Source organism: Dendrobates tinctorius, unplaced genomic scaffold (genome assembly GCF_039654945.1).
Source record: "Dendrobates tinctorius isolate UK_male_01 unplaced genomic scaffold, ASM3965494v1 ptg000152l, whole genome shotgun sequence".
Taxonomy (NCBI): domain Eukaryota; kingdom Metazoa; phylum Chordata; class Amphibia; order Anura; family Dendrobatidae; genus Dendrobates; species Dendrobates tinctorius.
In genome coordinates, this window is record NW_027361819.1 from 5,370,816 (window position 1) to 5,437,354 (window position 66,539).

Genomic DNA, 66,539 nt, shown 5'->3' on the forward strand with positions numbered 1-66,539 from the left:
CACATGACCGCGGTCACGCGTCAGCGACGAGGCTTCCTTCGCCACATAGACACGCACAGAACCAATTGCGCATGCGCCACCCCCCCTTGTCCCATATTCCAATCACATGACCGCAATACAGCGGCGGTGATTGGATCAGCTCCCCTTATACCCGGAAGTGCTTTACAGGCAGGCAGCGTCACATTCTTCCCTGGACCCAAAAAGGTAAACAGGAGACGAGGCAGTTTACTGTACTCCTACCATCTCAGTGCTCTTACCTGACCCGTTTTCCCTTGCAGCGCTGCTCTTATGCAACACGGTTGCTACTCATATAAGTGCCGGCTCACAAAGTGGGATTCCACGGGATCCGGTTAGGCTCATTCCACATGCAAATGGTCTCTATTAACCCCGTATAGCCTCTTTACATCATTGGCATACGATTCGCACACTATTTACCATCCATTCTCATTATACTGTCGGGGTCGTAAACGACAATGAATCCTCATTCACCAGTCATTCCAAATCATTGTGCGAGCGCAAAACATCTGGTACCAATTAAGAATGACTCAGACACGCAGCTGATTCAGTCTTAGCTAATGTCCCGCATCCACACCTGTCAGGAGCAGTACAACAACTGGCTTTATTTACAAATACACAATACTATATTGAGTGTTAGGGGAAGGCGTGCATTAGGCGGGGTTTATGCAGTATACATCTAGTGTCCAGTCTCTCTCTGATTCGTCAAAAAGTCTCCCGATGGTTACTTCTTCACATTCCTGAGTTATCTTTTTTTAGGAGAAATGAAACTTAACTCTTTAGACACTGAATTTAAGTGAAAGTGAACACTGGCAGCCATCTTTAATACAGTTACATTTGCATTAGCAAGCAATTAGGAAAAACTTATTGTTTCACAGTATAAAAGTATAAAAGTTATATAAGAAAATATATTTTCACCTTGACAATCCCCCCTAAACACTAAGTTTTTCCCTTAATGAAAGATCCTTCGAGACTGTCCATGCGATGGGAAAAGGGGAGGTGGATTTCTTCATCCAGACACCTCAGAAGCTCTCCCCTAGCGAGAGGCCTCCAGGCAGCTGAACCCTTCACTAACCTCACATGGAGTTCTCCCGCTGTCCCTAAACTAAGTCTCTTAACATCATCTGAGAATGGGGGGTTTTGTCTACTCTCTTGAGGGGAATATACTTAGGGATCTCCCCTAGATCAGTACCATCGTACTCTGGTGGGTCTACTTCTTGATTGAGGAAGGTGCCAGTCGGAGTTGCTTTGGCAATAACCTTTTTATACAAGGGAATAACACAACAAAGAGTTATCGATCCAATTACAAGGAGGGCAATCAGTACTATACAAGCTTGTTGAAGGAATCCCTCGAGTCCACCCAACCAGCCGGAAAAGAAAGATGTGTCTACTCCAGCATTAGTTTTCAATTCTGCTGCTAACCCAGTTATCTTTTTAAGGGCTATCATGGTTTTTCCATTCACTCCAGAGTTCTGAGGGATATAGGTACAACACTCCTCTCCCACCATCCCACAAACTCCTCCTTTCTCAGCTAATATCATATCAAGGGCTAGTCGATTTTGGAGTGTCATTCTAGTGTTAGGGCCCAATTCTTCAACTATACCTTGGAAGGCATCTTGGCTGAAATTGACAAACCTTTGTTCACTGTAATATATGTAATTGATCCATTCAACATTTTTATTAATCTGCACCTGTGGGATTATAGAAGCAAAGCCAGCATAGATCTGGTTCTGGGCTTTAAATTGGTCAGGCACCCCCCTTGGCACTCCAATAGCATCAATATATACTAGTGGATCTTCTTCATAACTCATATGGAGCTGATCGAGGCTTCTCCTTTTCCTGGTAGGTTCATCAGGTATCTTTGGATCCCAGGGTAGAATCTTGAACTGCATAGCTAGTTTAACAAGGGTGCATTGGCCTGTCCAGGCATTTGGCAACCTAGGACGGAGCTTACCATCTCCACATAACCAATAAATGTCATACATATATTGTGTATGTTTGATTAACAAGTCAGTATCTAGAGAACTATTCTCTTTGCAGAAACCTGTCTCGAAGATCCCTACTGGTGTACCTGTGGTGTCGTGGGAATTATAGCAGGTGTAATTGTCAGCTAATACAGTTACTTCTCCTGGGACCTTTAGTTTGGGTTCCTTATGAATTAGTGGGACGTAATCTGGGCAATCAGTGGGCTTCAAACCTTTCAACAAATTCATGACACAGGCAGTGGTGTTGTCATCAGGGAAAAGCAATGCATGTGTGTATAGGTGTGTATTCGCAGCAGCACAAGCAATACATCCTACAGAGATATTCTGGACTTTTACATTGTACCTCACCCATTCTAACCACAAATTTTTCCTTGGGGCTGTTTGTGTTTCTATGGAGAAAACCTCTTGCCAACTGAGACCTGGAATGGGGATCACTTCATTAACTACATTTTGCAAACGCTCACCTGGGCCTATTTTAGGTGTACTGGTAACGGGGGCCTTGGTTGGTCTGAAGCTAATATCCTGAAGCCGTATATGGCCTAAATACGCATAAGGTCCAGCACTAAATACATAATTATAATGCCTTCCTAGTACGAACGTCTGCAGATCAGCAGATTGAGGGCTTTCAAGATTTAGGAGAAGGGGGTGACAGCTTCTACCCCATTTACAGCCCCTAAATGGTTGCAGAAGGGCTGTTAGATGCATTCTCTCACGAAGACTCCTACCCGTCCCATCCTTGGGGAACATGGCTTCGCTAGGTTTATATCCCCAATCATTCCCCGTACTCCAGGCAGCATCTGTCCAATAATGACAATTATTGTTGCCTTGTCTGGTAACACACACATATAGAACTGGATGATCCCCTCTACCACCCGTTCAGTCTCAAGGCACTTGACTACATCACAGAAATCAAATCGCCAGATATTCACCGGGGCTGTCAGGTTTACCCAGAGAATAAAGGGACCAGAATTCTTATTTACAATAGGGGCCGAAGAGGTAGGGGCGAGGATGGCCCCCAGTCCCAAGGTCAAAAACAACAGCAACATTTCCCTTCAGTCACTACTGTGACTAAACACTGGTTCGGTCTCTTTTACAGTGTGAAGCATGACTCCAGGTGCTCTTTCCTTCAAGTTTTACTGCAGTGGGGGTGACCAGGATCACCGTGTGGGGTCCTTCAAATCTCGGCTGGAGACAATCTCTGCGCACAAACTTTTTCACATACACCAGGTCTCCTGGCACAAAGTCATGGACCACGTCACCTGTGGATTCTGGAAGAGAAGCAGAAACTGTAGAGTGGGTGTTAGACAGTTCCTTAGACAATGCAATCACAAATTGTACAACTTTATCATTTGTCTCAGACAACTCTTGTGGCCTAATGTCTCCTATTTTAGGTGGAGCACCAAAAAGAATCTCAAAGGGAGTCAGGCCGTGTTTTCCCTGTGGGGTGTGTCTGATATGGTATAGGACCACGGGGAGCAAATCTGGCCATGGGAGGGGGTGGTCCTGGCTCATTTTAAGCAACTGGGTCTTAATTGTGGAGTTCATTCTCTCAACTTTGGCTGAACTGGAGGGGTGATAGGGGGTGTGCAGACCCAAATCTGTCCCTAACATGTGCCACAATTCCTCGTAGACATTGGCAGTGAAGGCTGGGCCTTGATCTGATTCAACAACTTCGGGAATTCCAAATCTGCACAAAATTTCAGTGATGAGCTTCTTAGCTGTAGTTTTGGCAGTCATGTTGGTCACTGAGTAGGCTTCGGGCCATCCTGAGAACATATCCACAGCCACTAGGACGTACTCATACTTTCCTGACTTGGGCATCTGAATATGATCAACCTGGATTCTCTGCCAAGGGTAGTCTGGTTTGGCAAGATGCTGAAGTGGAACCTTGGCGGTGGCTGTTGGGTTACAGATGGCACAGACTGGGCAGGCTCTTGAGTAGGCTGTGACAGTGGTAGAGATTCCTGGGGCCCAGTAGAGCTTCTTGATACAGGCCAGAGCTTGGTTCTTTCCTCGATGAGTTGATCCATGAGCCCATGCTGCAACGGCTGGATACATTCTTTTGGGTAGACAGGGTTTCCCATCCACCTTAGAGAGTCTAGGAAATTGGTATTGTCCGGCAGAACTACGATTATCATGAATGGCTCCTGCAGCTTCCCACTGCTTCTTTTCTTCTTTAGAGGTCAACTTTTGTTCTTCCCACAATCTCTCTTCAGGTGGTCGGGCTGGCTTCCAGACAGATCCGGTGGCAGGGTATTCCATTTCCATGTCTTCTATCAACTCCCTCTTCTTTCTTCGGGCTTCGGACTTCTCAAAGTCTCGTTCTTCTTCGGCTTGGGTAGCTTCTTTGGTTGCCTGTTCTCTTGTTTGTGCTCTGGTAAGCACAGGCATCACAGGTGTATCAGTGCCTTCCCAACAGGGTTTTTCTGGTGCTGTTTCTTCTTCCCACTTTGCTGAGACATTCTTTATGGCAGCAGCTTTGGCAGCTTGATCTGCTAAATGGTTTCCTCTAGTCTCCTTCGAATTGACTTTCCCGTGAGCTTTGACCTTGATCACCGCAATTTGTACAGGTAGCTCCAATGCCTTCATCAGGGCTTTAATCCTTAGTGCATGTTTAACAGGGGTTCCTGTAGCCGTAATGAACCCTCGGGACTTCCACAGGAATCCAAAATCGTGACAGATTCCATAGCCGTATCTTGAGTCAGTGTAGACATTGGCCGTCTTCCCTTCTGCTAGATAACATGCTTGTTGTAGGGCCACAAGTTCGGCTTCTTGAGCCGAAAGGTGAGGTGGCAAGGCTTCAGCCAGAAGGACTTCTGTTTCAGTGGTGACCGCATATCCAGTGTGGAACTTGCCATAAGAGTCTGCAAATCGAGATCCATCAGTCCATAGTTGCAAATCAGGGTTGAGAAGTTCTTGAGTTACCACATTTTGTGGTGCAGAGGCTTCTTGTTCCAGTGCTTTTACACAGTCATGCGGGTCATCAGGTGACCTCCCGTCTGGTAAATCCTTATACCCGTCAGGGAACTCCCCCCTAGAATGTGGAAGCAAAGTGGCTGGGTTGATGGTAGTACATTTCTGGAAGGTGATGTTGGAGGGCAGAAGTAGAGAGCACTGAAGTCTGAGATGTCTTTGGCTCGTTAGATGCTTAGGAGATGTTTGTTGGAGGACAGCAGAGAGATCATGTCCAGCTTGAATGACCAAGTCATGACCAAGTGCTATGTCAGCAGACTTATCCAGAAGAACATGGGCTGCATGCACAGCCTTGAGGCAGGAAGGAGCAGTTCTGGCAACAGGGTCTAGCCTGGCTGAGTAGTAGGCCAGAGGACGGAAACGATCAGCATGTTTCTGTGCCAGCACACCAGAGGCATGTCCTTCAGATTCTGAAACAAAGAGATGAAACGGCTGAGTGTAGTCAGGGAGACCCAGAGCAGGGGCGCTGACAACAGCTTCCTTGAGAGCCAGGAAACAGTCCTTTTGCTGAGCATAGATATACGGATTTTCAGCATGATCCCAGTACGGTCCTCCAGTCTTGAGGCAATCATACAAAGGTTGCATGAGTCTTGAAGCATCCGGAATCCACTGTCTGCAGTAGGTAATGAGTCCTAAGAAAGACTGCATAGCAGAGTATGTCTTTGGATAAGGGATATCCTCGATTGCATGTTTTCTGTCCTCGGTGAGGTGTCTCGAGCCTTGAGAGATGCAGTGTCCGAGGAAGACGACTTTCTCTTTGCACCACTGGACCTTGGCCTTTGAGACTTTGCAGTTGGCAGAATGAAGAAAAAGGAGCAAGGACTCAGAAGCAGCAAACAGATTCTCTTCAGTTCCACAGAGGAGTAGGTCATCAACATACTGGAGAAGCGTGACATGAAGATTCTGTAACACCCACGGATCCAGGGTCATCTTCATAGCATGAGTGAACTGGTTAGGGGAGTTCTGGGCACCCTGTGGTGTCCTGGTCCAGGTCAGCTGAGATCCTTGAAACGTGAAGGCAAATAAAAACTGTGAGTCTTCATGAAGCGGAACACTGAAGAAAGCATTAGCCAGGTCAATAACGGTGAAGAGTGTTGCTGAAGTAGGCACTTGAGAAAGCAAGGTGTTTGGGTTGGGTACCACAGGAGTTTCCAAGATGGTGGCTGAATTGACTGCTCTGAGGTCCTGTACAAGTCTGTACTTCGGAGGGTCTCCAGGAGCTGTCTTCTTCTTCACTGGAAACAGGGGTGTGTTACAGGGTGAAACACATCTGATTAGCACTCCAGAATGTAAGAGGGAGGTAATCTGAACTCCAAGGCTCCGCTCTTGGGCAGCCTTAAGCGGATACTGAGGTAGTCTGGGGTATGGGTGCCCAGGTTTGAGGTGGACTTTTACTGGAGGCACTTTGAGCAGACCCACATCCTCAGGTCCAGTTGACCACAGAGTGGTAGGTAGATTGGGCAAATCCGGGGAAGGTGTCGTTTGCAGAGTCATCATCATCAGAGGGAAAGCCTTAAGGACACAACGATCTTCAGTGCCTTGTTGTGAGGCAGGATCTTGTCATTGCAATTCCATCCCTTGATCACCGAAGATGATGGTAGCGTGAAGCCTTTGAAGGAGGTCAGCTCCTAGAAGGTTGACGGGGCAGGTTTCAGACACCAGAAATTTGGCAAAGACACCAGAGAATGGGCCAGCTGGCACGGGAACAGTGAGTGGTGATGAGGTTTGTTGACCTTCAACTCCAATACATGTGAGGAAATCTGAAGACAGGGAGATTGTAGGAGGCAGCTGAGATGACGAGATAACAGAGGTGGCCGCCCCAGTGTCCACTAAGAACTTGAGAGGTTGATTGTCCACTTCCAGGGTCACTGTACCACAAGACGAGGAAGTACAGGTGGCGGGAAAAGTGGGCACCGGTTGGCCTGAACTTCATGAGTGTGGAGGAGGAAGAGGTCTCTGAGGGTGCCCCCTGCGAGGACAACTTCTCATATGACCAGGGCTGGCACACTCCCAACACAGAGGTCTCCCTTGGTCATCACGAACTGGTCTGTCCCTGTAGTTTTGGCCCTGGGACCCTCTCGGCCTCAAGCGTGGTGATCCATACCGATCCTGAGCCTGATACACCATAACAGGTACTTCTGAGGCTTCTGCCATATACATGGCTGGTTTCTTCTTGCCTTTGTCCTTCTGTGCTTCCTTCTCTGCTTCCTTTTCTGCTTCTTTTTCTTCCCTTTGAAGCATTTTCTGATAACTCTTCACAACAGTGAGGGCCTGTTTTAGGGGACCATCAGGTAATTCGGGACGAAGCTTCATGACCTTATCCTTCAGTGGATCTTCCAGACCATCAATAAAAGCACGGACCAACAAGGCTACCTGCGTCTTCACATGAGTTGAATAACCCAAGTCTTCAAACTGCATAGTTAGTCTGGCAGCGTATTTCTCCACAGCTTCACCAGATTCTTGTTGTATATCCTGTATTGATCCTGCTTCGTCACAGAGACGATCCTGGGCCCACTTTGTGAGTTGAGCGATAAACTCCTTTCCAGACTTGAACTTGTTGAGAGGTCCTGCTTTAGTGGGGTCCAATTCCTTCATGATGGTGGGGAGAAAATATTCGGAGGCTTTGATTGAGGTGATGCCTGATAGATCAGACCATGTAGCCCCGTAGATGCTCCTAGTCTGTTCCAGTTTCCTTACATACTGCATGGGAAATTTGTCCGGGTCAGGTAACTTGTTAACAATAGCATCAATTTGTACCGGAGTGAAGGGTTTGTATTTCAGCTTCAGCCCTTCTTCTTCGTCATGTGTCACTGCCTCATCCTTCGGGGCAGTTGGGGGTGGGTATTACCTCATCCAGGGGCTTTATACCTGTGTGCATCAGTGGTATCATGTATTCAGCTACCAAGGGCATGATGCCCTCTAATCCGGATTCATGGTAACAGACGATCCTAACTTCTTGTAAATCGAGATCTGGGGTTGATTGGAGACAATTCTTGATGACTTCAACGTGTTCCTTCATACAGGGGCCCAGTGGGTATCCAAAGAGTCCTGAAGATATCAATGGTATAGCCAAAGTTCTACGAGGAAGTGTATCTCTCCCTAGCCGTCCTGCAAAGATAAGCACTGTCTGTAAGGCGGTCTGCAATATTGTACGGCAATGCTCGGGTGTCCTGTAATCATATATAGGGCCTGCAGTGTGTAACACTATATCACAGGGCAAATTCCCTCCCTGGGTGGACATAGCGTCTCCTGGATGCAAGGGGCCATAATTGGTAAGGTAGGCCTGACACTCTTGGGTTATGGCTGGGCCTCCCTTTTTAGCTATCTGTTGGGCCAAACCACCTCTATGGGACAGGGTAGAGTTAGCTGGGTTCACTATGGCTCCTACCTGGTGGGTAACTATGTCCCCATACCCCACTGAGAAAAGAACCTGGGAGCCCTGAGGTGTGATGTAATAGCGTGAATGACAGGGGAACCAGATTTCAGGGTCATGGGGCAACCTAGAGGATTTGTTGAGAGGGGTAGGTAGTGGGCTCCTTCCGGGCCGGGGGGATTCGAACGGACCTAATAGCAGTGGCGGGGCAGGGGGAATTGTAGCAACCTGATTGTCAGAATCTTCTGATCCCTCATCATCTCCGATAGCTTGGCGCCTCATACGCATTACGGACCGGAAAGCCGTACTGCCGGTCAGGGCATCAAGAGTGAAGGGACCTTGACCAGGTGTATTTACAAATATCACAGTGGGTTGCACCGGGAGACTAGGCCCAGAGGCCGGAACAGAAACAGGAACATTAGAGGTGGGAACAGCATCGGTCGGTGCCGGAGGTTTCTCAGGAAGTGGTGGTCCCTGATAGTACTCGCCGGAAAGTGTTACCAGCGGACATAGTGGCTGGGGAGGAATTCCGGGTGCACCAAGATGGCTGCCGGTGGAGGCGTGGCATGCCCCACTTCCGTCCATGGTCTGGGCGGAACCCCAAGGACGGCCCACCCCACACACACGGCAGGTTTCCACCCAGGTTGGATTCTGCATGCCACAAACAGGACACACCCACGCTTCTGGAGAGCTCGTCTTGTCGCCATTATAGGGCGGTGGTTGGGACTGCATTTTCATCATCAGTGGCACGGCGGCCATTTTACAATCTATAAGATCACAGTTCAAAGGCATTTTATAACCAAACACAGGTTCCGCATTGTCTGATCCTCCTTCCCCATCAATCTCTTTCCATCCTTCATTCTTCAAGCCTCGCGCAACTCGCAGATGAGCTTGTGCTTGTTCTAACAATCCTTTATCTTTCAACATGCCTCGTTTGTTCTCTATGAGATTATGCCACATAGCCGGCTGTAATCTCCCTGACGAGGGCAATCCTACATGCTTATACAATCTCTCAACATTCTTGACTGCCTTCTTGCCTTCCCGTGACGCTACTATTGCCTTGACCTCCACAGCATCCTCATCTAACTTGTGGGGCACAGACTTCTTCTGCTTTAAGATACGCAGCATGACTCTTACAGAATACTATGGTTCTCTGCAGAAAAACCACTGGTAGCGATATCAACACTGATGTTCCACAGTACGGAGCCTCACGTTCGACGTACTAGGAAAAGAGCCTCGCGCTCAATATTTCCTTTCCCTAACCTTGAACAGCAGTGATTAACAGATTATCCTGCCACGATATTCCAACAGTCGGGAGGCGGTCTCCTAGTGAGAGCCCTCCACAGAAATACAGGTGGTCCCTTCTCGGGACGTCTTAATTACCTAGTTGGTACAATATCACAGAGGCTGCGTCTCCTATCCCTTCCTCTAAGTTGCCCCACAATCTGCAACTAGCTCAATTTATCACTCCACTTCACTACTAGACAATAGTCACGGGTAGGGTGGTTAAATGGAGTACAATGACCGGTGGAGGAGGTGTGGTGTACACGAGGACGCGCAGAATGCGACGTCTCTCAGTTGCTGGTTCAGAGCGTGGCACAGGATCGCACTCAGTCTCACCACTCGACCGGTCACCCCTCAGACCCAAGGAGACCACAGACAAACCAATAACGGCTGAGACACTAGCAAGTGTGACACATACAGTGTATATGATCTCACTTACCGTGTTTTGGAGGGTGATCAGTCCTCGAGGTCAGCCACTACAGGTATCATCCACAGACATCCAGGCATGGGTCCAGAGGAGCCTCGGATCACTGTCCACGCCCCCCGTTGGGCTCCAAATTGTCGGGGTCGTAAACGACAATAAATCCTCATTCACCAGTCATTCCAAATCATTGTGCGAGCGCAAAACATCTGGTACCAATTAAGAATGACTCAGACACGCAGCTGATTCAGTCTTAGCTAATGTCCCGCATCCACACCTGTCAGGAGCAGTACAACAACTGGCTTTATTTACAAATACACAATACTATATTGAGTGTTAGGGGAAGGCGTGCATTAGGCGGGGTTTATGCAGTATACATCTAGTGTCCAGTCTCTCTCTGATTCGTCAAAAAGTCTCCCGATGGTTACTTCTTCTTCACATTCCTGAGTTATCTTTTTTTAGGAGAAATGAAACTTAACTCTTTAGACACTGAATTTAAGTGAAAGTGAACACTGGCAGCCATCTTTAATACAGTTACATTTGCATTAGCAAGCAATTAGGAAAAACTTATTGTTTCACAGTATAAAAGTATAAAAGTTATATAAGAAAATATATTTTCACCTTGACAATACAGTGCCTTATTCACTTCAATGGGCCATTAGCTGCCATGCGCCCTGCGTATCAGATTGGAAATGTTGCCATATCCAGGTACAATATGGTTGCGCCTCTATATTTCATTTAGCATTTTCTCCACACCTACCAATTGACAATACGTGTACCTATAAAAGGATGTATTCACTTGTACGTACCCTCTTTTAGCACCATAGGATACCCATCTTGGGATACCCAGCGCACCAGTATATGGGCTTTTTTTCCCAGCTCCTTTCTCTAGGTATTCTCATAGGTATTCACGTTATCCCCCGGTTGTCACTGCTCCTCGTATGGTGTTTCGGATCTATAGCTCCATTCATCTCAGATGATCCACTATCTTATTGATTACTTTGATATATGAACCTCATAATGGTATCCTATACCGTACACAATATTGTTGTTCTTTTCCCTTAACTACCATCACAGCACGGACTCTATCTCGCTGCCCATGGAATCCGCTGCCCATGGAATTCTCAGACTCTCACTGGGCACACTTAGACCAGAGTTCCGGATTCTCTAGTCTTCACGTGTATCACCATCAATTCTTTTTTTCAATGTCAAACTCTATACAGCACACTTATACATCTTGTGACATACGTTCTATATAAAAATAATTTTTCCAATTTTCGTTAATGGTAACATTGTTTTTTTTATTTTTGAATATATGTTCTAGTCATCATCTATGAAACTGATGTTCTGATGAAGGTCCAGTGTAGGACCGAAAACGTTCAAGTTATTTGTTGTCTGGATACACAAAGGAATTTGGCGAAAATTAGGAAAATTTAGCAATTTTCAAACTTTGAAATTTTATGCCTTTAAAACAAAGAAATGTCACAAAATAGTTAAGAAATAACATTTCCCACATGTCTACTTTATGTCAGCACAATTTTGGAATCAAAATTTTTATTTTTCGTTAGGAAGTGATAAGGGGTAAAAGTTGACCAGCGATTTCTTTTTTTTTTACAAACTTTACAAAACCATTTTTTTCTTTTTTTTTTAGGGACCCCCTCACATTTGAAGTCACTTTGAGGGGTCTATATGGCAGAAAATATCCCAAAGTGACACCATTCTAAAAACTGCACCCCTCAAGCTGATCAAAATCACATTCAAAAAGTTTATTAACCCTTCAGGTGCTTCACAGGAGCAGAAGCAACGTGGAAGGAAAAAATGAACATTTAACGTTTTAGTCACAAAAATGATCTTTTAGCAACAATATTTTTATCTTCACAAGGTTAAAAGGAGAAAATGCACACACAAAGTTGTTGTACAATTTCTCCTGAGTACGCTAATATCCTATATGTGGGGGGGAAACCACTGTTTGGGCCCACAGCAGAGCTCGGAAGGGAAGGAGTGCCGGGTAACCTTTTTCAATCCAAAATTGGCTGGAATTGAGATCAGACGCCATGTTGCATTTGGAGAGCCCCTGATGTGCCTAAACAGTGGAAACCCCCACAAGTGACCCTATTTTGGAAACTAGACCCCCTAAGAAACTTATCTAGATGTGTGGTGAGCACTTTGAACCCCCCAGTGCTTCACAGAAGTTTATAACGCCCGGGCGTGAAAATAAAAAAAAAATCATTTTTTCCACAAACATGGGCTTCTAGTCCCCAATTTTTTTTATTTTCCCAAGGATAACAGGAGAAATTGGACCCCAAAAGTTGTCAATTGTCTTGAGTACGCTGACACCCCATATGTGGGAGAAAACTACTGTATGGGGACACGTCGGGGCTCAGAAGGGAAGTAGTGACGTTTTGGAATGCAGACTTTGATAGAATGGTCCGCGGGCGTCATGTTCCGCTTGCAGAGCCCCTGTTGTGCCTAAAAGAGTAGAAACCCTCCACATGTGACACCATTTTGGAAACTAGACCCCCTAAGAAACTTATCTAGGTGTGTGCTGAGAACTTTGATCCCCCAAGTGTTTCACTAAAGTTTATAATGCCCAGGCATGAAAATAAAAAATCCTATTTTTTGCCCACAAAAATGATTTTAGTCCCCAATTTTTAATTTTCCCAAGGGTAACAGGATAAATTGGACCCCAAAAGTTGTTGTCCAATTTGTCCCGAGTACGCTGGTACCCCATATGTTGGAGAAAACTACTGTTTGGGCACACCTCGGGGCTCGGAAGGGAAGTAGTGACTTTTTGGAATGCAGACTTTGGTGGAATGGTCTGCGGGCGTCATGTTCCATTTGCAGAGCCCCTGATGTGCCTAAACAGTAAAAAAAAAAAAACCCCACAAGTGACATCATTTTGGAAACTAGACCCCCCCAAGGAACTTATCTAGATTTGCCCCCTTTTTGGAACTAATTTGTTTCCTGTAAAGTAAATTAGTAGTGCATGGAGGTGTGGTACAATTTGAAGCAATCCTTCATACACAGGCCAGGTTTTTCGGGGCAGGTGTCGCATTGATAAATGATGTCCTTGCATATTCCCCTTTTGTAACACACTCGGCACCTTTTTTGCGACTTAGCTCTTTTTCCAGTTTGCAGGACCTCCCACGGGAAATACTGACCTGGTACGATAAGAGCACCTTCAGTTCCAGAAGTACTAGGGCCCACTCCTTCCTGAGCGCCAAATATCAGGGCCTTAACCACTACCTCCAGGAACTAAAGGTACGACGTATCGTTGTGGCGTGCACATCGTGACAGCAGGAAAGTTTTGAGCATTGCCATTTGTACGAAGTGCATGGGCAGCTTTTTGTACCACACCCTGGCTTTTCTCAAAGCATTGTACGGTGGGGAGGAGTTGATCAGAGAGATCGACACCGCCATGATTTTTTTTGGAACCCCACTACAGAGTCCGGTTTCCAGACCTGTGTAGAGGTACCCCGTACAGTGCTGAGGGCCCTGCCATCACCATGTGGGGTGGTCAAGAGAAGGACATCCCCCTTGTCCTTGACCTCCAGCAGGTGGTCGCTACATTGAGGCTCTGCGCTCACCTTTTCTAAGCATCTGCCCAAGTAGCGTTTTCGGGAGGCACCTAGTGCAGAGAGGGATTTGTAGAGTGGGATGCTGGTATAAAAGTTAACGGTGTAGAGGTGATAACCTTTATCCAGCAGTGGGTGCACCAAATCCCACACAATTTTCCCACTCACTCCCAGGACAGGACACTCGGGGGGGGGGGGGGGGTTCAATCCTGGTGTCCTTCCCTTCGTAAACTCTAAACCTGTGAGTGTACCCTGAGGTACGCTCACAGTTTGTAGAGTTTGATTCCGTACCTGGCCCTCTTGCTGGGCAGGTACTGACAGAATCCGGACCTTCCCTTAAAAAGAATTAAGGACTCATCCACGCAGATGTCCCTTGGGGGCACGTACACTTCAGAATACTTTTTGTTCAAGTGTTCGATGACCGGCCAAACTTTGACCAGTCAAAGTTGGGGTCATCTTGTGGGGGACACTGTGCAGTATCAGTATAATGCAGGAATTTGTGGGTGGCCTCAAAACACGTCCGGGCCATGACCATTCGGAACACAGGAGCGTTATATAAAATATCAACACTCCAATATTGCTGAATTTGGCTTCTTCAGGATCCCCATGTGAAGGACCAGACACCAAAACTGCATAATTTCAACTGCACCTACAGGAGACCAGCTAGAATATGATGAACTGGAGTTTTGTTCCAGAAAACTGACGAGTGTACAAGTTAGTTTGCTCCACCATGAGGTTAAGAAAATCCTCAGAGAAAAAGACTTTGAAAAGTCTCTGTGAGGCCGGTGGTGTCAAACTTGATTCCTGATTCTGCCACAAAATCAGGCATCAGTGGCTCGTAATTTTTGGGGGGCGAGGTCCATACTGGGCCCGCAGTGGGGTGCGCTGGTTCGTCATCATCTGGAATGGTGGGTGCTGCCTCATCCTGTCCTGGGGCGTCTGGATGGCGGTTCCGCAGGACCCGAGGAGGAAGAGGATGAAGAATCTGAAACGTTGGATCCTCTCCCTCGCTATCAGTGTCAAAGGTAAGGAAAGAATATTGATGAAGAGAGATTGGGCAGGGAATCAGGTAACAGTTGTCTTTTTTTCTTTATTCTGTCTTTCTTCAGCAGGGATTGTGGCACCACAAATCCCAGCACAAGAGTTCTGGCTGTGTGACCGCTCTGCAGGAATCCTCAGCTAGAGTGAGGACCCCTGCAGAGGTCACATACAGGTGAGACAGGTCACAGAGCGGTCAAACTGCTGCTGTGATCCAATGATCACATCGATCCCACCCATCACTGCTGGCCTGGTGACCATGGCAACTACCTAGGATTGCTCTGAACCTAGGCAGGTCACCAGCAGGGCACAGAGTGGTCACAGCAGCTGTGCCCTGTGATTGGCACTATCGACAATGACGCCAATCAGCTCCTGCAGGCCCTGTCCTAGAATTAGTGCTATTACAACACCGATCCAGGCTGGTACCAGCAGGGCACAGCGCGGTAATACCGCTGCTGTAAGCTGCGATTGGCGCGATCGATGCAATCGGGCCAAGCCAGGTGTTGCCAGACACCGGCCTAGGATCGAGTACATCGGTACTCGATCCTAGCCTGGGACCTCATTGTTTCAGGCGCTCTGATTGGCTGAAACAATGAGAGGCTGTGATTGGCTGTTCAATTCTGAACAACCAGTCACAGCGATCGGGAGGCCGGACGGGGAAGGACGCAGTCCAGGATCCCAACACCATCTTCCTACAGGTAAGATGGCGTCAGAATTTTAATGCGATCACCGTGACTTAAGTCGCGATGTCGCATTAAAGGTCATGACGTACTATCCCGTCCATTGGAATTAAGTCCCAGGTCACATGGACCGAATAGTACATCTAAGGTCAGAAAGGGGTTAAAGCAAAATAAGACGGCCCTGCTCGTGAGAGCTTACAATCTAAAATGAGGTAGGAGAAGTACAAAGTACAGGTGTGTATTTACAATGATGGTCCAACCATCTTGAGGGAGTGAGGGATGGATGGGGATAGTGAATGGGCTACACCCGCACACTTACACATAGAATGACTGATTAGTGAACGTCATAGGCCACTCTGAAGAGATGCGTTTTGAGGGAGCGCTTAAAACTATGCAAATTGTGGATAGTCCTAATATATTGGGGTAGAGCATTCGAGAGGATTGGCGCAGCCCGGGAGAAGTCTTGGAGTCGGGAGTGAGAGGTACGGATTAGTGCAGAGGTTAGTTGAAAGTCGTTTGCAGAGCGCAGCGGTCGGATAGGCCGCTAGACAAATGAGGGAGATGTAGGGGGGTGCCACACTGTGGAGAGCTTTGTGGGTGAGAACAAGTACTTTGAATTGGATCCTATAATGAATGGGCAGCCAATTTAAGGACTGGCGAAGAGTGGACGTGTACCGATTAGCCAGATGGACAACCCTGGCTGCTGCATTAAGTATGAACTGGAGAGGGGAAAGTAGAGTAACGGGTAGGCCAATTAATAGAGCGTTGCAGTAGTCCAGGCCAGAGTGGATCAGGGTGACTGAGGGTTTTTGTTTCCATGGTAAGAAAAGGGCAGATTCTAGAGATGTTTAGGTGTAAGCGGCAAGAGATTGTATATGGGATGTGAAGGAGAGATTGGTGTCAAACATAACACCCAGACAGCGCGCCTGCTGCCAGGGTGTTATGGTGCCACCCACGGAGAGGGAGATGTCAAATTTATAGACGTTAGTAGATGGCGGGAGCAGAAGTTCAGTTTTTGAGAGGTTGAGTTTCAGACAGAGAGCGGACATGACGTTGGAGACTGCAGACAGTCACTGGCGTTCTGTAGTTCAGCGGGGTTAGGTCAGGGGATGACGTGTATAGTTGTTTCATCAGCATAAAGATGGTACTGAAAGCCAAATCTGCTGATGTCCAATTGGGGCCATGTAGAGAAAGGGGCCAAAGACTGAGCCCTGAGGTACCCCGACAGTGAGAGGAAGAGATGAAGTGGAGCCAGCGAACAAAACACTGAAGGAGCGGCCAGAAAGATACCAGGAGAGAGCAGTGTCCTTAACGCCTAGTGACTGGAGCCTAGAGTAGGAGATGGTGGTCAACAGTGTCGAAAGCTGCAGAAAGGTTGAGAAGAATCAGCAGAGAGTGGTCACCGTTACGTTTTGCGGTCAGGTCATTGGTCACTTTGATGAGTGCAGTTTCAGTCGAATGTAGGGGGCGGAAGCCGGACGGTGAAGGGTTTAGGAGGGAGTGAGTGGAGAGGTAAAGGGTAAGGCGGGAGTAGACTAGGTGTTCCAAAAGTTTAGAGATGAAGGAGAGATTGGAGACTGGTCTGTAGTTTGTGCAGGATGGGTTGAGAGCGGGTTTCTTTAGTAATGGAGTAATGATAGTGTTTGAAGGAGGATGGGAAAATGTCAGAGGAAAGGGAGAGATTAAAGATTGTAGTTAGGAGATGTGAGGTAATGGGGTCGATACTGCATGTAGTCGGACAAGGAGTCTGGCTGGAGACTTCTGTGATGGGTTCAAAATGTGGAGAGTGAGCAAGGGGATACGCAGGGATGGGAGTCACAGCGCTTGGTGGTTGGGAGCAGATTTCCTGACGGAGATTATCTATTTTCTCTATAAAGTGGGAGGCCAGGTCATCAGCATGAATGTCTGTGATAGGGGCTTGAGTGTTTGGCCTGAGAAGGCAGTGAAAGGTGTCAAAAAGTTTCTTGGGGTTGTTGGCTAGTGAGATCAGGGTGGTGAAGTAGGTCTGTTTGGTGAGGTGAAGGGCAGAGTTATAGGTTCCTAACAAATTTGAAGTGGATGAAGTCTTCTGGTGTGCGGGCTTTCCTCCATAAGCTTTTACTCTTGTGTTTGGAGGCTCTGAGGGTGAGGGGAGCTACTTGGGGTCAAGGTTGCTTCTAGGAATGTCGTAGTGATGAACAGCCAGACAGGACAGGAAAAAGATTGGGGACAGTGATGAGTGTAGGGAGTCTGCAAGTGTGAGGGTTAATGGCTTGTAGATTTCTGATTGTGTGGTAGGTAGAAGTGAGCTGGGGTGGACGAGGATTTGGGAGCGTGGAGGAGAGAATGTTGTGGTCAGAGTGGAAGCGGTGAGTTATTTAGGTAGATTGAACAGAGCCGGACAAAGACCAGGTCAAGGGTGTTACAGTGTGTGTGTTTCAGAGGTTGAAAGCTGTGAGAGACCAAGAGAAGTGGTTAGTGATTGAAGAAATACATTCTTTGTTCTCCTGCGTAAGAGCCTGGTACTGGTTCCTGACCAGTATTGGTGCTGACCGCCTCCCGATCCTCCTGCTTCTCTGGGTCACATGCTTCCATTCTTGTTTCTTTAGGTGCACTTCGAATGTCTGCTCTCTCTGTAACATGGAGATAATTCTGCTAAGAACACTTCACCTTCCTTAATTATTTTCAATGTGGCTAACCTCTCTTCTAGATTTTGCAACTTTTCCAACAGGGACACAAGCTTGTATTTCTGGCATGTAAAGTTTGGTTATCCACTGTGAACATGTAGCACAAAATGCAGCTCACCAAATGGCTCCTGGCCTCTTCCATATTCTTATTGCTAAAGAGATATCAAAGTGGTGAAAAATGTGCCAAAATTTGCGCGCCGATAGGCGTGCCGTTTACCGATTTCCTCCTTTCAGCTGCAACGGCCAAAATCCAGTGTTCTTTGAGCTCGCGGAGACGCTTCACTTATCCCAGAAGGCACTGGGAATATGCAAAATCTCTCCTCAGGACTCTTCCCCTGGTTTTTCAACTGTCTCTGGTGCGGTCAGTCATTACGGAGAGCCAGAGGCTGCGCGAGGCGTCCCGGAGCGTCAGAGTAAAGGACACATACAAGTTACTGGTCATTCAACACTTTATTTCCATAAAAAATAAAACAGCAACGATGAACATTATGAACTAAACATTGTCACTAAACAAAGACATTTCAGGAATTCTTGACAACAACAAGCTAAACTAAACCATTGTAACGCGGCAGCGGCATCAGTCGTGCACGAAGCGCAGAGGTTGGGCATTGAGGCCGGAGTCATGCAGGAATGGGGACAGGTACGGATACAGTTTCTCTGTGAACGTGGCTCTGAATGTGTAGATGGCAGTCATGTCGTCGGCGTTGTAGAAGGAGATCTGACCGCCCTCGTAATCTATGTACACTCCGATCCTCTTGGGCTTGGCGCTCAGGATCAGGGTCCTGGAGGGAGACTCCAGAGCCTTGTAGGCATTGCCATTCCTCAGCCAGATGGCCCAGTAGCCGTTCTTGGGGTTCAGCTTGATCTTCCCCTTGCGGTTGCTGGACTCGCTGGCCATGCCCACATCCCAGGCGGTCTTGTCTCCCACTTCCACCTCCCAGTAATGGCGTCCGGAATCAAAGCCCTGAGAGCCCAGGACCAGGATGCACTGGCTGAAGCGTTTGGGGTTATCAGCGAGCGTGAGCTTGTTGTCTCCGTACTTCACGCAGGTCATGTTATCGGACAGCACGAGGTTGGGGTGCGCAGTGGATGGGTCCAGCAGCATCGGAGTCAGCTCTGAAAGGAAGGAGGAGACAAAAAAAAAAAAAAAAAAAGTTCATGGACTTTCTGATTCTTTATTCCAGCTCACAATCTGATACAAATATTGCCCTCTGTTATCAGCCATTTATTTCTCCATGAGTAATGAGCATAGACCTCTGCCATCCACGTGATCGCTATGCACAAGTACAAACGGCATGGTCTGCACAGGACACGTAACCTTGTGCTGTATGCCACTTGACATGACTGTTTACCCCACCAGTCCTTGGGGCCTTGATGAGAACAAACAAAGTGGAAACATTTCACACCTTCTGACTCTTTGGAAGAAAGATGCCAATTACAGCCTGACACTATCTATGAGAAAGAGCACACAAATAGTGTTCAGAGGAAAATAATGTATGCATGGGTAGAGTCGCCATGATCCAGTCACAAACCAAGAATTAGAATATTAACGAGAGGCTGGTCTAGAAACCGGATCCCTGAGTAAATTTATAAATTAGGCCTTTACACATAGAAAGCTGTTCACAGTGAGGGGCAGTCTAGCTGATATGTTCCATTCCATATTTCTCCCTCAGGGACAGAATAACAGAATGCAAAGTTCGATATTTCTGTAAGTTTCTCCTTTTTATCACTGTTTTGCATAGTTGCATGTCACTTTATTTCCAGATTTTATACCCTTTTATTGTAAGCACTGTACACCTTTTCTATCAAAGCTTAAAACTTTTAATAAGTCTGAACCTTGTTGTTCTAAAGAATCCATAGCCTTAGAGTGTGTGATCCTGGTGATTGGCACATAGTAGTAGCAATATTTCCAGGACTCATCGCCCGTGTATTCGGTGAGTGGTAGCAGCGTGTATGAAGCAGGGTGTGTGTTCTGTGTCGGGGTGTGATTTATGCTCCTATTGCAGCATAGAACAGAGGTTGAATGCTGGACTGAGAGGAGACAGATTAACCCTTGCAGGCGCAACCCCAAGTCACGTGCTGAGAAGTGGGTACGTGAAAAATTGGTGGCAGCAGTGGGATATACGAATATATTCCCCCTTGTAATTCATGACAGCAGGTCCTTATGGAGCTCTGTACTTACTCGGTACAATGAAGGACCTCATCTGCTTCCACACCGTATACTGGAGGGGTCCTCTGAACGTCCCTTGGCACAGATCCTTGGACAGCAGGCTGTTCCCAGAAGACATCACCTCTTTCTGCTGTGTCTGACACCTGCGGAGACAAGAGCATGAATCTCACTCACCATCCCGCGGCCGGCACCACCGTACCCATTAACAGCCTAAAGCTGCAGCAGAAGCTTACTTCTCAATGAAAGACTTGATGTCCTGTATGAAAGATGATTAAGAAAATGATTAATCCGAGGAAAGCAAAGGGGAGCCTGGACATAAAAGATCACCAGACATCGGCACTTACCGTCAGGAAAGAGATGGAGTCTGTGTCGTTCACCCGCTCGTTGGCCATGGTGATGGTCTGCTTAATGTTGTCCTGGTTCTCCTGCATCTTCACCATGTTGGTCTCCATCTCCTTCAGTAGGTTGTCGCCTTGGTCCTGCAGCTGCTCCAGAAGTTTCTCCTCTTGCTCCTTCAGGAAAGTGTGCAAGTTCTTGAATTCATCCAGGATATGCTGCCTGAACTCGGAAATATTGGTCTGCGGGGAAAGAGACAGAAAATGTCGTAGGAGATGAAGGGTGGTTGGACGGCAAGTCTCCGGATCACAGGAGTATCTCCCTCACCTTGTGCTGCTCCACCTTCTCCTGCTGCTGGTCAGTCAGCTGCTCCGTCACCTTCAGGGTTTCTTCTAATGGGGCAACGATAGCCGACAGCTCTGACTGCGGGTGACGGAATGGTGGTGATTAGGTAAATGTACAATCTGCAGCCATGAGATCTGAGGAGGGCTTCCTCACCACTTACCCGGTACAACCCGACAGCATCCAGGATGGGCAGGAAGTTGTGACTGGCGTGTTTGAGCGAGTCGCGGCAGATGACACAGCTCAGTGTGCCGTCGTCCTTACAGTACAGCTTCAGCCGCTCGTCGTGCTCAGGGCAGTTCTCTGCCAGTTTCGGCTTTGCAGGGGTCAGGGTGGTGGAGCTGCTACCCACTGTCTTCTTCACCAGGTTGGCCAGGGCTCGGTTGGTGGTGTACCTCTTGTCAGTAATGACTTCCTTACAGTCTGGGCAGGTGAAGGAGTCCTGCCCGTCCCAGGACTTGTCAATACAGTTCCTGCAGAAGTTATGGCCACACTCCACCATGACGGGATCCTTAAAGAGCTCGCTGCACAGGAGGCAGGTCAGTTCTTCAGCAAAGTCCCCGGACGCCATCACCGAATTGTTTTCAGCGTTATCCACTTTCACTTTCTAGAAAAACATACAACATGTGAGGGGACAATTCATGAATGAGAGACGGGGATAATGTGCGTCCTACGTAGAACAGTCTCTGCAATAACCTGCAGGACTGTCCACCCAGACATGCACTGCCCACACAGAGGACGATAACACATAGTGACTCCATCTTAACCGGCCGCCCCCGACCGACCCTGCGAGACGACTGCAAAATAGAAAGAAATGTTTATTGGATGCAGAAAATAGGCATTCAGGGGAAGCCGGGTACGAGGTGCAGGCTGGATGGGCGACACCTGGAATTTGCAGGAAATAAAAGACAAATAAAACACAAAATGGAACAGAAGTTATACACAGTATTATGAGGGTCAGACATCCACAGCAATATTCAAGAACCCCCCAGCACCCGATTAAGGATGGACATACACATTATATGGCTGCCAAACGCTTGATCACATCTCCCATACACAGGGCGCTCGCTCCCGTGTGCTCTAAGCTAGCTTCCATCTAAGACATCAGCTGGCAGATTATCTTTGAGAGAACAAAGCGATTGGCAGTCTGAAATTGCCAAGAGTGATCGACATCTCTCCTATCAGTTGGCCGGTGACTCCATACACAGAGTGAGCCAACACCGGCAGGTTCAGCCATCTTTAGTCTATGGGACCCTTACAGTGACCTCAGCTCGATCACATGTGGATGTTGCTGGAGATCAGAGATTACCGAATTGTCCGGCAATCGCTCATCTCCACTAAGATAACAAATCAAAACAGAAAAATAAAAATTTCTTCAGTAGTATTATGTCACCTAAGGGGGCATCACAGAAATCAATGACAACCACACAGACCCTGGCTGCTGCCAAAGTGAGTAGATCTCTACAGCAGGTAACAGATCGGAGATGCCAAGTCTCACCCCCAAGAATATGGCCGTTGGCTTTTTCGGACACTGCTTTGATAATCGTGCCGCCTCTACCGGTTAGCACAATATATAAAATGAGCATTTCAAGTGCGAGGAGTATGGAGACCCCTGGCATGATGTGACCCCCACAGACAGCACCGCGCACCCTTTGTACATGTCTAGAGCTGGTGCCGTGAGCGGAGGAGGCAGCACAGTCATCGGTAGCCCCTAGGATATGAGGAAGATTCAATTTTGGGTGAAAATGACCATTATGGAATTTGCACTTAAATACATAAAATAAATGAGGTCTAATGGCAGAAATCATCCGATGGCAATACAGGAGTTTCCTCAGATCTTAGGTGAGGCTGGGCAGCCTGGCGGGCACAATCAGGGCATCATTGCCCCGACCCCCGGCATGGCACCACACAAAGGTCATAAGTGAAGGCGAATGGAACACTACAGAAAGTAGTTGCAGCATACCGCGGCGTCACTAACGCACCGGCCATGGAGTCCCCGAGTATATAGCGCGGCACACACAGGATGAAGGCAAACATTGAGGCATCCTCATGCTCCGACGTAGGGAGAGCATGGCGAGGATTGGAAGACACTATATACCTTGCAATGAATGATTGTTCACAGATTGAAAGTCTGCGGAGTCCGCGACCAGAGAATTAAGAGTAGATTTGTTTATATAAAAAAAAAAAAGAAAAAAAAAGCACACCCCTTGTACCTGCGTGACACCAGAGGTTTTTTCTTTCAATAATCTATGTCAACATTTGCTTTCAGGCTTCGACACTGCAGAATGGCGTCATTACCAGTATCATTCTATTACTATGTTGAATTTGTTGTGTACAAATGTAGCAGAGCTGGGATTGTCATTCGGTGCCGCTACAGTAGACTTGTGCGTGATGTCACAACGGCCACAGAACAGCCCGATACATCATAGCACAGAGCCAATATAGTGAAGAAGCCGCGCACCGTGACACGCCAGCTCTGCTACATCTATATTACCAGGCCGGCATTGCAGAAATGTGCCAGGTTTATCCAGTCGCCTCTGCACGGTCCAGGCTGTTTGGGACAGACGAGCATGATAGGAAACCACACCTTCAGGAGCTGCAGCATAGTCTGGTACCACGCTCAGACATGGGGAGAATTGCAAAACCCTCCAGACCGGAGGGATTTAACTCTCTAGTGCATGGCTCATTGCCTAGGTTACTGGCCACCCTGCAGTTACCTAGTCAAGGAGTGTTTGCTTGCACGCAGGTTTTGTCTAACCTGCCCGCACCACACTTGATCTGTGCGGCATCCACATTCACCGATGGCGCCTCTGCTGGCAGCCTGGGGAAGCGCACGGTTCAGGCCTATGACGCAAACTGTCAATCGGAAGCACACCCCCCCCCCCGGCAAAGCAGGATGCCAAGAAGGGTGTGCTCCGGAAAAAAAGATGATGGGATGCCCCCTACCGTACATGCAGATCAAATATACGAGCACCGCAGACCGGGCTGCCAAAATTCACAGAGTGAGGGGGCAGGCGGCCATGGCCGGAGGATAGTGACTATGTAGTGAGAAAAAAAAATATACTAAAAAGTGCCCCCGAGTATGAATATATCACAATCACATGATGGCTATAAAAGTTATAAAACAAAAATTAAGTTACGACACCTATGAGGACAGCTCCCATACAGTCGCGGTGGTACCGCGGGCACAACCCATGTTATCAGGGGTGCAGGCAAAAAGTGCCAGGGAAAAATCCGACTGCACCCCCTTAACATTATGATCGTGGGGGTCCTTGCAGATTGGCACAATACATTGCCTTAAAAAAAAAAAATCTGCACATAAATGTGTAAAATCCCACCCTGGCTTAACCCCCGAGCAGCCATTTACATGGACTGTGTACAATCGGCGTCTATTCGGATACGTGCGATAACAGCAGAGGATGTAACCAGTTTATTGGTAGAGACGTGACGCAGAGGCGTGATTACAGAGCGTCCCATTGGCGTGGAGAGCGCTGCGGTGGAGCAGGACTGACACATTTGGGGCTTGCGTTACCTTCGCTTCAGGTTCCTCGTCCTCGTTCTTCCGTTTCTGGGGTGTCTTTACGTTCTCCGTGATGTCTGAGCCATTGGCCACTTCGGCCTCTTCCTTTACTGGCTTGGGAATCACCAACCGAGTTTTGTCAACCCACTCGTTTTGTCGTCGATTCACTGCGAAAGGGGAAAACCGAACTTACAACATCATTTCATCCTATGACTGTGGGTGTCTGACCAGCCTGAACTTACCATTCGGAGCTTGTGACTGTCGCCATCACGGGCGTTTGTAGAACGATTGCCCCTTGGAAGCTGCAACAACTGCAAGTATTCGGACAACTCAACCATCGAGAAAAAACTCATGGTATAAGGATCTTCTGGAAATGTCCGAGAGAACATGCAACTCGTCAAGGGTACGACTGAGCACAAGAAACAATGTGCCCGAAACCGAGACTTCAGAGCTGGATACTCAGAGGGGGAGGAAAAAATGGCAACAGGAGCAAGCACCCGTCATCTCAGGGTGTAGACGGCCGTGATTATAAGGCTGTGGGATTGAGGGGCTCGTAGCCTGTCCTGTAGCCCACTGATGGGAAAGGCAGCACAGGGCATCCACTCTATACGACTGGATACAGCAATCCCCCAATGCCAAAATAAAGAGGAAAAAAGTGGTCGATTTTGGCAGAATAAAGAATCAGTAATTAGCTTGGGGTCCTGTACTACAGAAGACACGGGAATGTCCATAAGGTCAGAGGCAGAGATGAAGCCTTGGGCCTCAGTTATCAGAGCATACAACTTTCTGCCGGACACTCGGGTGTGAAGGATCGTGTTTGGTCATGGATGACCGCTTATTTGTGACTCCTCTTTTCCATGGAAACGCTAACCGATAAAGCCGCCAGAAGCGAGAGACATCAAGAGATAATGGAAAGAGCGAGCCACACGGTATGACACAAGCGGGGCAAGTGCAGCCCCGTGCCCAGTGGACTCCTCACAGAGGTTGCACTGGGCCTGGAGAGAAGGAGGAACCGGAGCGGCTCAAGAGGCCACTGAAGTTACTCGTGTTGAGGAAACCATCCACAAGCAGGACACTGATGAGACTCTCCGGAGCGAGGCATTGCACATCCAGGAATACGGCGCCTTACAAGGAACGGAGGCGTTATCTGCATTCTCACCCACCTCCCCCCTTTATTATAGACGTCGAGCCCCGAGGATTACTTACGACCAGCGTAATGCACGTAGAACTCCTCCCGGCCCGCCTGCTTGTTCATTCGGGTCTTCACGATTTCTGCGTCATCTGGTAGAAAATAAAAAAACAAAGCAAAAGACTCAAGAATCTGCCAAATACAGGCCGCCGTTCTACTAGAGATCAGGGTGTATGGTCCATCTACTGCGATGACGGAAGAAGCCTTAGGGCCCATCACACATGGTAGAAGCCATCCTATGTCTAGGTGTACACAGGGGATATAAAGGTCATACACCCATTATAATGCCAGGTAAAAAGAATCCCACCAACAATCAATTCAGAACTTTCCCACCTTTAAAGGAAATCTGTCACCCCATTTTTCGTGTATAAGCTGTCGACACCACCATCAGGGGCTTATCTACAGCATTCTGTAATGCTGTAGATAAGCCCCCGATGTAACCTCAAAGATAACAAAAATGAGTTATATTATACTCACACAGGGGCAGTCCGGTCCGATCCGGCGCCTCCCATCTTCTTACGGTGATGTCCTCTTCTTTGCTGCCTGTCGTAGCTCCCGCGCAGAACACTGGAGCAGAGTCCTGCAGTGCGCAGGCGCCGGGAGAGGTCCGGCACCTGCGCAATGCAGTATTCTGCTCTTCCCTCAACAGGGCAGTACGTCTGCGCAGGAGCCACGACAGGCAGCAAAGAAGACGTCACCATTAGAAGATGGAAGGCGCCGGACCGTGACACCCATCGGACCAACACTGGACCCGGACCGCCCCCCGGGTGAGTATAATATAACTCATTTTTCTTATCTTTCAGGTTACATCGCGGGCTTATCTAAAACTAAAAAAGCCACCTTCAGAAGCACTAAGGCTGCATTCTGTGAAGGTGGCTCTTCTGTTTCTGACCCCATTAACAACAAAATATAGACCTTTATAAATCGTTCCTCATACCTGCATTCCGACACAGAGGTATGGTGTGTCCCTCCTACCAGCTGTCAATCAACCCACCCCTCTACAGTGTCCCTGCACCGCCTCCTTTTGTATTTGCCGCCGTTACATGTTGGGCGCCTGGGCTGTGACAACAGTTCTCGGGAACGCAAAGTGCTCACTGCCCGGGAACTGCCATCAGGCTATCACACCTGCATGTTTCTGCGTCCCCAAATCCCGCCCCGCAGTGAGTTATGAAGTATTCACATTGTGGGGCTGGGGCCTCCGCAACAGTTCCAGGGCAGCGCGCACTATGCAAGCCCGAGAACTGTTGTCACAGCGCAGGGGCCCGACAACATGTAACGGCAAATACAAAAGAAGGAGGCGGTGCAGGGTCGCTGTAGAGGGGGGCTGATGGACAGCTGGGAGGCGGCGACACTCCATACCTGTGTGACAGAAAGCAGGTATAAGGAACTATTTATAAAAGTCTATATTTTGGCGTTAATGGGGGTCAGAAACAGAAAAGCCACCTTCACAGAATTCAGCCCTAGTGCTGCTGAAGGTGGCTCTTTTAGTTAAAAACGCCCAAGGGGGGGGTGACAGGTTCCCTTTTAAATCCTTGGCCCCCTCCTTTAATTTATGCATAGTAGATAGGGGGATACATGGTATATAGGGGTTGGGCCTATCACTCACAATAGGAGCCGTCCTGTATATATAAGGGGATACATGGTATATAGGGGTCGGGCCGATCACTCACAATAGGAGCCGTCCTGTATATATAAGGGGATACATGGTATATAGGGGTCGGGCCGATCACTCACAATAGGAGCCGTCCTGTATATATAGTGAGATACACGGTATATAGGGGTCGGGAAGATTACTTACGGTAGGAGCCGTCCTGTATATACAGTATATAGGGGGATACGTGGTATATAGGGGTATATATCACTCACGGTAGGAGCCGTCCTGTATATACAGTATATAGGGGGATACGCGGTATACAGGGGGATATATCACTCACGGTAGGAGCCGTCCTGTATACACAGTATATAGGGGGGTACGCGGTATAGAGGGGGATATATCACTCACGGTAGGAGCCGTCCTGTATACACAGTATATAGGGGGGTACGCGGTATAGAGGGGGATATATCACTCACGGTAGGAGCCGTCCTGTATATACAGTATATAGGGGGGTACGCGGTATAGAGGGGGATAAATCACTCACGGTAGGAGCCGTCCTGTATATACAGTATATAGGGGGATGCGCGGTATAGAGGGGAATATATCACTCACGGTAGGAGCCGTCCTGTATATACAGTATATAGGGGGATGCGCGGTATAGAGGGGGATATATCACTCACGGTAGGAGCCGTCCTGTATATACAGTATATAGGGGGATGCGCGGTATAGAGGGGGATATATCACTCACGGTAGGAGCCGTCCTGTATATACAGTATATAGGGGGATACGCGGTATACAGGGGGATATATCACTCACGGTAGGAGCCGTCCTGTATATACAGTATATAGGGGGATACGCGGTATACAGGGGGATATATCACTCACGGTAGGAGCCGTCCTGTATATACAGTATATAGGGGGATACGCGGTATACAGGGGGATATATCACTCACGGTAGGAGCCGTCCTGTATATACAGTATATAGGGGGATACGCGGTATACAGGGGGATATATCACTCACGGTAGGAGCCGTCCTGTATATACAGTATATAGGGGGATACGCGGTATAGAGGGGGATATATCACTCACGGTAGGAGCCGTCCTGTATATACAGTATATAGGGGGATACGCGGTATACAGGGGGATATATCACTCACGGTAGGAGCCGTCCTGTATATACAGTATATAGGGGGATGCGCGGTATACAGGGGGATATATCACTCACGGTAGGAGCCGTCCTGTATATACAGTATATAGGGGGATACGCGGTATAGAGGGGGATATATCACTCACGGTAGGTGCCGTCCTGTATATACAGTATATAGGGGGATACGCGGTATACAGGGGGATATATCACTCACGGTAGGAGCCGTCCTGTATATACAGTATATAGGGGGATACGCGGTATACAGGGGGATATATCACTCACGGTAGGAGCCGTCCTGTATATACAGTATATAGGGGGATACGCGGTATACAGGGGGATATATCACTCACGGTAGGAGCCGTCCTGTATATACAGTATATAGGGGGATACGCGGTATACAGGGGGATATATCACTCACGGTAGGAGCAGTCCTGTATATACAGTATATAGGGGGATACACGGTATAGAGGGGGATATATCACTCACGGTAGGAGCCGTCCTGTATATACAGTATATAGGGGGATACGCGGTATAGAGGGGGATATATCACTCACGGTAGGAGCCGTCCTGTATATACAGTATATAGGGGGATACGCGGTATACAGGGGGATATGTCACTCACGGTAGGAGCCCTCCTGTATATACAGTATATAGGGGGATACGCGGTATAGAGGGGGATATATCACTCACTGTAGGAGCCGTCCTGTATATACAGTATATAGGAGGATACGCGGTATACAGGGGGATATATCACTCACTGTAGGAGCCATCCTGTATATACAGTATATAGGGGGATACGCGGTAGAGAGGGGTATATATCACTCACGGTAGGAGCCGTCCTGTATATACAGTATATAGGGGGATACGCGGTATACAGGGGGATATATCACTCACGGTAGGAGCCGTCCTGTATATACAGTATATAGGGGGATACGCGGTATACAGGGGGATATATCACTCACGGTAGGAGCCGTCCTGTATATACAGTATATAGGGGGATACGCGGTATACAGGGGGATATATCACTCACGGTAGGAGCCGTCCTGTATATACAGTATATAGGGGGATACGCGGTATACAGGGGGATATATCACTCACGGTAGGAGCCGTCCTGTATATACAGTATATAGGGGGATACGCGGTATACAGGGGGATATATCACTCACGGTAGGAGCCGTCCTGTATATACAGTATATAGGGGGATACGCGGTATACAGGGGGATATATCACTCACGGTAGGAGCCATCCTGTATATACAGTATATAGGGGGATACGCAGTATAGAGGGGGATATATCACTCACGGTAGGAGCCGTCCTGTATATACAGTATATAGGGGGATACGCGGTATACAGGGGGATATATCACTCACGGTAGGAGTCGTCCTGTATATACAGTATATAGGGGGATACGCGGTATACAGGGGGATATATCACTCACGGTAGGAGCCGTCCTGTATATACAGTATATAGGGGGATACGCGGTATAGAGGGGGATATATCACTCACGGTAGGAGCCGTCCTGTATATACAGTATATAGGGGGATACGCGGTATAGAGGATATATCACTCACGGTAGGAGCCGTCCTGTATATACAGTATATAGGAGGATACGCGGTATACAGGGGGATATATCACTCACGGTAGGAGCCGTCCTGTATATACAGTATATAGGGGGATACGCGGTATACAGGGGGATATATCACTCACGGTAGGAGCCGTCCTGTATATACAGTATATAGGGGGATACGCGGTATACAGGGGGATATATCACTCACGGTAGGAGCCGTCCTGTATATACAGTATATAGGGGGATACGCGGTATACAGGGGGATATATCACTCACGGTAGGAGCCGTCCTGTATATACAGTATATAGGGGGATACGCGGTATACAGGGGGATATATCACTCACGGTAGGAGCAGTCCTGTATATACAGTATATAGGGGGATACACGGTATAGAGGGGGATATATCACTCACGGTAGGAGCCGTCCTGTATATACAGTATATAGGGGGATACGCGGTATAGAGGGGGATATATCACTCACGGTAGGAGCCGTCCTGTATATACAGTATATAGGGGGATACGCGGTATACAGGGGGATATATCACTCACGGTAGGAGCCGTCCTGTATATACAGTATATAGGGGGATACGCGGTATACAGGGGGATATATCACTCACGGTAGGAGCCGTCCTGTATATACAGTATATAGGGGGATACGCGGTATACAGGGGGATATATCACTCACGGTAGGAGCAGTCCTGTATATACAGTATATAGGGGGATACACGGTATAGAGGGGGATATATCACTCACGGTAGGAGCCGTCCTGTATATACAGTATATAGGGGGATACGCGGTATAGAGGGGGATATATCACTCACGGTAGGAGCCGTCCTGTATATACAGTATATAGGGGGATACGCGGTATACAGGGGGATATGTCACTCACGGTAGGAGCCCTCCTGTATATACAGTATATAGGGGGATACGCGGTATAGAGGGGGATATATCACTCACGGTAGGAGCCGTCCTGTATATACAGTATATAGGAGGATACGCGGTATACAGGGGGATATATCACTCACTGTAGGAGCCATCCTGTATATACAGTATATAGGGGGATACGCGGTAGAGAGGGGTATATATCACTCACGGTAGGAGCCGTCCTGTATATACAGTATATAGGGGGATACGCGGTATACAGGGGGATATATCACTCACGGTAGGAGCCGTCCTGTATATACAGTATATAGGGGGATACGCGGTATACAGGGGGATATATCACTCACGGTAGGAGCCGTCCTGTATATACAGTATATAGGTGGATACGCGGTATACAGGGGGATATATCACTCACGGTAGGAGCCGTCCTGTATATACAGTATATAGGGGGATACGCGGTATACAGGGGGATATATCACTCACGGTAGGAGCCGTCCTGTATATACAGTATATAGGGGGATACGCGGTATACAGGGGGATATATCACTCACGGTAGGAGCCGTCCTGTATATACAGTATATAGGGGGATACGCGGTATACAGGGGGATATATCACTCACGGTAGGAGCCATCCTGTATATACAGTATATAGGGGGATACGCAGTATAGAGGGGGATATATCACTCACGGTAGGAGCCGTCCTGTATATACAGTATATAGGGGGATACGCGGTATACAGGGGGATATATCACTCACGGTAGGAGCCGTCCTGTATATACAGTATATAGGGGGATACGCGGTATACAGGGGGATATATCACTCACGGTAGGAGCCGTCCTGTATATACAGTATATAGGGGGATACGCGGTATAGAGGGGGATATATCACTCACGGTAGGAGCCGTCCTGTATATACAGTATATAGGGGGATACGCGGTATAGAGGATATATCACTCACGGTAGGAGCCGTCCTGTATATACAGTATATAGGAGGATACGCGGTATACAGGGGGATATATCACTCACGGTAGGAGCCGTCCTGTATATACAGTATATAGGGGGATACGCGGTATACAGGGGGATATATCACTCACGGTAGGAGCCGTCCTGTATATACAGTATATAGGGGGATACGCGGTATACAGGGGGATATATCACTCACGGTAGGAGCCGTCCTGTATATACAGTATATAGGGGGATACGCGGTATACAGGGGGATATATCACTCACGGTAGGAGCCGTCCTGTATATACAGTATATAGGGGGATACGCGGTATACAGGGGGATATATCACTCACGGTAGGAGCAGTCCTGTATATACAGTATATAGGGGGATACACGGTATAGAGGGGGATATATCACTCACGGTAGGAGCCGTCCTGTATATACAGTATATAGGGGGATACGCGGTATAGAGGGGGATATATCATTCACGGTAGGAGCCGTCCTGTATATACAGTATATAGGGGGATACGCGGTATACAGGGGGATATGTCACTCACGGTAGGAGCCCTCCTGTATATACAGTATATAGGGGGATACGCGGTATAGAGGGGGATATATCACTCACGGTAGGAGCCGTCCTGTATATACAGTATATAGGAGGATACGCGGTATACAGGGGGATATATCACTCACGGTAGGAGCCCTCCTGTATATACAGTATATAGGGGGATACGCGGTAGAGAGGGGTATATATCACTCACGGTAGGAGCCGTCCTGTATATACAGTATATAGGGGGATACGCGGTATACAGGGGGATATATCACTCACGGTAGGAGCCGTCCTGTATATACAGTATATAGGGGGATACGCGGTATACAGGGGGATATATCACTCACGGTAGGAGCCGTCCTGTATATACAGTATATAGGGGGATACGCGGTATACAGGGGGATATATCACTCACGGTAGGAGCCGTCCTGTATATACAGTATATAGGGGGATACGCGGTATACAGGGGGATATATCACTCACGGTAGGAGCCGTCCTGTATATACAGTATATAGGGGGATACGCGGTATACAGGGGGATATATCACTCACGGTAGGAGCCGTCCTGTATATACAGTATATAGGGGGATACGCGGTATACAGGGGGATATATCACTCACGGTAGGAGCCATCCTGTATATACAGTATATAGGGGGATACGCAGTATAGAGGGGGATATATCACTCACGGTAGGAGCCGTCCTGTATATACAGTATATAGGGGGATACGCGGTATACAGGGGGATATATCACTCACGGTAGGAGCCGTCCTGTATATACAGTATATAGGGGGATACGCGGTATACAGGGGGATATATCACTCACGGTAGGAGCCGTCCTGTATATACAGTATATAGGGGGATACGCGGTATACAGGGGGATATATCACTCACGGTAGGAGCCGTCCTGTATATACAGTATATAGGGGGATGCGCGGTATACAGGGGGATATATCACTCACGGTAGGAGCCGTCCTGTATATACAGTATATAGGGGGATACGCGGTATACAGGGGGATATATCACTCACGGTAGGAGCCGTCCTGTATATACAGTATATAGGGGGATACGCGGTATACAGGGGGATATATCACTCACGGTAGGAGCCGTCCTGTATAAACAGTATATAGGGGGATGCGCGGTATACAGGGGGATATATCACTCACGGTAGGAGCCGTCCTGTATATACAGTATATAGGGGGATACGCGGTATAGAGGGGGATATATCACTCACGGTAGGAGCCGTCCTGTATATACAGTATATAGGGGGATACGCGGTATAGAGGGGGATATATCACTCACGGTAGGAGCCGTCCTGTATATACAGTATATAGGGGGATACGCGGTATAGAGGAGGATATATCACTCACGGTAGGAGCCGTCCTGTATATACAGTATATAGGAGGATACGCGGTATACAGGGGGATATATCACTCACGGTAGGAGCCGTCCTGTATATACAGTATATAGGGGGATACGCGGTATACAGGGGGATATATCACTCACGGTAGGAGCCGTCCTGTATATACAGTATATAGGGGGATACGCGGTATACAGGGGGATATATCACTCACGGTAGGAGCCGTCCTGTATATACAGTATATAGGGGGATACACGGTATACAGGGGGATATATCACTCACGGTAGGAGCCGTCCTGTATATACAGTATATAGGGGGATACGCGGTATACAGGGGGATATATCACTCACGGTAGGAGCCGTCCTGTATATACAGTATATAGGGGGATACGCGGTATACAGGGGGATATATCACTCACGGTAGGAGCCGTCCTGTATATACAGTATATAGGGGGATACGCGGTATACAGGGGGATATATCACTCACGGTAGGAGCCGTCCTGTATACACAGTATATAGGGGGATACGCGGTATACAGGGGGATATATCACTCACGGTAGGAGCCGTCCTGTATATACAGTATATAGGGCGATACGCGGTATACAGGGGGATATATCACTCACGGTAGGAGCCGTCCTGTATATACAGTATATAGGGGGATGCGCGGTATACAGGGGGATATATCACTCACGGTAGGAGCCGTCCTGTATATACAGTATATAGGGGGATACGCGGTATACAGGGGGATATATCACTCACGGTAGGAGCCGTCCTGTATATACAGTATATAGGGGGATACGCGGTATAGAGGGGGATATATCACTCACGGTAGGAGCCGTCCTGTATATACAGTATATAGGGGGATACGCGGTATACAGGGGGATATATCACTCACGGTAGGAGCCGTCCTGTATATACAGTATATAGGGGGATACGCGGTATACAGGGGGATATATCACTCACGGTAGGAGCCGTCCTGTATATACAGTATATAGGGGGATACGCGGTATACAGGGGGATATATCACTCACGGTAGGAGCCGTCCTGTATATACAGTATATAGGGGGATACGCGGTATACAGGGGGATATATCACTCACGGTAGGAGCCGTCCTGTATATACAGTATATAGGGGGATGCGCGGTATACAGGGGGATATATCACTCACGGTAGGAGCCGTCCTGTATATACAGTATATAGGGGGATACGCGGTATACAGGGGGATATATCACTCACGGTAGGAGCCGTCCTGTATATACAGTATATAGGGGGATACGCGGTATACAGGGGGATATATCACTCACGGTAGGAGCCGTCCTGTATATACAGTATATAGGGGGATACGCGGTATAGAGGGGGATATAACACTCACGGTAGAGCCGTCCTGTATATACAGTATATAGGGGGATACGCGGTATAGAGGGGGATATATCACTCACGGTAGGAGCCGTCCTGTATATACAGTATATAGGGGGATACGCGGTATACAGGGGGATATATCACTCACGGTAGGAGCCGTCCTGTATATACAGTATATAGGGGGATACGCGGTATACAGGGGGATATAACACTCACGGTAGAGCCGTCCTGTATATACAGTATATAGGGGGATACGCGGTATAGAGGGGGATATATCACTCACGGTAGGAGCGGTCCTGTATATACAGTATATAGGGGGATACGCGGTATACAGGGGGATATATCACTCACGGTAGGAGCCGTCCTGTATATACAGTATATAGGGGGATACGCGGTATACAGGGGGATATATCACTCACGGTAGGAGCCGTCCTGTATATACAGTATATAGGGGGATACGCGGTATACAGGGGGATATATCACTCACGGTAGGAGCCGTCCTGTATATACAGTATATAGGGGGATACGCGGTATAGAGGGGGATATATCACTCACGGTAGGAGCCGTCCTGTATATACAGTATATAGGGGGATACGCGGTATACAGGGGGATATATCACTCACGGTAGGAGCCGTCCTGTATATACAGTATATAGGGGGATATGCGGTATACAGGGGGCTATATCACTCACGGTAGGAGCCGTCCTGTATATACAGTATATAGGGGGATACGCGGTATACAGGGGGATATATCACTCACGGTAGGAGCCGTCCTGTATATACAGTATATAGGGGGATACGCGGTATACAGGGGGATATATCACTCACGGTAGGAGCCGTCCTGTATATACAGTATATAGGGGGATACGCGGTATATAGGGGGATATATCACTCACGGTAGGAGCCGTCCTGTATATACAGTATATAGGGGGATACGCGGTATACAGGGGGATATATCACTCACGGTAGGAGCCGTCCTGTATATACAGTATATAGGGGGATACGCGGTATACAGGGGGATATATCACTCACGGTAGGAGCCGTCCTGTATATACAGTATATAGGGGGATGCGCGGTATACATGGGGACATATCACTCACGGTAGGAGCTGTCCTGTATATACAGTATATAGGGGGATACGCGGTATACAGGGGGATATATCACTCACGGTAGGAGCTGTCCTGTATATACAGTATATAGGGGGATACGCGGTATACAGGGGGATATATCACTCACGGTAGGAGCAGTCCTGTATATACAGTATATAGGGGGATACGCGGTATACAGGGGGATATATCACTCACGGTAGGAGCCGTCCTGTATATACAGTATATAGGGGGATACGCGGTATACAGGGGGATATATCACTCACGGTAGGAGCCGTCCTGTATATACAGTATATAGGGGGATACGCGGTATAGAGGAGGATATATCACTCACGGTAGGAGCCGTCCTGTATATACAGTATATAGGGGGATACGCGGTATACATGGGGACATATCACTCACGGTAGGAGCCGTCCTGTATATACAGTATATAGGGGGATACGCGGTATACAGGGGGATATATCACTCACGGTAGGAGCCGTCCTGTATATACAGTATATAGGGGGATACGCGGTATACAGGGGGATATATCACTCACGGTAGGAGCCGTCCTGTATATACAGTATATAGGGGGATACGCGGTATAGAGGGGGATATATCACTCACGGTAGGAGCCGTCCTGTATATACAGTATATAGGGGGATACGCGGTATACAGGGGGATATATCACTCACGGTAGGAGCCGTCCTATATATACAGTATATAGGGGGATACGCGGTATACAGGGGGATATATCACGGTAGGAGCCGTCCTGTATATACAGTATATAGGGGGATACGCGGTGTAGAGGGGGATATATCACTCACGGTAGGAGCCGTCCTGTATATACAGTATATAGGGGGATACGCGGTATACAGGGGGATATATCACTCACGGTAGGAGCCGTCCTGTATATACAGTATATAGGAGGATACGCGGTATACAGGGGGATATATCACTCACGGTAGGAGCCGTCCTGTATATACAGTATATAGGGGGATACGCGGTATACAGGGGTATATATCACTCACGGTAGGAGCCGTCCTGTATATACAGTATATAGGAGGATACGCAGTATACAGGGGGATATATCACTCACGGTAGGAGCCGTCCTGTATATACAGTATATAGGGGGATACGCTGTATACAGGGGGATATATCACTCACGGTAGGAGCCGTCCTGTATATGCAGTATATAGGGGGATACGCGGTATACAGGGGGATATATCACTCACGGTAGGAGCCGTCCTGTATATACAGTATATAGGGGGATACGCGGTATACAGGGGGATATATCACTCACGGTAGGAGCCGTCCTGTGTATACAGTATATAGGGGGATACGCGGTATACAGTGAGATATATCACTCACGGTAGGAGCCGTCCTGTATATACAGTATATAGGGGGATACACTGTATACAGGGGGATATATCACTCACGGTAGGAGCCGTCCTGTATATACAGTATATAGGGGGATACGCGGTATACAGGGGGATATATCACTCACGGTAGGAGCCGTCCTGTATATACAGTATATAGGGGGATACGCGGTATACAGGGGGATATATCACTCACGGTAGGAGCCGTCCTGTATATACAGTATATAGGGGGATACGCGGTATACAGGGGGATATATCACTCACGGTAGGAGCCGTCCTGTATATACAGTATATAGGGGGATACACGGTATACAGGGGGATATATCACTCACGGTAGGAGTTGTCCTGTATATACAGTATATAGGGGGATACGCGGTATACAGGGGGATATATCACTCACGGTAGGAGCCGTCCTGTATATACAGTATATAGGGGGATACACGGTATACAGGGGGATATATCACTCACGGTAGGAGCCGTCCTGTATATACAGTATATAGGGGGATACGCGGTATACAGGGGGATATATCACTCACGGTAGGAGCCGTCCTGTATATACAGTATATAGGGGGATACGCGGTATACAGGGGGATATATCACTCACGGTAGGAGCCGTCCTGTATATACAGTATATAGGGGGATATATCACTCACGGTAGGAGCCGTCCTGTATATACAGTATATAGGGGGATACGCGGTATAGAGGGGGATATATCACTCACGGTAGGAGCCGTCCTGTATATACAGTATATAGGGGGATACGCGGTATACAGGGGGATATATCACTCACGGTAGGAGCCGTCCTGTATATACAGTATATAGGGGGATGCGCGGTATACAGGGGGATATATCACTCACGGTAGGAGCCGTCCTGTATATACAGTATATAGGGGGATACGCGGTATAGAGGGGGATATATCACTCACGGTAGGTGCCGTCCTGTATATACAGTATATAGGGGGATACGCGGTATACAGGGGGATATATCACTCACGGTAGGAGCCGTCCTGTATATACAGTATATAGGGGGATACGCGGTATACAGGGGGATATATCACTCACGGTAGGAGCCGTCCTGTATATACAGTATATAGGGGGATACGCGGTATACAGGGGGATATATCACTCACGGTAGGAGCCGTCCTGTATATACAGTATATAGGGGGATACGCGGTATACAGGGGGATATATCACTCACGGTAGGAGCAGTCCTGTATATACAGTATATAGGGGGATACACGGTATAGAGGGGGATATATCACTCACGGTAGGAGCCGTCCTGTATATACAGTATATAGGGGGATACGCGGTATAGAGGGGGATATATCACTCACGGTAGGAGCCGTCCTGTATATACAGTATATAGGGGGATACGCGGTATACAGGGGGATATGTCACTCACGGTAGGAGCCCTCCTGTATATACAGTATATAGGGGGATACGCGGTATAGAGGGGGATATATCACTCACGGTAGGAGCCGTCCTGTATATACAGTATATAGGAGGATACGCGGTATACAGGGGGATATATCACTCACTGTAGGAGCCATCCTGTATATACAGTATATAGGGGGATACGCGGTAGAGAGGGGTATATATCACTCACGGTAGGAGCCGTCCTGTATATACAGTATATAGGGGGATACGCGGTATACAGGGGGATATATCACTCACGGTAGGAGCCGTCCTGTATATACAGTATATAGGGGGATACGCGGTATACAGGGGGATATATCACTCACGGTAGGAGCCGTCCTATATATACAGTATATAGGGGGATACGCGGTATACAGGGGGATATATCACGGTAGGAGCCGTCCTGTATATACAGTATATAGGGGGATACGCGGTATAGAGGGGGATATATCACTCACGGTAGGAGCCGTCCTGTATATACAGTATATAGGGGGATACGCGGTATACAGGGGGATATATCACTCACGGTAGGAGCCGTCCTGTATATACAGTATATAGGAGGATACGCGGTATACAGGGGGATATATCACTCACGGTAGGAGCCGTCCTGTATATACAGTATATAGGGGGATACGCGGTATACAGGGGTATATATCACTCACGGTAGGAGCCGTCCTGTATATACAGTATATAGGAGGATACGCAGTATACAGGGGGATATATCACTCACGGTAGGAGCCGTCCTGTATATACAGTATATAGGGGGATACGCTGTATACAGGGGGATATATCACTCACGGTAGGAGCCGTCCTGTATATGCAGTATATAGGGGGATACGCGGTATACAGGGGGATATATCACTCACGGTAGGAGCCGTCCTGTATATACAGTATATAGGGGGATACGCGGTATACAGGGGGATATATCACTCACGGTAGGAGCCGTCCTGTGTATACAGTATATAGGGGGATACGCGGTATACAGTGAGATATATCACTCACGGTAGGAGCCGTCCTGTATATACAGTATATAGGGGGATACACTGTATACAGGGGGATATATCACTCACGGTAGGAGCCGTCCTGTATATACAGTATATAGGGGGATACGCGGTATACAGGGGGATATATCACTCACGGTAGGAGCCGTCCTGTATATACAGTATATAGGGGGATACGCGGTATACAGGGGGATATATCACTCACGGTAGGAGCCGTCCTGTATATACAGTATATAGGGGGATACGCGGTATACAGGGGGATATATCACTCACGGTAGGAGCCGTCCTGTATATACAGTATATAGGGGGATACACGGTATACAGGGGGATATATCACTCACGGTAGGAGTTGTCCTGTATATACAGTATATAGGGGGATACGCGGTATACAGGGGGATATATCACTCACGGTAGGAGCCGTCCTGTATATACAGTATATAGGGGGATACACGGTATACAGGGGAATATATCACTCACGGTAGGAGCCGTCCTGTATATACAGTATATAGGGGGATACGCGGTATACAGGGGGATATATCACTCACGGTAGGAGCCGTCCTGTATATACAGTATATAGGGGGATACGCGGTATACAGGGGGATATATCACTCACGGTAGGAGCCGTCCTGTATATACAGTATATAGGGGGATATATCACTCACGGTAGGAGCCGTCCTGTATATACAGTATATAGGGGGATACGCGGTATAGAGGGGGATATATCACTCACGGTAGGAGCCGTCCTGTATATACAGTATATAGGGGGATACGCGGTATACAGGGGGATATATCACTCACGGTAGGAGCCGTCCTGTATATACAGTATATAGGGGGATGCGCGGTATACAGGGGGATATATCACTCACGGTAGGAGCCGTCCTGTATATACAGTATATAGGGGGATACGCGGTATAGAGGGGGATATATCACTCACGGTAGGTGCCGTCCTGTATATACAGTATATAGGGGGATACGCGGTATACAGGGGGATATATCACTCACGGTAGGAGCCGTCCTGTATATACAGTATATAGGGGGATACGCGGTATACAGGGGGATATATCACTCACGGTAGGAGCCGTCCTGTATATACAGTATATAGGGGGATACGCGGTATACAGGGGGATATATCACTCACGGTAGGAGCCGTCCTGTATATACAGTATATAGGGGGATACGCGGTATACAGGGGGATATATCACTCACGGTAGGAGCAGTCCTGTATATACAGTATATAGGGGGATACACGGTATAGAGGGGGATATATCACTCACGGTAGGAGCCGTCCTGTATATACAGTATATAGGGGGATACGCGGTATAGAGGGGGATATATCACTCACGGTAGGAGCCGTCCTGTATATACAGTATATAGGGGGATACGCGGTATACAGGGGGATATGTCACTCACGGTAGGAGCCCTCCTGTATATACAGTATATAGGGGGATACGCGGTATAGAGGGGGATATATCACTCACGGTAGGAGCCGTCCTGTATATACAGTATATAGGAGGATACGCGGTATACAGGGGGATATATCACTCACTGTAGGAGCCATCCTGTATATACAGTATATAGGGGGATACGCGGTAGAGAGGGGTATATATCACTCACGGTAGGAGCCGTCCTGTATATACAGTATATAGGGGGATACGCGGTATACAGGGGGATATATCACTCACGGTAGGAGCCGTCCTGTATATACAGTATATAGGGGGATACGCGGTATACAGGGGGATATATCACTCACGGTAGGAGCCGTCCTGTATATACAGTATATAGGGGGATACGCGGTATACAGGGGGATATATCACTCACGGTAGGAGCCGTCCTGTATATACAGTATATAGGGGGATACGCGGTATACAGGGGGATATATCACTCACGGTAGGAGCCGTCCTGTATATACAGTATATAGGGGGATACGCGGTATACAGGGGGATATATCACTCACGGTAGGAGCCGTCCTGTATATACAGTATATAGGGGGATACGCGGTATACAGGGGGATATATCACTCACGGTAGGAGCCATCCTGTATATACAGTATATAGGGGGATACGCAGTATAGAGGGGGATATATCACTCACGGTAGGAGCCGTCCTGTATATACAGTATATAGGGGGATACGCGGTATACAGGGGGATATATCACTCACGGTAGGAGCCGTCCTGTATATACAGTATATAGGGGGATACGCGGTATACAGGGGGATATATCACTCACGGTAGGAGCCGTCCTGTATATACAGTATATAGGGGGATACGCGGTATAGAGGGGGATATATCACTCACGGTAGGAGCCGTCCTGTATATACAGTATATAGGGGGATACGCGGTATAGAGGATATATCACTCACGGTAGGAGCCGTCCTGTATATACAGTATATAGGAGGATACGCGGTATACAGGGGGATATATCACTCACGGTAGGAGCCGTCCTGTATATACAGTATATAGGGGGATACGCGGTATACAGGGGGATATATCACTCACGGTAGGAGCCGTCCTGTATATACAGTATATAGGGGGATACGCGGTATACAGGGGGATATATCACTCACGGTAGGAGCCGTCCTGTATATACAGTATATAGGGGGATACGCGGTATACAGGGGGATATATCACTCACGGTAGGAGCCGTCCTGTATATACAGTATATAGGGGGATACGCGGTATACAGGGGGATATATCACTCACGGTAGGAGCAGTCCTGTATATACAGTATATAGGGGGATACACGGTATAGAGGGGGATATATCACTCACGGTAGGAGCCGTCCTGTATATACAGTATATAGGGGGATACGCGGTATAGAGGGGGATATATCACTCACGGTAGGAGCCGTCCTGTATATACAGTATATAGGGGGATACGCGGTATACAGGGGGATATGTCACTCACGGTAGGAGCCCTCCTGTATATACAGTATATAGGGGGATACGCGGTATAGAGGGGGATATATCACTCACGGTAGGAGCCGTCCTGTATATACAGTATATAGGAGGATACGCGGTATACAGGGGGATATATCACTCACGGTAGGAGCCCTCCTGTATATACAGTATATAGGGGGATACGCGGTAGAGAGGGGTATATATCACTCACGGTAGGAGCCGTCCTGTATATACAGTATATAGGGGGATACGCGGTATACAGGGGGATATATCACTCACGGTAGGAGCCGTCCTGTATATACAGTATATAGGGGGATACGCGGTATACAGGGGGATATATCACTCACGGTAGGAGCCGTCCTGTATATACAGTATATAGGGGGATACGCGGTATACAGGGGGATATATCACTCACGGTAGGAGCCGTCCTGTATATACAGTATATAGGGGGATACGCGGTATAGAGGGGGATATATCACTCACGGTAGGAGCCGTCCTGTATATACAGTATATAGGGGGATACGCGGTATACAGGGGGATATATCACTCACGGTAGGAGCCGTCCTGTATATACAGTATATAGGGGGATACGCGGTATACAGGGGGATATATCACTCACGGTAGGAGCCATCCTGTATATACAGTATATAGGGGGATACGCAGTATAGAGGGGGATATATCACTCACGGTAGGAGCCGTCCTGTATATACAGTATATAGGGGGATACGCGGTATACAGGGGGATATATCACTCACGGTAGGAGCCGTCCTGTATATACAGTATATAGGGGGATACGCGGTATACAGGGGGATATATCACTCACGGTAGGAGCCGTCCTGTATATACAGTATATAGGGGGATACGCGGTATACAGGGGGATATATCACTCACGGTAGGAGCCGTCCTGTATATACAGTATATAGGGGGATGCGCGGTATACAGGGGGATATATCACTCACGGTAGGAGCCGTCCTGTATATACAGTATATAGGGGGATACGCGGTATACAGGGGGATATATCACTCACGGTAGGAGCCGTCCTGTATATACAGTATATAGGGGGATGCGCGGTATACAGGGGGATATATCACTCACGGTAGGAGCCGTCCTGTATATACAGTATATAGGGGGATACGCGGTATACAGGGGGATATATCACTCACGGTAGGAGCCGTCCTGTATATACAGTATATAGGGGGATACGCGGTATATAGGGGGATATATCACTCACGGTAGGAGCCGTCCTGTATAAACAGTATATAGGGGGATGCGCGGTATACAGGGGGATATATCACTCACGGTAGGAGCCGTCCTGTATATACAGTATATAGGGGGATACGCGGTATAGAGGGGGATATATCACTCACGGTAGGAGCCGTCCTGTATATACAGTATATAGGGGGATACGCGGTATAGAGGGGGATATATCACTCACGGTAGGAGCCGTCCTGTATATACAGTATATAGGGGGATACGCGGTATAGAGGAGGATATATCACTCACGGTAGGAGCCGTCCTGTATATACAGTATATAGGAGGATACGCGGTATACAGGGGGATATATCACTCACGGTAGGAGCCGTCCTGTATATACAGTATATAGGGGGATACGCGGTATACAGGGGGATATATCACTCACGGTAGGAGCCGTCCTGTATATACAGTATATAGGGGGATACGCGGTATACAGGGGGATATATCACTCACGGTAGGAGCCGTCCTGTATATACAGTATATAGGGGGATACACGGTATACAGGGGGATATATCACTCACGGTAGGAGCCGTCCTGTATATACAGTATATAGGGGGATACGCGGTATACAGGGGGATATATCACTCACGGTAGGAGCCGTCCTGTATATACAGTATATAGGGGGATACGCGGTATACAGGGGGATATATCACTCACGGTAGGAGCCGTCCTGTATACACAGTATATAGGGGGATACGCGGTATACAGGGGGATATATCACTCACGGTAGGAGCCGTCCTGTATACACAGTATATAGGGGGATACGCGGTATACAGGGGGATATATCACTCACGGTAGGAGCCGTCCTGTATATACAGTATATAGGGCGATACGCGGTATACAGGGGGATATATCACTCACGGTAGGAGCCGTCCTGTATATACAGTATATAGGGGGATGCGCGGTATACAGGGGGATATATCACTCACGGTAGGAGCCGTCCTGTATATACAGTATATAGGGGGATACGCGGTATACAGGGGGATATATCACTCACGGTAGGAGCCGTCCTGTATATACAGTATATAGGTGGATACGTGGTATAGAGGGGGATATATCACTCACGGTAGGAGCCGTCCTGTATATACAGTATATAGGGGGATACGCGGTATACAGGGGGATATATCACTCACGGTAGGAGCCGTCCTGTATATACAGTATATAGGGGGATACGCGGTATACAGGGGGATATATCACTCACGGTAGGAGCCGTCCTGTATATACAGTATATAGGGGGATACGCGGTATACAGGGGGATATATCACTCACGGTAGGAGCCGTCCTGTATATACAGTATATAGGGGGATACGCGGTATACAGGGGGATATATCACTCACGGTAGGAGCCGTCCTGTATATACAGTATATAGGGGGATGCGCGGTATACAGGGGGATATATCACTCACGGTAGGAGCCGTCCTGTATATACAGTATATAGGGGGATACGCGGTATACAGGGGGATATATCACTCACGGTAGGAGCCGTCCTGTATATACAGTATATAGGGGGATACGCGGTATAGAGGGGGATATATCACTCACGGTAGGAGCCGTCCTGTATATACAGTATATAGGGGGATACGCGGTATAGAGGGGGATATAACACTCACGGTAGAGCCGTCCTGTATATACAGTATATAGGGGGATACGCGGTATAGAGGGGGATATATCACTCACGGTAGGAGCCGTCCTGTATATACAGTATATAGGGGGATACGCGGTATACAGGGGGATATATCACTCACGGTAGGAGCCGTCCTGTATATACAGTATATAGGGGGATACGCGGTATACAGGGGGATATAACACTCACGGTAGAGCCGTCCTGTATATACAGTATATAGGGGGATACGCGGTATAGAGGGGGATATATCACTCACGGTAGGAGCCGTCCTGTATATACAGTATATAGGGGGATACGCGGTATACAGGGGGATATATCACTCACGGTAGGAGCCGTCCTGTATATACAGTATATAGGGGGATACGCGGTATACAGGGGGATATATCACTCACGGTAGGAGCCGTCCTGTATATACAGTATATAGGGGGATACGCGGTATACAGGGGGATATATCACTCACGGTAGGAGCCGTCCTGTATATACAGTATATAGGGGGATACGCGGTATAGAGGGGGATATATCACTCACGGTAGGAGCCGTCCTGTATATACAGTATATAGGGGGATACGCGGTATACAGGGGGATATATCACTCACGGTAGGAGCCGTCCTGTATATACAGTATATAGGGGGATACGCGGTATACAGGGGGATATATCACTCACGGTAGGAGCCGTCCTGTATATACAGTATATAGGGGGATACGCGGTATACAGGGGGATATATCACTCACGGTAGGAGCCGTCCTGTATATACAGTATATAGGGGGATACGCGGTATACAGGGGGATATATCACTCACGGTAGGAGCCGTCCTGTATATACAGTATATAGGGGGATACGCGGTATATAGGGGGATATATCACTCACGGTAGGAGCCGTCCTGTATATACAGTATATAGGGGGATACGCGGTATACAGGGGGATATATCACTCACGGTAGGAGCCGTCCTGTATATACAGTATATAGGGGGATACGCGGTATACAGGGGGATATATCACTCACGGTAGGAGCCGTCCTGTATATACAGTATATAGGGGGATGCGCGGTATACAGGGGGATATATCACTCACGGTAGGAGCCGTCCTGTATATACAGTATATAGGGGGATACGCGGTATACAGGGGGATATATCACTCACGGTAGGAGCCGTCCTGTATATACAGTATATAGGGGGATACGCGGTATACAGGGGGATATATCACTCACGGTAGGAGCCGTCCTGTATATACAGTATATAGGGGGATACGCGGTATACAGGGGGATATATCACTCACGGTAGGAGCCGTCCTGTATATACAGTATATAGGGGGATACGCGGTATACAGGGGGATATATCACTCACGGTAGGAGCCGTCCTGTATATACAGTATATAGGGGGATACGCGGTATACAGGGGGATATATCACTCACGGTAGGAGCCGTCCTGTATATACAGTATATAGGGGGATACGCGGTATAGAGGGGGATATATCACTCACGGTAGGAGCCGTCCTGTATATACAGTATATAGGGGGATACGCGGTATACATGGGGACATATCACTCACGGTAGGAGCCGTCCTGTATATACAGTATATAGGGGGATACGCGGTATACAGGGGGATATATCACTCACGGTAGGAGCCGTCCTGTATATACAGTATATAGGGGGATACGCGGTATACAGGGGGATATATCACTCACGGTAGGAGCCGTCCTGTATATACAGTATATAGGGGGATACGCGGTATAGAGGGGGATATATCACTCACGGTAGGAGCCGTCCTGTATATACAGTATATAGGGGGATACGCGGTATACAGGGGGATATATCACTCACGGTAGGAGCCGTCCTGTATATACAGTATATAGGGGGATACGCGGTATACAGGGGGATATATCACTCACGGTAGGAGCCGTCCTGTATATACAGTATATAGGGGGATACGCGGTATAGAGGGGGATATATCACTCACGGTAGGAGCCGTCCTGTATATACAGTATATAGGGGGATACGCGGTATACAGGGGGATATATCACTCACGGTAGGAGCCGTCCTGTATATACAGTATATAGGAGGATACGCGGTATACAGGGGGATATATCACTCACGGTAGGAGCCGTCCTGTATATACAGTATATAGGGGGATACGCGGTATACAGGGGTATATATCACTCACGGTAGGAGCCGTCCTGTATATACAGTATATAGGGGGATACGCGGTATACAGGGGGATATATCACTCACGGTAGGAGCCGTCCTGTATATACAGTATATAGGGGGATACGCGGTATACAGGGGGATATATCACTCACGGTAGGAGCCGTCCTGTATATACAGTATATAGGGGGATACGCGGTATACAGGGGGATATATCACTCACGGTAGGAGCCGTCCTGTATATACAGTATATAGGGGGATACGCGGTATACAGGGGGATATATCACTCACGGTAGGAGCCGTCCTGTGTATACAGTATATAGGGGGATACGCGGTATACAGTGAGATATATCACTCACGGTAGGAGCCGTCCTGTATATACAGTATATAGGGGGATACGCTGTATACAGGGGGATATATCACTCACGGTAGGAGCCGTCCTGTATATACAGTATATAGGGGGATACGCGGTATACAGGGGGATATATCACTCACGGTAGGAGCCGTCCTGTATATACAGTATATAGGGGGATACGCGGTATACAGGGGGATATATCACTCACGGTAGGAGCCGTCCTGTATATACAGGATATAGGGGGATACGCGGTATACAGGGGGATATATCACTCACGGTAGGAGCCGTCCTGTATATACAGTATATAGGGGGATACGCGGTATACAGGGGGATATATCACTCACGGTAGGAGTTGTCCTGTATATACAGTATATAGGGGGATACGCGGTATACAGGGGGATATATCACTCACGGTAGGAGCCGTCCTGTATATACAGTATATAGGGGGATACACGGTATACAGGGGGATATATCACTCACGGTAGGAGCCGTCCTGTATATACAGTATATAGGGGGATACGCGGTATACAGGGGGATATATCACTCACGGTAGGAGCCGTCCTGTATATACAGTATATAGGGGGATACGCGGTATACAGGGGGATATATCACTCACGGTAGGAGCCGTCCTGTATATACAGTATATAGGGGGATACGCGGTATACAGGGGGATATATCACTCACGGTAGGAGCCGTCCTGTATATACAGTATATAGGGGGATACACGGTATACAGGGGGATATATCACTCACGGTAGGAGCCGTCCTGTATATACAGTATATAGGGGGATACGCGGTATACAGGGGGATATATCACTCACGGTAGGAGCCGTCCTGTATATACAGTATATAGGGGGATACGCGGTATACAGGGGGATATATCACTCACGGTAGGAGCCGTCCTGTATATACAGTATATAGGGGGATACGCGGTATACAGGGGGATATATCACTCACGGTAGGAGCCGTCCTGTATATACAGTATATAGGGGGATACGCGGTATACAGGGGGATATATCACTCACGGTAGGAGCCGTCCTGTATATACAGTATATAGGGGGATACGCGGTATACAGGGGGATATATCACTCACGGTAGGAGCCGTCCTGTATATACAGTATATAGGGGGATACGCGGTATACAGGGGGATATATCACACACGGTAGGAGCCGTCCTGTATATACAGTATATAGGGGGATACGCGGTATACAGGGGGATATATCACTCACGGTAGGAGCCGTCCTGTATATACAGTATATAGGGGGATACGCGGTATACAGGGGGATATATCACTCACGGTAGGAGCCGTCCTGTATATACAGTATATAGGGGGATGCGCGGTATACAGGGGGATATATCACTCACGGTAGGAGCCGTCCTGTATATACAGTATATAGGGGGATACGCGGTATACAGGGGGATATATCACTCACGGTAGGAGCCGTCCTGTATATACAGTATATAGGGGGATACGCGGTATACAGGGGGATATATCACTCACGGTAGGAGCCGTCCTGTATATACAGTATATAGGGGGATACGCGGTATACAGGGGGATATATCACTCACGGTAGGAGCCGTCCTGTATATACAGTATATAGGGGGATACGCGGTATACAGGGGGATATATCACTCACGGTAGGAGCCGTCCTGTATATACAGTATATAGGGGGATACGCTGTATACAGGGGGATATATCACTCACGGTAGGAGCCGTCCTGTATATACAGTATATAGGGGGATACGCGGTATACAGGGGGATATATCACTCACGGTAGGAGCCGTCCTGTATATACAGTATATAGGGGGATACGCGGTATACAGGGGGATATATCACTCACGGTAGGAGCCGTCCTGTATATACAGTATATAGGGGGATACGCGGTATACAGGGGGATATATCACTCACGGTAGGAGCCGTCCTGTATATACAGTATATAGGGGGATACGCGGTATACAGGGGGATATATCACTCACGGTAGGAGCCGTCCTGTATATACAGTATATAGGGGGATACGCGGTATACAGGGGGATATATCACTCACGGTAGGAGCCGTCCTGTATATACAGTATATAGGGGGATACGCGGTATACAGGGGGATATATCACTCACGGTAGGAGCCGTCCTGTATATACAGTATATAGGGGGATACGCGGTATACAGGGGGATATATCACTCACGGTAGGAGCCGTCCTGTATATACAGTATATAGGGGGATACGCGGTATACAGGGGGATATATCACTCACGGTAGGAGCCGTCCTGTATATACAGTATATAGGGGGATACGCGGTATACAGGGGGATATATCACTCACGGTAGGAGCCGTCCTGTATATACAGTATATAGGGGGATACGCGGTATACAGGGGGATATATCACTCACGGTAGGAGCCGTCCTGTATATACAGTATATAGGGGGATACGCGGTATAGAGGGGGATATATCACTCACGGTAGGAGCCGTCCTGTATATACAGTATATAGGGGGATACGCGGTATACAGGGGGATATATCACTCACGGTAGGAGCCGTCCTGTATATACAGTATATAGGGGGATACGCGGTATACAGGGGGATATATCACTCACGGTAGGAGCCGTCCTGTATATACAGTATATAGGGGGATACGCGGTATACAGGGGGATATATCACTCACGGTAGGAGCCGTCCTGTATATACAGTATATAGGGGGATACGCGGTATACAGGGGGATATATCACTCACGGTAGGAGCCGTCCTGTATATACAGTATATAGGGGGATACGCGGTATAGAGGGGGATATATCACTCACGGTAGGAGCCGTCCTGTATATACAGTATATAGGGGGATACGCGGTATACAGGGGGATATATCACTCACGGTAGGAGCCGTCCTGTATATACAGTATATAGGGGGATACGCGGTATACAGGGGGATATATCACTCACGGTAGGAGCCGTCCTGTATATACAGTATATAGGGGGATACGCGGTATACAGGGGGATATATCACTCACGGTAGGAGCCGTCCTGTATATACAGTATATAGGGGGATACGCGGTATAGAGGGGGATATATCACTCACGGTAGGAGCCGTCCTGTATATACAGTATATAGGGGGATACGCGGTATACAGGGGGATATATCACTCACGGTAGGAGCCGTCCTGCCTCTTGCACGAGTACGTGGCTCCGATCTGCACGATCACATCTTCCTCCACGTCCCCGTCGTCTCCATCTCCGCCCTCGTCGTCTTCCTCCTCGTCCATGGCCTCCTCGTTGTCCGCCTCGTCCCCGGCCAGGACGTCTTTCTTCTCCAGCTCGGAGACATCGGGTTGTGCTGTGGCGGCCATGGCTGGGGGCTGCGGTACCGGAGAGCGGGGGGCCTGGACACCGTCGTTACCTCACACAGAGGAGGGGGGGCCTGAACACAGAGGCTGGACTGCGCGCCCGATTCTACAGTGCGAACTGCGCATGCGCCTTTCCCAAGCACGTAACGCGTCTTCCGGTTTGTAGGACAATAGTATGGCGGCCTCCGGCCCCGCACGTGGGAGCCACCTGAGCCACCAGCAGAGGGCGCTGCGCACCGGGGGAGGAGCAGGCGGCAGAGCAGCACTCGGCGCATAGATCTGTAGGCCCAGGCGGATGTGCAGCCTCATCTGTGCACACAGGGACTCTATCACCTCAGCCCTGCACCAGACGGAAGCCAGCTGCGGCCTAAAGGAACTAGCAGTGCTGCAGTGTAAAGCATGGTGATGTGCCAGAGGCAGCTGGATGTGATAAACGGCTTCCTGCACTAATAGGCAGCAGTGACATTGGGGCTGAATGGGTTGCTCGCCTATTTGGGGGTTGGCAGATCATCGGTCTCTCTGTGTCACGCGCATGTTTGGGTTGGCAATGCGGAGATGTCGTAGAATGGTAGAGTTGGAAGGGACCTCCTGGGCCATCTGGTCCAACCCCCTGCTCAAAGCAGGATTCGCTAAATCATCCCAGTCAGATGTCTGTCCAGCCTCTGTTTGAAGACTTCCATTGAAGGAGAACTCACCACTTCTCGTGGCAGCCTGTTCCACTCATTGATCACTCTAACTGTCAAAAAGTTTTTTCTAATATCTAATCTGTGTCTCCTCCCATTCAGTTTCATCCCATTGCTTCTAGTCTTTCCTTGTGCAAATGAGAATAAAGTTGATCCTTCTACAATGTGACATCCCTTTAGATATTTGTAGACAGCTATTAAGTCTCCTCTCAGTCTTCTCTTTTGCAAACTAAACATTCCCAAATCCTGGAACCTTTCCTCATAAGACAGGGTTTGCAGACCGGTCACCATTCTGGTCGCTCTTTTCTGAACTTGCTCCAGTTTGTTGATGTCTTTTTTAAAATGTGGTGCCCAAAACTGGACACAATATTCCAGATGAGGTCTGACCAAAGAGGAGTAGAGGGAAATAATGACTTCACGTGATCTAGACTGTATGCTTCTGTTAATACATCCTAGAATTGCATTTGGCTTTTTTGCTGCTACATCACACTGTTGACTCATATTCAGTCTGTGATCTATTAGTATACCCAAGTCTTTTTCACATGTGCTGTCACTTAGCCCTATTCCTCCCATTCTGTATTTGATTTTTTCATTTTTATTGCCCAGATGTAGTACTTTGCATTTCTCCCTGTTAAAAACCATTCTGTTAGTTGCTGCCCACTTCTCCAGTTTATTTAAATCTTTTTGAATCCTCTCTCTCTCTTCTCTAGTATTAGCTATCCCTCCTAGCTTTGTGTCATCAGCAAATTTAATCAGTTTACCCTCAATTCCTTCATCTAAATCGTTGATAAAGATGTTGAACAATACAGGGCCCAGGACAGAGCCCTGTGGTACCCCACTTGAGACATTCTTCCAACTGGATGTGCAGCCATTTACGACCACTCTTTGGGTTCGATCACTAAGCCAGTTATGAATCCACCTAACAGTTGCCTTGTCCATTCCATACTTAGTCATTTTTTCAATAAGGATTGTATGAGAGACTTTGTCAAATGCTTTGCTGAAGTTGAGATATACTATATCTACAGCATTTCCTTGATCCACCCAATCAGTGATTCCATCATAGAAGGAAATTAAGTTAGTCTGACATGACTTATTAGTTACAAACCCATGCTGACTCTGTTTAATCACTTCATTCTTATCAAGGTCCTGACATACATGTTGTTTAATAATTTGTTCAAAGATCTTTCCTGGTATAGAAGTGAAAGTCACTGGCCTATAGTGTTAGGCATCGGGTTCCTGTCGCTGCACAGCGTGAATCCCGAGCCTTGCTTCCAGCGGTCTCCCATTCCTCTCCAGCCACAGAGGAGGTTGCTCAGCAAACTCGTCGGTCTCGGCGCTCTGTTCAGCAGCGAGATTTTCCAGGGACTAAGTCCTCATGTCGGGCCACTGAGCATGACCGTGGAGTGATCTCCCATTGGAGATCGATGGTCACGTGCTCAGGTCCTGCTCCTGTTGGGATTGGCCCATCCGAGAAGCCAGGAAGGTCCCGGACGCTCACGACTATAAAAGGTTTGCATGGCCGCTCGGCCATGCGCTAGGATAGCCAGTATTTTCAGACTATGAGGAGTGGTGTATGCACGCATGAATGTCTCTGGTGACTGACTCATAATGAAACCCCTACCCTTGGCACGCATGTGTTGTGCAGCCTAGCCTGCTAGCGCCCAGGCTTAGGTAGGTCAGAGTTTGTCAGGCATTAGCCATCGTCAGTGACTCGACACGCCTCCGTGCGCCACACTCCATAGCCAGCGTCTATAGCGGCGCTCGTGGCAACGACGCCGTGCGCTCAGTGGGCCTAGAAGGACTCTAACCCCATGTCCTTGGGGTAGAGTTCTGTGGCCGTTTGCTGTGCGCTCTTTGGCCGGGCTCTGTGAGTTTAACAGGCTCCGGCATCCACGTTCAGCGGCTGTGCGGCTCTGTGAAATAACAGAGTCCGCTGCTGTTCACATTGGGTGACGTAACCCACGTGTGACTGTTTTTACGACGCTCTATTCTTCCGCCATTGTCTAGCAGCAGTGTACCACCTCTGCACGGTGGACCCCGGGCTGCGAACGCACCTACTATTATTTTAAAATTTGGTGCGTTCCGCCTGCACTAACATTATCCTAGCGCCAGGGTCTGGCTAGAAATGGCGGACGAACAGCGACTGCATAGATACATCCAGCAGCTGGAGGGCAGGTTGGCAGCGCTAGAGCATTCCACCTCAGCTGCGGATGTTACTTCGGGCGCTGTTCAAGCAGCTACAGAGTCTGTCGCCCGTGTCTCCACGGCCAGCCCTGCCCCGACCTTGTCTTGCCTCCCGCTGCCCGAAAAGTTCTCGGGTGATAGTGCTTCATGCAGGGGTTTCGTGAGTCAGTGCTCCATTCACCTGGAGTTGCTGGCCACACGGTTTCCCTCTGAGCGGGCCAAGATGGGAATTATCATCTCCCTTCTGTCGGGCAGCGCCTTGGAGTGGGCCACCCCGCTGTGGGAGCGTGGGGATCCCCTGGTACTGAGTGCCACCCATTTTCTGGTCACTTTGAAGCAGATGTTCCTGGGGCCTCAGGTCACGCACGACACCGCACTGCAGTTGCTGGCCCTAACCCAGGGTTCGTCTCTGGTCAGTCAGTATGCCATCCTCTTCAGAACTCTGGCCTCAGAGCTTGAGTGGACAGATAAGGTTCTCATACCTATATTATGGAGAGGCCTGGCTGATCATGTCAAAGACGCCCTGGCCACCAGTGAGGTGCCCACCACTTTGGAGAAGCTCATTATGGTCTCCACCCAAATTAACATTCGCTTCACTGAGCGAGGGTTGGAGCCCTCCAAGTCCCGCCAACAATATAGATTGGCTCCAAACTTTGCTAGACCGCTGGAACCTCTCGGTCAGCCGCCTGAGCCTCCAGAGGCCATGGAGGTGTCTCGCACGGGGTCCAGGGTCCAGTCCGCGTGGGTATATTCAGTCTGTTTCCGTTGTCGGCAGACTGGGCACCTAGCTAACCAGTGCCCACAGCGCCTGGGAAACGCTCCCTTCTAGTGGTTATCGGAGGGGGCCTACTAGACACAGCGACTTTCTCCTCCAAGCTCCTGTTTAAAGGGGCGTTAGAATTTAATTCTTCCACTCTGGTAGTGGAGGTTTGTGTGGACTCTGGATCGGAGGGCAATTTCATGTCGTCTGCCTTCGCCCTACAACACGCAATCCCCCTGGTCCTGCTACCTCAGCCAGTCACTATCAGAGTGGTGAATGGTGTGACACTTCCGTCCCAAATCACCCACCAGATGGCTCCACTGAGACTCTCACTGTCTCCTTCCCCTCAGGAGATGCTGTCTCTTCTTGTCTTGCCCGAAGGTATCGACCAGGTCCTCGTAGGAGTTCCCTGGTTACGAGCTCACTCTCCTCACATAAGAGTGGTCCTCGGGAAAAATCCTCGGTTGGAGCAAGTCCTGCGAGGGTAGGTGTCTGAGGGACTGCATACAGGTTGCTATCTCTGAGGTTCCCGCAGATCTCCTCGCTTCCCAAGCCGTACTATCAGTATGCAGACGTTTTCTCCAAGAAGGCGGCGGAGACCCTTCCGCCGCACCGCCCTTACGACTGTCCTATTGACCTCTTGCCCGGTGCTGAGCTTCCCCGGTGTCGAGTCTGCCCCCTATCTCTCCCAGAGACAGAAGCCATGTCTCAGTATATCAGGGAGAATCTGGCAAGAGGATTCATTAGGAAGTCGGTGTCTCCGGCGGGAGCGGGATTCTTCTTTGTCCAAAAGAATGGAGAATTACGTCCGTGCATCGATTACAGGGGTCTTAACGCCATAACCGTTAAGAACAAGTATCCTCTGCCCCTGATATCGGAACTGTTTGATAGGCTACGGGGAGCAAGAGTGTTTACTAAGCTTGATCTGCAAGGAGCCTATAACCTGATTCGCATCCGTGAGGGGGACGAATGGAAGACGGCATTTAACACCAGAGAAGGGCACTATAAATACCTGGTGATGCCCTTCGGGCTATGTAATGCGCCAGCCGTCTTCCAAGACTTTGTGAACGATATCTTCCGGGATATGCTTACCACCTCGGTAGTAGTCTATCTGGACGATATTCTCATTTACTCTCCAGATATTGACTCCCACCGGAGAGATGTTCGCAAAGTTTTCGATCTGCGGGCAAACTCCCTTTTCGCCAAGTTGGAGAAATGTGTGTTTGAGCAGGAGTCCTTGCCTTTCCTGGGCTATATCATCTCGGCCCAGGGGTTGGCCATGGATCCTGCCAAACTACAGGCGGTGATGGATTGGCAGGAGCCCCATTCTCTCAAAGCAGTGCAGCGCTTTATGGGGTTCACAAATTACTATCGCCAATTCATCCCCCATTTCTCAACCTTGGTAGCCCTCACCAAGAAGGGTGCAAACCCCAAACTGTGGTTGGAAACTATCTCCAAGGCCTTCGCCGCTATTAAATCCCACTTCGCTAGCGCTCCCATTCTACATCGCCCCGATGTAGATAAGCCCTTCATTCTGGAGGTGGATGCCTCTTCCGTCGGTGTTGGAGCGGTTCAGTTCCAGAATGACTCGCAAGGCCGGAAGCACCCATTATTCTTCTCTAAGACCTTCACACCGGCGGAGAGGAATTATTCCATCGGGGACAGGGAGTTGCTAGCAATGAAGCTGGCCTTCTCAGAGTGGAGACACCTCCTGGAGGGGGCTCGCCATCCTTTCCAGGTGTTCACCGACCACAAAAATTTGGTCTATTTACAGACTGCCCAGCGGCTGAATTCTCGCCAGGCCAGATGGTCCTTGTTCTCCTGATTCCATTTCACCCTGCATTTTCTCTGCGGGGAGAAGAACGTCCGGGCCGACGCTCTTTCTCGCTCCGTGGTGTCATCGGAGGAGCCTCGGCTGATAGTTCCATCGGAGAGTCTGAGGACCGTGGCTCCGGTTGCTCTCGAGTCGGTACCTCCGGGCAAGACTTTTGTCCCTGCCCATCTGCGACCGGAGGTCCTCTCTTGGGCTCATTCGTCCAGGGTGGGGGGACATTTTGGGACCGAACGAACCTCTGATCTCCTGGCGAAGACGTATTGGTGGCCGCATATGGCTCGTGATGTCAGGGACTATATTCAGGCATGCGTCTCTTGTGCCCAGAATCGGTCCTCTCGGCAGCGGCCCGCTGGGTTACTCTATCCCCTGCCGGTAGCGGACAGGCCCTGGGAGATGGTCGGTATGGACTTTGTGGTGGGTCTGCCCAAGTCCAGTGGCAGCACCGTCATTTGGGTGGTCACCGATCATTTCTCCAAGATGGTGCATCTGGTACCACTCTCGCGGCTACCTTCTGCATGGGGCCTGGCAGCGTTGTTTATTAAACATGTTTTCCGCCTGCACGGCATGCCGGATAAGATTGTCAGCGACCGGAGTCCTCAGTTTGCGTCTCAGTTCTGGAGAGAGCTCTGTTCTCTGCTCAGCATTGAGCTAAATCTCTCCTTGGCCTATCATCCTGAGACGAACGGGTTGGTTGAGAGAGCCAAACAGACCCTGGTGACATATCTGCGACATTTTGTCTCGACCAGGCAGGATCATTGGGCATTCTTGCTGCCGTGGGCGGAGTTCGCTTTGAACAACGCTGTGGCCGATTCCACCAGTCAGACCCCATTCCTCTTAAATTACGGCCAGCATCCGCGCGTCCCCGTGCCCATGCCCGCGTCGTCCACCGACTCTAGGGTGGCAGACTGGGCGGAGGAGGCACGTGACATTTGGGATCGCACGCAGGATGCTATCCAGGCCTCCAAGGAGAGAATGAGGGTCTCCGCTAACGTACACAGGCATCCTGCTCTGACCTTCGCCCCTGGCGACTTAGTGTGGCTTTCTGCCCGAAACATCAGGTTGCGGGTTGTATCCGCTAAGTTCGCACCGCGCTATATTGGCCCTTTCAAAGTCCTCGAGCAGATCAACCCTGTGGCCTACCGCCTGGCCCTTCCACCACACTTGGCTATGCAGGCTACTCAGCAGCGAGATTCTCCAGGGACTAAGTCCTCATGTTGGGCCACTGAGCATGCCCGTGGAGTGATCTCCCATTGGAGATCGAAAGTCACGTGCTCAGGTCCTGCTCCTGTTCGGATTGGCCCATCCGGGAAGCCAGGAAGGTCCCTGACGCTGGCGGCTAGTGGCCATGCGCTAGGATAGACTGTATTTTCAGACTATGAGGAGTGAGTGGTGTATGCACGTATGAATGTCTCTGGTGACTGACTCATTATGAAACCCCTACCCTTGGTATGCATGTGTTGTGCAACCTAGCCTGCTAGCGCCCAGGCTTAGGTAGGTCAGAGTTTGAGTCAGGCATTAGCCATCATCAGTGACTCGGCACAACTCCGTGCCCGTGCTCCACACTCCATAGCCAGCGTCTATAGCGGCGCTCGTGGCAGCGACGGACTCTAACCCTGTGTCCTTGGGGTAGAGTTCTGTGGCCGCTTGCTGTGCACTCTTTGGCCGGGCTCTGTGAGTTTAACAGGCTCCGGCATCCACGTTCAGCGGCTGTGGGGCTCTGTGAATTAGCAGAGTCCGCTCCTGTTCCCATTGGGTGATGTAACCCACGTTTGACTGTTTTTATGCCGCTCTATTCTTCCGCCATTACCTAGCAGCAGTGTACCACCTCTGCATGGTGGACCTCGGGCTGCGAACGCACCTACTATTATTTTATAATTTGGTGCGTTCCGCCAGCCCTAACATATAGTTGCCTGGGCCCACCTTCCCCTTTTTGAAGATAGGAACAACATTTGCTCTTCTCCAGTCTTCTGTTCTTCAAGAATTTTCAAAGATTATGGAGAGGGGTTCAAAAAAAATTTCTGCTGTCTCCTTCAATACTCTGGGGTGTAATTCATCTGGGCCTGGAGACTTGAATTCATTTAGGTTAGCTAAATGTTTCCTCACTATCTTTCAGTTTATAGACATCCTGGATTCTTCTATTCCCTTAATCGGACAGTGAACAGCTGATGTTACATTTCCTTTCTGAGAAAAACCAGATGCAAAATAGGAATTTAAAAGTTCGGCCTTCTCAACATCCTGTCTTACCATTTCATCATTTTCATCCTGTAAAAATCCTATAGCATCTTTGACTTTTACTTTTGACATATCCTAAAAATGCTTTTTTATTGCTTTTGACGTCTCTTGCAAGCCTCAATTCATTGTCAGCTTTAGTAATCTGATTTGTGCCCTGCAGGTTCTGCTGACAGCATTATATTCTTCTTTAGATATGCCTCCCTCTTTCCATTTGATAAACACATGCTAAAAAGGAAGAAAGAAATGTTTAAGTTCTGTGTTCATCCATCCTGGTTTCCTTAAACGCTTTCTATTCTTCCTTCTTTTCGGAATGGTTAACAATTGTGCTTTGAGAATTTCACTTTTCAAGATTTCCCATCCTTCCTGGACATTTTTGTCCTTAAGGATATCCAGCCATTGGATCTCTCCAATTCTCTTTCTGAATCCCTTAAAATCTGCCTTTCTGAAATCTAACCTTGACGTCTGAGTCTTCACATGTCTTCCTCCTCTAGTTATCAAAAAATTCTAAAATAGCATGGGCGCTACCTCCTAGGGTCCCAGCCACTTTTACCTCCTCAACCATTTCCTCCCTGTTTATAAGGATTAGATCCAAGGTAGCAGTTCCCCTTGTTTTCTCCCCTACCTTTTGGAAGATAAAGTTGTCAGCAAGAGAGGATAAGAATTTCCTTGACCTGTTAGTTTTGCCTGAGAGAGATTCCCGACAAATGTCAGGATAGTTGAAATCTCCCATGACAACTATGTCATATTTTTTGGAGAACTCGGCCATTTGATGCATAAAGAGTTCATCCATATCTTCAGCTTGCACAGGCGGCCTGTAGTAAATGCCTACAATGGTGTCCTTTCCATTGTTCTGTCCTTGTATTCTTACCCAAACAGTTTCCACAGAACTCCCAGTCTCTGAAGCTTGGATCTCTGTGCAGATATACGCGTTTCTAACATACAATGCGACACCTCCTCGTTTATCAAGTCTGTTTCTCACAAATAAGTTGTATCCTTCTAGCCTTGTATTCCAATCATGTGTATTGTCCCACCAAGTCTCAGTGATTCCAATGACATCATATTTCTTTTCCTGTATTAGTAGTTCCAGTTCTTGTTTGTTGCCCATGCTTTGTGCATTAGTATAGAAACATTTTAGTTTGGGATTGGTTTCTCTTTCTCCAATATTTTAATTATTTAGATTTTTTGTCTTTGTTCTTTCCTCCCACTTCTAATAGCAGAGTTCTCAACAGCATTTGTCAGCCTTGCAGCGCTGGGGTCCTGGGTTCAAATCCCACCAAGGACAACATCTGCAAGGAGTTTGTGTGTTCTCCCCGTGTTTGCGTGGGTTTTCTCCGGGTACTACGGTTTCCTCCCACACTCCAAAGACATACTGATAGGGAATCTAGATTGTGAGCCCCATCGGGGACAGTGATGATAATGTGTGCAAACTGTAAAGCGCTGCGGAATATGTTAGCGCTACATAAAGATTATTATTATAGGTGTGTGGCTTTTTCTGGCCTTTTGCTTCCCTTCCCACATTGTTCTGGTTTAAAGCTCTCCTTACAAGTGTAGCAAGGCGACTTCCAAATACATGTTTTCCAGTCTTCGTAAGGTGCACCCCATCTCTAGCAAGTAGTCCATCGTATAGGTAATTCACTCTGTGATCCAGAAATCCAAATCCTTGCTGACGGCACCATCGATGTAGCCATTTGTTCACCTGCAGAATCTTATTCCACCTCCTTGTTCCATGGCCATCCACTGGGAGGATGGAAGAGAAGACCACCTGCGCTCCCCGTCCTTTCACTTTCTTGCCTAAGTTTTCAAAGTCACTGCAGATGGTTTCCAGGTCGTTTCTCGCGGTGTCATTGGTCCCCACATGTATTAGCAGGAATGGGTGGTCATCTGTAGGTCTGAAGAGTCCTGATATCCTGTCAGACACATCTATAATTTTTGCACCTGGAAGACGGCACATTTCTCTTGAGGTTATATCCGGTCTGCAGATAGCGGCCTCTGTTCCTCTCAGCAGGGAATCCCTCCTGACCACCACTCTCCGTTTCTTCTTCACAGCTTTTTTCTTTCTCAATACAGAACGACTCTCAAGGCGTACAAGGTTGTTGTTTGTGGGCAAAGTCTTATCCTGATGTGATGATGAGATCTACCTCTCTGGCACAGACATCACCTCTCTACTCTCCAGAATCCCGGAGTGTCTATCATCCATATCCTCCTTCTTCTCCTACAGCTTCCTCAAACTGAATGTAGACAAATCTGAACTGATCATCTTTCCTCCATCTCACAGATCTTCCTTACCCGACCTAGCTATAACAATGACATCACGCTTTCCCCAGTACTGGACGTCCGCTGCCTCGGAGTAACCTTTGACTCTGCCCTGTCCTTCAAACCTCACATCCAAGCTCTTTCTACCTCCTGCCGCCTCCAGCTCAAAAATATTTCCAGAATCCGTCCTTTCCTCATCCCTCACTCTAAAATGCTTATGCATGCCCTCATCATCTCCCGTCTCGACTACTGTAACCTTTTCTGTGGCCTCGCTGCTAACACCCTCGCACCTCTCCAGTCCATCCTTAACTCTGCCGCCCAACTAATTCATCTCCTCGCTACTCCCCTCTGCAAATCTCTTCACTGGCTCCCACTCCCTCAGCGTATCCAGTTCAAATTACTAATACTGACCTACAAGGCCATCTATAACCTGTCTCCTCCATATATCTCTGAACTAATCTCCCGATACCTTCCCCCACGTAATCTCCGGTCCTCCCAAGACCTCCTTCTCTCCTCCACACTTTTTCGCTCCTCACCCAACCGCCTCCAAGACTTCTAATAATAATAATAATCTTTATTTATATAGCGCCAACATATTCCACAGCGCTTTACAGTTGAACAGTTTCAAACACAACAGTCATAAGTAATAACGTTAACAATACAATAATTAAAGCGAAATAAGACGACCCTGCTCGTGGGAGCTTACCATCTACAATGAGGTGGGGGCGATACAAAGCACAGGTTTGTATTTACAATGATGGTCCAGCCATCTTCAGGGGGTGGGGGATAGATGGAGATAGTGAATGGGCTACACACACTCAAGCATAAAATGACTGATTACTGAACGTGATAGGCCGCTCTGAACAAATGTGTTTTGAGCGAGCGCCTAAAACTGCAAATTGTGGATGGTCCTAATATCTTGGGGTAGAGCATTCTAGAGGATTGGCGCAGCACGGGAGAAGTCTTGGAGTCGGGAGTGGGAGGCACAGATTAGGGCAGAGGTTAGTCGAAAGTCATTTGCAGAGCGCAGTGGTCGGTTAGGCCGATAGAAATGAGGGAGGAGATGTAAGGGGGTGCCGCACTGTGGATAGCTTTGTGGGTGAGAACAAGTACTTTGAATTGTATCCTGTAATGAATGGGCAGCCAGTGTAACGACTGGCGAAGAGTGGACGCGTCCGAGAAACGATTAGCCAGATGGACAACCCTGGCTGCTGCACTAAGGATGGACTGGAGAGGGGAGAGTCGAGTGAGGGGGAGGCCAATTAATAGAGCATTACAGTAGTCCAGGCGGGAGTGGATCAGGGCAACAGTGAGGGTTTTTGTTGTTTCCATGGTGAGAAAAGGGCGGATTCTAGAGATGTTCTTTAGGTGTAAGCGGCACGAGCGGGCAAGAGATTGTATATGGGAGGTGAAGGAGAGATCGGAGTCAAACATAACGCCTGCTGTCGGGGTGTTATTATGGTGTCACGCACGGAGAGGGAAATGTCAGATTTAGGGAGGTTAGTAGATGGCGGGAGCAGAAGTAGTTCAGTTTTGGAGAGGTTGAGTTTCAGATAGAGAGCAGACATGATTGTTGGAGACTGCAGACAGACAGTCAGTGGCGTTCTGTAGTACAGCGGGGGTAAGGTCAGGGGATGATGTGTATAGTTGTGTGTAATCAGCATAAAGATGGTACTGAAAGCCAAATCTGCTGATGGTCTGTCCAATTGGGGCTGTTTAGAGAGAGAAGAGAAGGGGGCCAAGGACTGAGCCCTGAGGTACCCCGACAGCAAGAGGAAGAGATGAAGTGGAGCCAGAGAACAGAACACTGAAGGAGCGGTCAGAAAGATAGGAGAGCCAGGAGAGAGCAGTGTCCTTAATGCCTAGTGACTGGAGCCTAGAGAGTAGGAGAGGGTGGTCAACAGTGTCGAAAGCTGCAGAAAGGTCGAGAAGAATGAGCAGATAGTGGTCACCGTTACGTTTTGCTGTCAGAAGGTCATTGGTCACTTTGATGAGTGCAGTTTCTGTCGAATGTAGGGGGCGGAAACCGGACTTCTCCCGAATATCCCCCATCCTCTGGAATTCCATGCGTCAACACGTCCGACTATCAACCACACCCGGATCCTTCAGACGGAACCTGAAAACCCACCTCTTCAGGAAAGGCTACAGCCTGCAATGATCACCGCTGCCTGCTCAAAACTACCGGAGATATCACCTCAACCAACACCGGAACTGCTGCAACCCCCCAACCTACTGTCTCCTTCCCCACCATCCTGTAGCATGTAAGCCCGAAAGGGCAGGGTCTTCTCCCCTCTGTATCAGTCTGTCATTGTTAGTTTACTGTAAGTGACATCTGTAATTTGTATGTAACCCCTTCTCATGTACAGCACCATGGAACCAATGGTACTTTATAAAATAATAATAATCCTTATATAGCGCCATCATATTCCGCAGCGCTTTACAGTCTAACAGTTTCAAAACACAAGTCATGAGTAACAATGATAACAATACAATCATTAACACCTTAACCCTCGAGGGTGGTTTTCAAGTTAATGACCGGGCCAATTTTTACAATTCTGACCACTGTCCCTTTATGAGGTAATAACTCTGGAACGCTTCAACGGATCTCAGCGATTCTGAGATTGTTTTTTTTCGTGACATATTGTACTTCGGCACTCTGAAAACGAGAAGTAGGTGCCCAAGTCAGGTATCCAACCAAACGTTCAGTAACTTAAATCAACTTGGCACTCGGTCCATGAAGCAATTTGACAGTTCCTTTATTTATGTGCATCCAGCCAACAAACAACTTGAACATGTGAGTCTTCCTATGTGGTATATGTCATCAAATGCCCTTGTGGTCTGGCATATGTGGGAGAGACCACACAGTCCGTGAGAGATAGGATCTCACAACATAAGTCCAACCTCAGGTGTAAAAAAAAAAACCAAAAAACCTTATCTCCCATTACCATAATAAAAATCACAACATTTCGCAGTTGAGATTCCAGGTCCTTGAACAGGTTGAGTTCAATAGGAGAGGCCTAAAATAGGGTTAAAATTTTGAAAAAGAGGGAAGCGTACTGGATATTCAACTTACAGACACTGGAACCCAGGGGCCTTAATAGGGACTATGATGTCGCCGCTTTTCTATAAAAAATTGTATGATTTTTGAATGTATTGTTCTTCAGGGTTGTCACTCTCTTTTTTCTTTGTTCCGTAGAACCGCTAATGTCACCACCTCACTATGCACTGGGCACGGCCGGCCTTGTTTATGGTACAAGTATGCACTCATCTTTCTATTCCACTAGTAAATTTCATTTCTGCTACAATGGTATCCCACATTGCTTACTCGACATTATTTTAACTCCTCATAATCAAATATTTTTTTTCTTTATTTTATTGCAATAGGGTTCAACCACACACCAGTACCCCCTTCTTTTGCCTTTCTTTATAAAAATCCCTTCAAGGGATATATACTTATAACTACATATAATAGCAACAGAATTATATAATGACCACATTGGCAAGGCCTACATTATAGAGGCGCGCATCCCCTTCCTTTGTTTGTACTAAGTTGCTCTGAGTTGCATTATTGCAGCCACATATGGACGTCATCGCATAAGCGCATGCGCGTTTTGCTTCGTTTTCTCGTCACCATGTCACATGACCGCGGTCACGCGTCAGCGACGAGGCTTCCTTCGCCACATAGACACGCACAGAACCAATTGCGCATGCGCCACCCCCCCCTTGTCCCATATTCCAATCACATGACCGCAATACAGCGGCGGTGATTGGATCAGCTCCCCTTATACCCGGAAGTGCTTTACGGGCAGGCAGCGTCACATTCTTCCCTGGACCCAAAAAGGTAAACAGGAGACGAGGCAGTTTACTGTACTCCTACCATCTCAGTGCTCTTACCTGACCCGTTTTCCCTTGCAGCGCTGCTCTTATGCAACACGGTTGCTACTCATATAAGTGCCGGCTCACAAAGTGGGGTTCCACGGGATCCAGTTAGGCTCATTCCACATGCAAATGGTCTCTATTAACCCCGTATAGCCTCTTTACATCATTGGCATACGATTCGCACACTATTTACCATCCATTCTCATTATACAGTGCCTTATTCACTTCAATGGGCCATTAGCTGCCATGCGCCCTGCGTATCAGATTGGAAATGTTGCCATATCCAGGTACAATATGGTTGCGCCTCTATATTTCATTTAGCATTTTCTCCACACCTACCAATTGACAATACGTGTACCTATAAAAGGATGTATTCACTTGTACGTACCCTCTTTCAGCACCATAGGATACCCATCTTGGGATACCCAGCCCACCAGTATATGGGCTTTTTTTCCCAGCTCCTTTCTCTAGGTATTCTCATAGGTATTCACGTTATCCCCCGGTTGTCACTGCTCCTCGTATGGTGTTTCGGATCTATAGCTCCATTCATCTCAGATGATCCACTATCTTATTGATTACTTTGATATATGAACCTCATAATGGTATCCTATACCGTACACAATATTGTTGTTCTTTTCCCTTAACTACCATCACAGCACGGACTCTATCTCGCTGCCCATGGAATCCGCTGCCCATGGAATTCTCAGACTCTCACTGGGCACACTTAGACCAGAGTTCCGGATTCTCTAGTCTTCACGTGTATCACCATCAATTCTTTTTTTCAATGACAAACTCTATACAGCACACTTATACATCTTGTGACATACGTTCTATATAAAAATAATTTTTCCAATTTTCGTTAATGGTAACATTGGTTTTTTTATTTTTGAATATATGTTCTAGTCATCATCTATGAAACTGATGTTCTGATGAAGGTCCAGTGTAGGACCGAAAACGTTCAAGTTATTTGTTGTCTGGATACACAAAGGAATTTGGCGAAAATTAGGAAAATTTAGCAATTTTCAAACTTTGAAATTTTATGCCTTTAAAACAAAGAAACGTCACAAAATAGTTAAGAAATAACATTTCCCACATGTCTACTTTATGTCAGCACAATTTTGGAATCAAAATTTTTATTTTTCGTTAGGAAGTGATAAGGGTTAAAAGTTGACCAGCGATTTCTTTTTTTTTTTACAAACTTTACAAAACCATTTTTTTCTTTTTTTATTAGGGACCCCCTCACATTTGAAGTCACTTTGAGGGGTCTATATGGCAG

At 48.2% G+C, this 66,539-nt stretch overlaps 1 protein-coding gene across 1 annotated transcript; it reads right to left on the reverse strand.

The window, feature by feature from the left end:
• Positions 1-18,445: 18,445 nt before the first annotated feature.
• LOC141050811 (nuclear factor 7, brain-like) lies at positions 18,446-51,574 on the reverse strand. The gene is made up of 9 exons (XM_073547480.1): positions 51,243-51,574; positions 25,585-25,659; positions 24,391-24,545; positions 21,022-21,465; positions 20,844-20,939; positions 20,525-20,758; positions 20,414-20,436; positions 20,193-20,323; positions 18,446-19,126 (listed from the first exon to the last, which is right to left on the reverse strand). The coding sequence occupies exons 1-9, from the start codon at positions 51,439-51,441 to the stop codon at positions 18,588-18,590; spliced, it is 1,896 nt and encodes a 631-aa protein (XP_073403581.1). The 5' UTR covers positions 51,442-51,574; the 3' UTR covers positions 18,446-18,587.
• Positions 51,575-66,539: the final 14,965 nt, after the last annotated feature.

Excerpts from the sequence above, each read along its gene's own strand:
- LOC141050811 (XM_073547480.1), bottom strand. The coding sequence starts at position 51,441 with ATGGCCGCCACAGCACAACCCGATGTCTCCGAGCTGGAGAAGAAAGAC. Across the intron at positions 20,324-20,413 it reads ATCAAGTCTTTCATTGAGAA|GTGTCAGACACAGCAGAAAG; the intron begins GTAAGCTTCTGC and ends TTGTCTCCGCAG. Across the intron at positions 19,127-20,192 it reads GAGGTCCTTCATTGTACCGA|AGCTGACTCCGATGCTGCTG; the intron begins GTAAGTACAGAG and ends CCTTCCTTTCAG.